Source organism: Crinia signifera, chromosome 6 (genome assembly GCF_055691185.1).
Source record: "Crinia signifera chromosome 6, ASM5569118v1, whole genome shotgun sequence".
Lineage (NCBI taxonomy): Eukaryota > Metazoa > Chordata > Amphibia > Anura > Myobatrachidae > Crinia > Crinia signifera.
The window spans coordinates 200540169-200602971 of NC_139222.1; the positions used below are offsets into that span (position 1 = coordinate 200540169).

The following is a 62803-nucleotide window of genomic DNA, read 5'->3' on the forward strand; positions in this document are numbered from 1 at the left end:
TCAAGCTACAGCAGTAAAAGGGGCTCCAGCAATGACGAGAAGGCATCCAACACATTGATAATTCTCCTGGTATTATCAGGTGCTCGTCTCCCTATGACAAAACCCACTTTGTCTTGGTGTACGAGGAGTGGGAGGAGAGGGTTGAGTCTATTCGCAATTAATTTTGGGTATCTTTTATGTCCATAATTAAGAGGGCTATCGGGCGATCACAGGAGATAGAGTTTTAATGACTTGTGCAGGTATAGGATCAAGAGGAGAGGTAGTAGAGTAGGAGGATAAGAAGATTGTGCATACTTCCTTTTCATTTGTGGGCTCAAATTAAGAGAAAGTGCCAGACGGTTGGTGGCATGAGAAGAGATGAGAGATTGGAAGTACGTTTGTTTGGCAGCGTCCAAAGAATTGCAGTAAGAGTGCTTTAATATCACTTTTTCATTTCTGTCTTCAATATTTTGCTGTTTTTAAAAATATTGAGTAAAAAAAGTTAAATTTTAGATATTTTTATGTTTTCCTGGGACACTTTATTAATGCACAAATAACATCTTGAAATGTATTGTCAGATGCTGACTAAGTGCCTCTTGTCGGAATAGTTTTTCTTTATTTTTTTCAAGGAATAGAAAGACATAGCAGGACCGGAGGGAATGGATAGACACAGGGAAGGATAATGATTAGAGATTTCTAAAGAATTTTTAAACAGGCCGAATAACTGAATTTGAACCCAAACAATTAAGAGTGGTTTTGCCAAAACACATTGATGAATTAGAACAGTGGTTCTCAAACTGGACCCCACATAGTTCACATTTTCCAGGTCACCCCACATGTGCACTCATTACTGACTGACACATTTTAAAAGATCCACAGGTGGGGCTAATTAGTTCACTTGATTCTGTGAGGAGACCTGCAATACATGCACCGTGTGGGGTCCTGAGGACCGAACTTTGAGAACCTGTGAATTAGAACTAGAGATGTGCAGGTTCCTTCCGGGTAAATCCAAGTAAATCCGAACCTGCACATCTCTAATTAGAACCAAGAGCAAAACCAAACCATAGGATCCCATTCACATCTCTAGTCTTATTGTAAGGGCTGAACAATAAAGGTTGGGGATGATACCTGCATAAGGGCACTTTGTTCTATTCTTTTATTACTGCAATGGAGACACCTACAAGCAAACCACTAGGTGTCAGAGTACAAGAAATGGTACTTCCTCATCTTTGCGGCCACAGCTTATGCTACGGAACTTATTTAGCGTAACCCGCACCACCCTGGGTACACGACACCCTCGTGTGTCCACGCCACCATCTATTACCTTTAGTAAAGTTGTGGTGAGTGAAGGGAGACACCAAGTCCAAAGCGTGGCGAGCGAAGCGAGCCCGCGAGGGGACAAGGTTGCTATTCTGAAAGCGTGTAATATAACTGGCGTAAGATGTCACCGCAAAGATGAGGAAGTATCCAAGAAATAATTGTTAATTGATTTAATTATATTTATTTTTTTGGAGAATCAATACCTGTATAGTGTTTATATAAATTACAATTAAATACAGTATGTAATAAAGCGGATTTGTAGGTTGTTGATGCCAAGTGTCATTGATTGGGACAGGGATCAATAGCGACTTGGCATTTGTCTACATGTTTGCTTTATCTCTAGCAGAGAACATTATCTATGAGAATAGATAAGGTATCTGGGAAAACTTTGTTCCCAGGCACTATAAACGCATGAACCTGAATGTCACTTGCTAAAATGCACAGTCAGTCCCAGCTACCATGAAGATGTTATTCTTCTGTGGGGTGGTCTCTGCTCTTCTGGCACTGAGCTCTTCCGTCCCCCTGCAACTGAAGAAGAATGCTCCTCACAAGCTCCTGCTCATCTCTTTTGATGGGTTCCGCTGGGATTATGATCAGGATGTTGATACTCCCAATATGGATATCATGAACAATGACGGAGTAAAAGCCAAGTACATGACACCAGCATTTATCACCATCACAAGTCCTTGCCATTTCACCTTGCTAACCGGTGAGTAATGACAGGGGAAGACTTCAGACTAAAAAGGAAATTTACTAAGATGGGAATAAGACTTCACATGTGATGTTGCTATGGGCAACCAATCAGAATCTACTTCTCATTTATTTAGCACCCTCTAGAACAGGGCTGGGCAACACCGGCCCTCCAGATGTTGATGAACTACACATCCCAAGATGCCTTGCATCAGTTTCAGCATGGCCACATAGCAAAACTAATGCAAAGCATCCTGGGATGTGTAGTTCATTAACATCTGGAGGGCCGGTGTTGCCCAGCCCTGCTCTAGAAAATAGTAGACAGGATCTTCTTGGTTGCCCATAGCAACATCACATGTGAAGTCTTATTTCTACCTTTGTATATTTCCCCCATTGTGTGAAATGCCCACAAAATGTAAGAATTCCCTGGATGTATGATGGGGTTCTACTGCAGATTTTTTACAGCTGTTTTATCGCTTCTTCACTAAATTTACACAGCTGCTTCTTGCCCTTCTAGAACCCTGCAGTCTGCTCCTAGCAGTCATTTTTCATCTCACCGCCCTGGCTGAAAATACTAAGTGATGCTGCGGTGGAGGTGTCTTAGTTTGAGGATCACTAACTGGTCAAACCCAGTCACACCTTTCCACCTTCCGCAGCCATGTCTGTTGTTAAACGTGTTGTCAGCTCTATATTACAGGAATAGAGGAGCTTTAGGAAAGCTACAGCCCTGCCGGGCAAGGACGGAGCAGCATAGGACAATTTTGTCTTTAAATGGTAATAAAGCATGAATACAAATTAACTAAGGGGTTACCATAGCAACTGGTTAGTATTTTCTTCTCAGAAATGCATTTAGATTCCCCTCACTGCTGATCCAATCATTAGGGAACCAAAACAATTATGATCCATAATGTACATACGCAAGACTAAGGGGTAAATTTACTAAGATGTGTATTCTACTTCACATGTGATGTTGCTATGGGCAAGTGGCCATGCACCCTTAAAATGCAATTAGGCCATTCCCCCTAAAAAATACCTGGGCCTGGCCAGGCTCTCTACAGCCCTGGCCATGCATGTCTGATAGACCACAGGCTGATAACAGTGTAAAACATATAGTAAACAAAAAAATAACACTAACATGTACCCAGATACCAGTGATTTGGTGAGGGTATCTCTGCATCCTTATGATGTATTCAAATATTGCATGCAAATTTGGGAGAATTTATCACAACCCGTCCACATCTGAGATACCATATTCATGCTATCGGTGCTACTTCCATATAAGCAAGAATGATAGCAACTCTGTCTACATCTGACTCAGACCACTGGAAGCACAACAAGGAGTGAATTAAAACTTAAGACTCTCTTTAGTTCCAATGGGGAAGAGGCTTAGCTCTACCTAGTCCGCACCATTATTGTATCACTGCTCAGATAACCTACTTAAAAGAATGGGTCATCCCACCGGATCAGGGAGATCTTCCTGTAGGTCTTCTTGAGAAAGCTGGTCTACATTTTACTCCACTTCATTTTTTACTTACCCGCTCTTTCCTTACTTGTAGAGTTTGGATAATGGCAGGTAAGATTTTGTATGATACTGTTTTAGATTCTAGCACCTCTCTCTGGCAAAATGTAGTCTTTTCGGAGATCTTTGTACTCAAGTTGATTGTCCTTTGGTGTAACCTCTATTGGTCAGGATGGAATTCTTCATGTGTTTTGATTTTTTGTCCTCCATGTATTGTCTTCCAGCAAAATTGTTGTATAGAGATAACTAAAGCTTTGTCCTGATCTTTGTACATGGTGAAAGGGTACTGCTCCTTAAGTCTGTTTTTCAGTGTATACATTGTCTCTGTTTGGGTGGCTTACTCCTGTCTTCTGTGCTCTAATAGAGGAGATTTGTGCAACCTTAGGTCTGGATGGATCAATGAGTACCTGTGTTAAGAATGAAGACGATAAATTTTCACAAAAATTTGTATTTATTTTTCAACATAATCTCCTTTCACGACAATACTCTTTCCCAATGTCCCTGCCATTTCTTTAAACCCTCTAAAAAAAGCTTCTGTCTCGACGATGACCTCCTCGTTTGAGCTGAATATTTTTTCCCACGAGCCACGTTTTTAGGTTAGGGAACAGAAAGGAGTCGCAGGAAGCCAGGTCAGGTGGGTATGGTGGCTGCGGCAACAATTCATAGTGCATTTCATGCAATTTGGTCACAACAATTCCAGATGAGGGAGCTGGTGCATTGTTGAGGTAGAAAAAAAAAACTAACCTATGAATCAATCTGAAATTTGGTATGGCGTTGTTTGAAAGATGGTAGCAACCACCTGTCTTCTAACACAGGTACTTATTGATCCACATAGATAGATAGATAGATAGATAGATAGATAGATAGATAGATAGATAGATAGATAGATAGATAGATAGATAGATAGATAGATCCGGAGTGGGATAGCACTCCTCACCATCACACAACTGGCTAGGTAGGGGGACAAGCTGTTTTGCCTTCAGCTAGCCCATAACATGATAAGTAATCATGATGTTTGGCACTATTGGAATCATTTACATGTTTGTGATTTACTCATGGCTTTGATTGCCATTCTTTTTCAATACAACAAAAATGTATTTAAAAAGGAGGTGTGATGATGATCTCTGTTCCTCAAAATATATATATATGGAGTGGAATTCCTGCTATATATATATATATATATATATATATATATATATATATATATATATATATATATATATATATATATATATATATATATATATATATATATATAGTCTGCTGGGAGCATCACTACCGGCAAAACGTAAGAGACAACTTTAAAGGGTGCCTTCCAGGGATCCCAGAACTCCAAGATCGCCACACATACTTAACATATGGAGGCACTCCAAATAAATGACACCAGTGTGTCATTTATTTGGAGTGCCTCCATATGTTAAGTATATATATATATATATATATATATATATATATATATATATATATATATATATTATACACTGTATATATACAGTATATATAACCTAGTAAGCTCACTGGAAGCAAATGCTTCGAAAGCTAGTAGATTTAGTTTCCAAAAGATGGCAGTGTTTCAGAGCCACACAGACACTAGACATATATATATATATATATATATATATATATATATATATATATATATATATATATATATATATATCCAAATACATAATAGTTTGTCATGTTGCTGTATAGAGCTATCACAATCATGACACTGGATATATAATACATACTGTACATCTGTGAAATCTATTTTGAGTAGGATTTGCCATATACAACAATATATAACAATACAGGTGTTGCGTCTTTTAAAAAAGTTTTGTTATTCTCTGGATGCTGTTTGTTACAGGAAAATACATTGAGAACCACGGAGTTATACACAACATGTACTTTAATACCACCACTGGAGAAAAACAAGCGTATTATCCCACACTGAGAGTAACTAAATGGTGGGACAATGGCAGCCTTCCTCTCTGGATTACAGCTCAGAGACAGGTAAGCTTGCGATTTGAGAGTGTGTATCATTGGTGGCTGTTTAGCCCAGAAAAGGATCATTTCTTCTTGCCTCACATTGTAGTGATACCAATTACTTTTTGTAGATATTATTTATCAAATATACCCTTGCCTGCTAGGACAATGGCTTCTATATGTCTACAGTAAAGTTACAGTGATCTAGCACTTTGTGTGGGTTCTGGCAAGTAGGTGAAAAGGATGCTGGGAAGGGATAAATACACCTAACTTTTTGCTGGAACTATTAGATGGTATGGTCTAGATGTGATTTTCCCATTTAATGTTACTGTGGACTAAATAATAATTATGGGTTGTACCCCTAAATGTTTTTTTTCCCAATAAATACTTGTCCAACCGTATTTAAATTTATTTATTGTGTCTGCCAGTACCATCTCTTCTGGTAGAAAGTTCCATTCTTTTACTGCCCTGACCGTAATGAAGCCTTTCCTTCTTCTCTTCTCTAGTCTGAGTGCCTGCCCACATGTCCTAGTCTCTGACCTGAAAGTAAATAGGGTTCCTGACAGTTTGTTGTATTGGCCCTTGACATTTTTGTACATGTTAAGGTGGCCATACACCTACAGATTTATTGTCAGATCAGGCTGGTTAAAACAAACACCTGGTTATATATGAGACAGTTGACCATTTGCTTGGAAATGCTGGAAAACTGAAAAACCGTCATTCAGAAATTACCAGATTTTTGTTCCAACCAGCCAGATCTGACAATAAATCTGTAGGTGTATGGCCACCTTAAAGCTTGTCTCCTCTTAAACATCTTCTTTCCAATGTAACATTCCTAATTAGGCTAATCTGCCTCATAGCTTAAAGATTCCATTCCTTTTATCAGCTTAGTTGCCCTTTTTTGGACTTTTTCCAGCTCAGTAATGTCCTTTTTTGTAGTGTGGAGCCCAGAAATGCACTCCAAATTCTAGTTGAGGATAATGTTAAATGCCAGGTAGACCACATCTACAGCATTGCCAATGTCTAGGTTCTGGCTGACATCCTCGTAAAAACTTATTAGGTCAGTTTGGCACAAATTATTATTTACAAACCCATGCTGGTTAGTGCTGATTATACTAATTATCTCTAAATATTCCTGGATCATAGATCTGAAATTCACTGGGTCATCTCTTTTTTTCTTTTTTGAATATCGGTACTACTTCCGCGAATCTCCAATCCTTTGGAACTATACCAGACAAAAGTAATTTATCAAAAATATAATGCAGAGGATATGCTCACTACTCCCTTAGTTTGGACCTGGTTATTTTTTTGTTTTGATTTTGCATAGCCTCTTGTGGATCTCCTCTTTTGCAAATACTATGTTTAGTTTTAGTGGTGCCTGTAGATTCCTCTGTCTGCTTCTCCCTAGTAAAGACAGAAAAGAAAAATGTATTTAGCCATTCAGTTTTATCCTTATCCTCAGTGATGCTATTTCCATTAACATTGGTTAAGGGTCTTTTTGTTCTCTTTTATTAATTTTTGCTATTAATGTATTTAAAACACTTTTTTTTTTTTTTTTTTGCTTTCAGTGGCTATTCGCTTTTCATTTTCCCTTTTATCTGCTTTGATTGCCTTTTAACAAACTTTATTTAAATATTTGTACTTAGTGAACGACTCCTCGCCTCATAAGCCTTATATAGTTTAACCATTTGAGTGCCAACATCTCTATGAGCGATTTTCAAAATATCCTCTAAAAATGTCCGCCTTCTCCCACCCCGCCTCCTCTTAAGTCTTCTCCATGGTGGTCCATGTATAAAATAAAAACATGAGTTGAAAAAGCTGACAGAGCTCAGTGAAACGCGTTGGTGGCATTCTGAGCAGACCAAGTGACATTGGACTGGCACAAGGTCTCATCCTCTACAAGGCTTAAAACATTGGATTGAAAACAAACACCATTTCACAGCAATCTCCATCCACCAAATTTGGGAAGCCCCACAAGGTCTCTCATCTTCCTCCAGCGGCCCTTTACCAACAGTGCACAACCGCATTCTAGTGAGGACTATCAGACCCAAGCTGGAAAAATCCCATACAATTAGTGGTGAGACTTTAATAGAGGACTTAAAATTAAGCCATGTATCTATTCCACCAATATAGGGCTGCTCAAATAAAGTACCTATCAATTGTTTTGAAATATTATTAATTTTTAATAAGATCGTTTTTTCTTCAGGCAATCCCATGCAATTCCATTTGTATATAATCCATTAGCACTGCTTTTTTTGTGTTTGTTTTCAGGTTGTTTGCTCCTTTTGTGATTCACATCAGTGTGGGTGGAGGTGTAGATGGCTTGCACTTGCACTGCTCATATACTTGTAAAACCTTAGTAGTGATGCAAGCCCGTTTCTGCTTTCTTCATTGAAACTCTGAGCTTGAACTACTTGTATAGCCAAGATCAGGGCTGCTGTCACAGATGAGACAGGGTGTGACAGACTGACTGCAGTACATTATTTGGGTTTCACTGTTCCTTATAGCAACAGGTTATGAGCTGCTAGTTATGTCATGGCTTTGCAGAAAAACCTTTTGCATAATTTATTCTAACATATATATTGGAGGTTGTGTAAAGCCTGAAGGTGGGAGTGTGTAAAGTCAGGTTAGTGCAAGGCAACCATAGGTCCATTCACATTTTACAGTCTCACCAACAAACACAAGTTAATATTGATGAATCTGATATTCAGACACTATTGATGCTTTAGTGTTGCCTATCACCAATGTATCTAAGTATAGTGATGTAGTAATCCTACTGTCATGCTGGCTCCGCCCATTATTGATTTGTTGCCACCCACATGAGACCACTTCCAGAAATTTTCCAGGGCCACTTTTAGTCCCCAATCAGCCCCTGGCTAATGCTATCGGATGATGTTACCTAATAGCGCCAAAGTTAAGCTTTTTGCAGCTTGCCAATGTAGGGCCTGATTCAGAGTTTATTGCTCACCTGCAAATCCGTACTAATGCACAGTCATTCGATAATTGAATAGATTGCATATTCACACAATACAGTTGTAATTGTTTAATTTGTGATGAAATACAGTATGTTTAGTGGAGCATGCAATAGATTTATGCAAGTAATTTAGTTTAGGCTCTAGGGGATTAAGAGTTCACCCCTTGAGTGGTGGGTTTTGCTGGGGCAGGACAAACCTACCAGGGCAGGTTTGTCCGGCCCCAGCAAAACCCACCACAGAACGTCAGAGGCCGCTCCCCCTTCCTCCCCCTCAGCTCCCCCTCCCCTTTCACCTTCGCTCCGGCGTTAGTACGCCGGAGCTCCGCTACCACCGCTGTACAATCCGCCGCTGTACAATCGCCGGAGCTGAGAGGTGATGGGGATTGAGGGGAGGGGACAGCAGAGCGGCCACTGGGGGGGGGTGCCCGGACAGGTGATGCGCCAGTGGTGCACACCTGGACACCACTGGCGCACACCTTCATTTTAGTGGTATGCCCGGAAATTTCCTGGGACAGCCCGCTGCGGCAGCGCAGCTGAGCCTAAGAAATTTCCGGGCATACCACTCAAGTGGTTAAGGGATGCTGTGGGTGGGGGATGGTTAGGCACTTATGGGGAAGGCTTCCAGGAGGGGGGGGGGGTAGGCTTAGGCTGCAGGCAAGGAAAGTTGGGGGGTATAGGGTACTTACGTGTCACCTGTCGTGATCTTTAGAATAAAGATGCAGTTGCAGGTCTTCTGATGTTGGCTTCTGAAACACTTGTAAACATGTGTAGGCCTGCGTTTGGGTGTCTAGAACCAGTCAGGGTGTGATTCAAGCATTATCTTAATCATAAATCCATTTCTTCTCGTAACTAAACCCCTGACAATTAAATCCAATGTGGCATAACTACAAATTTTGTGTTCCCCATGGGATTTTAGTGCCACTTACATATAATGCCTGCAATTGTGCCAATTGCACACAGAATGTCCCCAGTAATTCCAATTACACTCAATGCCCCAAGTAGGGATATTTACAAACAGAATGCACCTCATAGTGCCATTTACACACATAATGGCCCAGTATTGCCATATACACACAGGATGCCCCAGTAATTCAATTAATATAATACCACCAGTAGTCCATTGCATAATACACCCCATAGTTCCATTTCCATAAAGCCTCCAGTAGTGCCATGTATATAATGCCCTCAGTAGTTCCATATACCTAATGCCCCCAGTAATACTCACTGCCCTGGCCTCTGCTTCTGCCATTGTCTCCTTCCATCTCTGAGGGAAGGAGAGAGGAAATCATCCATCTCTCACCCCTTGCTAACTCCGACAGCCATTTCAAACATGGCACAGGCTTGTAAGCCAATAGGAGCTCGCGGCCCGGCAGCCAATCAATAACCTACTGGTATACTAGCTTGGAATGGCTGGAGGCGGCACCACATTTGAATTATAAAATGTGCCTACAGCTGGCTGTAGTGTGAGCAACCCCCGCACCACTAAGCCACCACGTAGGCAATGTGGCTTGTAGGTATGCCACTGTTGGCCAGCATGTAATACAGTCCTGAACGCTGGTGAAGTATACATGGTCTAATAATTATAGGGGGTCTTAGGGGAACACATTATAAGGGCACACCGACATACAAACACACACTATATATATATCCTCTCGGTATACCACCACCACTTTCAAGATACAGTATAAAAACAAATCATTGAAGTGATTTTAACATTTTAATAACAATTTTTTTTTAAAGAATAATCTTTTGCAGCATTTTTTTGGTCTCATAGTTCACAGATAGGTAATTTATCACAAAACAATCCGACGCGTTTCGTCAATAAGACCTCAACAGTGAAAGGGTTATTTTTGTATGATATATATATATATATATATATATATATATATATATATATATATACGGTTCTTATGTAGTATCTGGGCTGCCGATTTTGAAATCGGGTCCATCACATCGCATACGACTATATCGCATGCGATGCGATGCGATGGACCCGATTTTCCCATAGGATTCAATGTTAAAATGGACTGAGTACATTTTAACATGGAATTCAATGGGAAAAAGGGGTCCTTTTCATACCCCTACTATCCAAGTGGGCATGGAGTTGGACTTAAACCTGTGGCGAGCGTAGCAAACCACCGAGCCCGAAGCGTGGCGAGCGTAGCGAGCCCCGCGAGGGGACACAGAATACCGTCCCCTAGCGGGGCTTGCCATGCTTCGGGCTCGGTGGCTCGCTACGCTCGCCACAGGTTTATATCCAACTCCATGCCCACTTGGATAGTAGGGGTATGAAAAGGACCCCTTTTTCCCATTGAATTCCATGTTAAAATGGACTCAGTCCATTTTAACATTGAATCCTATGGAAAAATCGGGTCATCGCATCGCATCGCATGCGATATGGTCGCATGCGATGTGATGCGATATCGCATCGCATCGCACTGATTGTATGCCTTAAGTTAAGGCATACAATCAAAAAATCGGCAGCCCAGATACTACATAAGTACCATATATACAGTATATTGTTCAGTGACCAGGGTCACACTAACACACAAACCACAAACACACACACACATTACAAGGGAACACTGATGCACACATACAGGGACCGGGATCCGTTGCCGCTACTGATTTTCATATTTTGCACATTACCCAAATTACACTCATATTTATCACAATCTGCATCTCGGATGCAGGTTGGTTGTGATGAATTCTCTCAAATTCACATTGCAATAATTTAATACATTGTAAGGATGTATCAATTATTGCAGCAAAGACAGAGCTTGTGAGAAAGTTCTGTCCTCGTGAATACTCTTCACAGTTGCCGTGTCTACCCATCCTCCCCTTATTCTTACCTTCAGCGAGGACCAGTGATCTAGGAGGGTTGCCGGTTCTCTGTGCCCTGCTGTTTCCTGTCGGGGCTGTAAAGTAAGATGTCAGCTTTGCAGCATAACTTTATTGCACTCGGGGCCACAGCAGGATCACAGTGATCAGATAATCAGTTGCCTTCACCAGATCACCAGTGATCAGCCAGTATTTCCATAAGACACCCAATTGATCACATTGGCTGGATCCGAACTCATCCTTCAGTGCCAGCTAATGGCAGGTCTGCTTAATACTCAAGATAGCATTACTATCACAGGGATCCCTACTGATTTTTTTTTTTCAGTAAATTCAGGCAGATTGCATTTTCCATTACACAAATGCAAATTTAAGGGCTTAAAGGAGAATTTGTGAATTATCCAAATTGCACAAAATCAGGGTTGCCTACCTGACCATCTCCTTCGGGGAGAAAATGCTCTGTTCCTGGACTTCCCTGGTAATGTATGATTGCCATAACCTGTGGTGACACAACTTTCTTATCAATGAACTAGCTCCCCACAGGTGAGAGCAATCATATATTACCAGGGAATTCCAGGAACAGAGCATTTTCTCCCTGCAGGAGAGGGTCAGGTAGGCAACCCTGACATAAAGTCTGTGCAGCCCGTGCTTTATTTATTTACAGTTTCTTATATAGCGCAGCAGATTCCGTTGCGCTTTACAATAGTAGACAGTGATAAAACAAACTGGGTAACAGACAGACTTGGAGGTTAGAGGGCCCTGCTTTTAGAACTAGATTGCATCGTATCTAGTACAAAAAGCACGATGCTGTAGCACATTGTATGCTTTTTGTACTAGATGCTATGCAATCTAGTACTAAAAGCACGGAGTTCATTGCACCGTGTATGGGCAACTTTATACATTGTAATGTAATATTATTGATGTTTAGGTCATTTATTTGAATTGTTATGTGTAAATGTATATGCAATATGTGGTGAAGTAACCGTTTGTTTTCAGTTGGGGGTGAGATAATTCAAAGATGACAGGAAACCTGATTCCCTGCAACATAATAAAACGTTGGTGTCGACAGAGCTGTTACAGTGAAAATTACATATTATTAGCTATATTATTATATTATACCCTCCAACGTGACCCTCTCCATCAGGTACAAAATGCTCTGTTCCTGGACTTCCCTCTTAATTTATGATTGCCGTCACCTGTGTTGAACTAGTTCATTTACCTTTATAAGAAAGGTGTATTAACACAGGTGACGGCCATCATATAAGAGGGAAGTCCTGGAACAGAGCATTTTGTACTTAATGGAATGGATCATGTTGAAGAGTATGTTATATGCAATGTGACAGGGTCACTGGTATAGTAATAAAAGGCAGGTATATTTCCCTCAGGTTTTTGACATATGTGTTTCAAAACCCCAGGAGATTTGCTTGTTCTGCTGTGAGCTATTGGGCTTTTTATACGAACTGGTACAGGGTCCTGGAATTGGGTGGTATAAGAGAGGAGGTTTCACCATCTATCAGGCCCAGTTCAGGTCTTTGGGATGTTTACCTCACAAAAGGCTAATCAGTGCCTCCACCTGTGGGAGTTTTGTGAAAAGGCTGATAGACCAGTGGTTCCCAACCCTGGTCCTCAAGTACCCCCAACAGTGCACATTTTCCAGGTCACCCAGCAGGTGCACATATTATTCAGACACATTTTAAAGGTGGAGCTAATTATATCACTTGTGATTCTGTGTGGAGACCTGGAAAACATGCAGTTGGGGGTACTTGAAGACCAGGGTTGGGAACCACTGTGGTAGACTGAGAGAAAGGAGACACTGTGCAGTCTCTGGGGGTTATGCTGGTCACACATCAGACCAACTTTCCTCCAACCATCCAACTAGTTGGTTGGACTGAAAATCTGGTACTGTATGGGGGCAAATGCCAATAAGCAATTTGCTCACAAACTCAGGAGAATGGACAAAAACATTCAGTGAAATTTTTTAAATCAAATAGGTCCAAGTACAGTACATTGTCTGAGTGACAGTTGTCCATTTTCTGATTTGGGAAACAAATGACTTAATTACAAATTACATTTGCTCCTATCCAGTACCAGGTTTTTATTCCATCCAACCAACTAGTTGGATGGTTGGAGGAAGGTTGGTCTGATGTGAGGCCAGCATTATTCTGGTTGATTTGCAATGCTGCGAGTTAGCATAACTCAGCAACGTGAATTATTTGAAATTATGTGACATAAATGATTACATCACAAGCACTAGATTCCCGCCGCGCAGCTTTAAACATTGATTCTATCTGTTCTACACTTCTATTGAAAGTTATTTTTTATATGCTATACAGTGCACCTCAATAGGACATTCTTGGTCTTACCTTGCTTTTCTTTAATGTTTAGTGCCCAGTGGTACCACACCCCAGAGCATTAGTAAATATTTGTAATACTTAATAACTAAGGGGTATCTAATTTGTGATTGGTATCTATGCAACTGACAAACTCAAACCGACCTTACTTGCAAAATACTTACTTATCCAAAGCAAGATCCTGAAGGGCTAAAAGTAATTCCAATGTACCTACTTTTAAAAGAAGATTCCTGTTAATACTTACCTGGTTGTTACATAGTAAATTTTGGTGTCAGTGAACAGGATATGATTAAACAATGTCCGATCCTCAGATTCCTGTCAACATCGTGGCAAAGGTTTCTACCTATAACCATCACCTAGTAAACGATAACCTCCACAATGGAAGCAACGCCCATCAAGTTGCTATATTATTTGGCACTCCATGGCTACCAAACTGTTCCCGGAGATACCCATACACTGGGTACTTGTGCATTTAAAGATAGAATGCAATCAATGTTTTCATTATGGCCACTGAGTGGCACACATCAAGTGGAAATATTAATTGGGCAATTGAAAGGCCCTGCACATCAGGAGGAAAAGCATGGTCAGATGTAGAAAGACAAACGGTTGAGGACATTTACAAACAATTAACCAGCATATTCTATTCTAGAACAACTGCAGAGTTAAAGTCACCTTAACGCTCGGAAACAATGACTTTATGAGACGTTGGGGGAATTTCCTTTGGGGCTCTTTTTAAACCTAACATGTAGTGTACCTTGTCCCCTTGCATAGTTTGATGCGCTCACTATGCTTTGAGGATGGTGCCTTGCTGCACTCGGCACACTATTATTTTCTCCCTCTCTGCCCACTTAAAAAAAAAAATTATGAAAAATTCACAACAACCTTTTTCCATTTCGATCTTTTGCTTGTGTCGATCTGTCCCCATGTCAACTCAATGCATGTCGCCCATTTCCATATGTTGACCTTCTACCAATAGTAGTCGACTGATTGACTATCGATCCTAGACACTGTTCACCTAATGACCGCATTATCCTGGTGAAGGGGAATTATGTCCCCAAAATGTTCAAGTTTCAATTTATATGTCAATCCAGTAGATGGTATGGAATCTAATTCCCCTGGGTATCCCTTGATTCACCAAGTTACAGCAAGCAGTCAGTCATTCAGCTCAAGATATAGATACAGTATGACCACAGAGAGTAAATCCATCACAACTAGCTTTTTGTGGTTCCAGATTCAGTTATAGACCTTAATTTACATACAAACAAATTAAAATCTTCTGAGCATGTGTGAACATTTGCTTATCAATATTTTAATTTATATAAAGACATACATTATTACCTACAAGTAACTGTATATATTAATATTTATTCTCTAGAGGGCAGTATTACTTTACATAAAATAATACATTATAATAAGGTAATCTATCAATCTTGTCAATTATCTAGAGTTCATTATTTATAGTATACAAAGATAATCACGGGCCACTTCTCACTTGGAAATATAATTGGACAACATTCCTTACAAAACCTTTAACTCACTACCCACTAAATCATAGAAGATATAATTGCTTACATTATCTTTAGTGAAATGTCTAGTTACATTCTTTGACCTTATTCTTATGTTGTTTGTCATAATCTTGAGTATATTTCAACAAACCTAGAACACTAGTTGTCAAAACAAAAACTGCTCTGAACAATTCTGATTTAATAACGGGCACCAAGACAAATTCTACAAGCTATGTTTACGCATGATGCAAGTTAATATACTGTATATTATAAAGTCGCTGGTCATGTTACTTGCAACCTTTTATGTGTCTTGTTCACAAGCATCTTTTTGTGTTAAACACTTAAGGAAACATTGCAAATATTGGAGAAGATTCTGGTTCCCTCGCAATAATGCGAGTTCAGCTCCGTCCCAATGTTTTGGGGACTGTGCGTGGTCTGTTATGCACATGTGCAGCCCACATTTGCGAATGGCTTCAGTGACTTGCATAGTCGATAAGTCGTTTGGAAACATTGGGGCAAGCCGGAGGCGGGAATGGGACTCGCCCAGCGTTTTATGGGCGTCCCCATGAAAACAATGGGTGTGTCCATGTGTACGAAGGCAGGCCAATGCCTGCCGGGGGTCAGGCGTCTGACCTCACAGGATTTTAGCCACCCGCCCCATCTTCGGCCAGCCGCACATAAATGAAAGTCAGTTTTCACTGACTTCTATTTGCGAAATGCGCAAATGGGGATGCGTTTTCGTTACACATCCCCTCGGGGAATCGGCAGCGGGGAAGGGCTGGTATTCGGCAGGGCGGCATCTCAGGTGCTCGGTAAGCTGTGATGTTACCGAACAAACCAGGATTGGGCCCATTGTTTACAAATAAATGTTGTGATTTAATGTGTACAACAGTGGTTCCCAAACTTTTTTGAATCACAGCACCCCGGAGTATCTTTTTTTTTTTTCACGGCGCCCCTAGGATAAAAAAGTTTTGTATTGAGAAATTTAGAAAACAATATTAAATTATATAAATTGTGTTTATATGTCATGCTATTACACAAGTACCTAAAATACACATCACAATATAAGATGGCACTACTGTCTTTGTAAAATTAATTCTGCCGAGGAATAACAGACATCCACATGAGCAAAGCCACAGACAGATGCTAGTTTGAAATAATAGAATAATTAAAAATGTAAATTTGGTATGATCATGCATGAATAAAACTCTCCAGCCATTAAGTAGTTAATGATCATTAAAAGAATGTCTTTTATTGTCTTTAAATGGTTAATTTTCTTAAAGATCCTAATGTTGTAGTCTTACACCATTTAAAAAATGATTACATTTGTGTAACATATGTGGCGTTATTTATTTCCTAAGAAATATTTTCCCTCTCTAATATATGGTTTTCTCTGTCAGGGACTAAAAACCGGATCGCTCTTTTTTCCGGGGGGTAATGTCACCTACCAGGGTGAAGCAGTGTACAAGAGCAAATTGGAAAGCAGAAATTACAAGTATGATAATGAAACAGAGTGGGAAGAGAATGTTGAAACAGTGATGAAATGGTTCACTGAAGACGATCTGGACTTTGTGGCTCTGTATTTTGGAGAACCAGATGTCACAGGACACAAGTATGGGCCAGAAACTCAGGAGCGTAAAGACATAGTCAGACAAGTGGATCGCATGGTTGGCCATATACGGCGCAGAGTACAATACTATAACTTGGAGTCTAGACTCAATATTATTATCATAGCAGATCATGGCATGAGTGAAGTACAAAAAAACAATGAAGAGATTCTCTTGAGTGATATCGAAGGCTTCTCCATGTCCGACCTTCAGTTTCAATTACTGGATTATGGTCCAGTTGGACTTTTATTTCCTAAAGAAGGGAAAACGGAAAAGGTTTATCAAGCCTTAAAAGGTGCCCATCCTAAACTGCACGTCTACAAGAAAGAAGATTTCCCCCCTAGGTTGCATTATTCCAATAATGTGAGAATCACCCCTTTAGTTCTATATGGTGACCCGGGATATGTTATCCATTCGGTAAGTTGTGTTTTTTTTTAATTATTTTTATATCTCTGGTCGCTGATGAAAACGGGACACTGACAGTTGGTTGCCAACTATCGAATGATTTCTCTCCTGCACCCAAGGCTGCGATTGGATGATTATGCAAATTATCCATTAGCAGCTGTGCGGGGGAATTACAGGTGCGAGGTGGGGCAGCCAGCACTGCGGGCAGCGTTTGGTCCACACACAATGCTGCGCAATTGGCAGGGTTGCCTGTGGACCAGAATAAGGTCCATAGTTAGAGCACACGGTTTATAAAACGGTTAACTGGCCCTTACAAATAGGAATATTTATACTCAATAAAGCACATTTCACAATATGAATTATTTTTTTACTAAAGGGATATAAGCTATACGAACTTTGTAAGGATGGATTCGCCTTTGACATACAATAATACATTATGGGCCTTATTCTAGTTCACTCTTTCTGACAAAATCCTTCTTAGATGTGCAGAGAGAATTAGATTTGGGTGAGTTATTTTGTTTCTGTGCAGGGAAAATACTGACTGCATGATTTTACACTTCAATATAGATCTCACTTTGAAGTAAAACCCCACCCAAATCTAATTCTCTCTGCACAAGTTACATCTGCCCCACCTGCAGTGCACATGGTTTTGACCATCTAAGAAGGATTTTGTCAGAAAGAGTGAACTGTAACACGTCCTGTAACTTTCTCCAAGGCTAAAGCTGGCCATACATCAGAAAGATCGATCTTAAGATTGATTGTGCTGATGATTGTGTACAATTTCCCTTGAAATCCCCGGCAGTCCTTGGTGGTTTTTGGACACACAATCTACACACAATCCATCATACAATCCATCTGCTGCATGATTGTGTACACAAGATGTGCACACAATCTGCATACAATCCATCATACAATCAGTCATACAATCCATCTTATGATTGATTGTATGATTGTGTACACAAGATGTGCACACAATCTGCATACAATCCATCTTACAATCAATTGAGATTGTATGATTGGGTACAATATCTTTCTGATGTATGGCCACCTTTAGACACCAAAGCCACTACTTCCTGAAACTATGTCTGTTTATAGTTGTGAATAAGTTGTGTCTTGGTTTGTCTTTCTCTGTAACCGTTTCCAAGCACAATAAGATCTCAAATGCATAATCCAAGGACTTGTCATATACTGTAGATAGTAACATTTTAAAACTCCCTAACTGCCAATATACTCCTTATTTAAAGGGGGAAACATATTTACTCAAAATTTACGTAAGGTAAGTTGGTGGGCAGTACAAACAAAGCATAGCATTAAAAATATTAAAACCAGGGCCAGCTGCCCTTCAACATTACAGGATGAACCTTCTACTTGACATCCCTGTATGGAAAAACAACTCGCAAGGATAGCCAGCCACTAGCCCTAACCATTGCGGAGCACAAACTCAACTTAAAAATAAATGCCAATTAGCTCCCATTAAAAAAAAAAAAAACTTAGAATGGGATTTCATGCGACCGTGAAGGCAGGACCCAAGTGGACTGTGGTGCCCTTTATGCTGCTGATGCCATGCCATACGCCTCCCCTCTGCATGAGAAACATCCCAGGACACACAAAAACCCTTAATCCAATGTACAGCCATTCAGAACGTATTTGTCACAGCCTCCTGGACTGCGGTGGTCACTTACCGGGTCCGGGGGCGTGGGTGGTGCGAGCGCCTTCTCTGGGCTCAGCGGCGGCTGCGGCGGGTCTGGGGCGGTGTGCAGGGCTGTCCGGGTCAGGGCGCTGGGTTCCCCGCTGGCAGCAGAAGTTTCCCGGCTGCGCCGAAGGAAACAGGCGTCAGGGCTCTGTCGGGCAGGCGGGTGCGCGCTCACTAGGGGCGCGCGCGCCGCTCTCATGCACTTTTAAAGGTACAGGCAGGAAATTAGGGGTTTTGCCTGCAGGGATAAAAGGAAGTCCCTGACAGGTAAACCCCGCCAGAGTATAGGTTCACTTTGCCTACTCCAGCGTTCTGATACTGTGTTCTCTGTTACCGACCCGTGCTATTCCTGAATACTCTATTGCCAAATCCCTGTGTACTGACTACCGTGCTTCACTGTGTACTGACCCGGCCTGAACTGACTCTCCGATTGTCCGACCTCTGATACTGTGTCCCACCGATTGTTACTGACCCGGCTTGTCCCTGACTATTCTTTGCTGCATCCCTTTGGTACCGCTTTGCCCATCTGGTGTTGACCCGGCTAGACAACCACGTCCATATACACCCAGCACTTCCACTCACTAGGGAAACCTATCCAGGGGGCCGCGACCGACGTGTCGGGAGCCGCAGAAGCCCAAATCCCGCTTGGAGGGGTCACTGGCAGAAAACCCCCGGCACGGTTAGACTCCGCGCCCCTGTGGTAGGTCAAGCCAATTCCCGAGTGGAAGTGTACCCAAGTTGTGTGACAGTATCCAAACAAAGAAGAGCTCACACACAACAACCTACAAACTAACACAAACTACCTATCAAGAGGGAGGGTGGGCAAGTGAAAAAATTCCTGACTATGAAAGATAAAGAATGCCCCCTAGCAACAAAACCCTGCCACACCATTGGCTATAATTCACACCTAGCAACTTGCTAACCCATACTGCTACTAGAACAATTCAGAGTGCCCAGCCTAGAGGGTTACTACACTCCTGTCACAGTTTATTAACTCCATTTACTTTCCAGTGTAAATGCCGGAGATAGGCCCTGGATATTTAGAACTGCATTTTCTCTTTTTCTATACTGGTTCATTAGTGTTCACTAAACCTACAGTATATATAACTGCTATCTCCTTGGAATCTGAAATAGAGCAGTTTATAGCAGGACAAATATGTCAATGACCATTCATAATCTAATCTAGTTAATTTCCTACTCTCAAAGCTAGTTAGATCTATATATATTTCTAGTGTATGTGTGTCACCTAAACACTGCCATCTGTTGGCGGCAAGTGAAACTACATCTCTTTCTATCACATTAGCTAGCTTTTAAAGCATTTGCTTTGAGTGGGCTTACTAGTTAATATACATACTGTATTACTACAAGTTACAGAATAATATTTAGTTTCTAGAGGGTAGTATTACTCTACATAAAATAACATATTTTAATGAGATATATTGTCAATTATATCAGTTAACAATAGTTCATTATTTATAGTCTAAAAAGAGTATCATAATTGTAATGTGTTATATCCCTTAGAACTGAATTACCCAGAGTGAGGCACACTGATGCTTTACATGATGATATACAGATAGTGTGGTTCTGTAATAAACAAATATACAGTCACTCATGAGTTACCTACTTCCCATTTATTCTGATTTAGATAGTAAAGTTCTGATTTGTGGAGACCATCCAACAGAAATTGAAGCCTACAATAAATAGGACTTTTTTACATATTTACCGTATATACTCGAGTATAAGTTCACCCGAATATAAGCCGAGGCACCTAATTTTACCACAAAAACTAGGAAACTTATTGACTCAAGTATTAGCCTAGGGTGGGAAATGCAGCAGCTACTGGTAAATTTCCCTGTATAATAATACAAGGACACCACAGGCTGCTCCCCCTGCATAATAACAGGACACCACAGGCTGCTCCCCCTGCATAGGACACCACAGGCTGCTCCCCCTGCATAGGACACCACAGGCTGCTCCCCCTGCATAGGACACCACAGGCTTTTACTGACCTCTTGCATCCCCTGTACTGGGGGGAGTTGCTGCTGCCGCTGAACTTCTCCAGGGAGGTAGGGAAGGTGCTGTGCCCCTGTCTGGCTCCACAGGGGTGGGAGGTGGTGCGTGGCCGCCGCTGCCCTGCTCCACGGCAGAGGTAAACTGCTGAAGGGCGGTAGGGGGGTGCCGCTGACTGGCTCCATGGAGGGAGGGGGAGTGTGGTGTGCGGCCGGCACTGACTTCCTTCTGCGCTGCCCTGTTGCTCTGCAATGGCCAGGCCTCCTGCACCATACATGTCCTCAGTGCAAGAGGCTCGTAGCCATGTTCACGTAGTCACGGCCATCTTCCCTAAGCCGCGGCTACATCATTAAAGCCACTGACTCGAATATAAGCCGAGTGGGGCTTTTTCAGCAAATAAAAAGAGCTGAAAAACTCGGCTTATACTCAAGTATATACGATAATTCATATTCATGGGACAAACCTTCAGCCATAATCATTGGTGGCTCTTACCCTTTTGGAGGAGGGAGGCTGCCACAATGTGGCAGGGAGGGAACACCTCCCAATGAGACTGCCTTGAGTGACTGGCAGGCCGGACTTTCAATAGGAAGTCACTGCCAGTCACAGTGAAGCTAGAGCAGTCTCACAGACTGCATCTGGCTTCACTTTAGGCAGAGACAGTGGTGGATTTTACCTGGTGGGGGGCTGCAGCCCATAGGTAAAAACCGCCACAGGCTATAATCTATTATTTTCTTTAAGCGCCTAGATCCAAAATATTAGATAGTATATAACATGGGTCTTCAAACTGTGGCCCTCCAGATGTTATGAAACTACAAATCCCAGCATGCCTTGCCACAGTTTTGCTATAAGGGAGTGTTAAAACTGTGGCAAGGCATGCTGGGATTTGTAGTTTCACAACATCTGGAGGGCCACAGTTTGAAGACCCATGGTATATAAAGTGTATATTTGTATATTTTATTATGGAATGATGTGCATTTTATTTTTATCATATCTGTATTTAATTGTTATCAGATTTGTTTGATGTGTAAACAGTAAAGTAGGTTTCCTTATCAAAACTTTTCTTATTATTTCATAGATTTTTCAGTTCCAGTTTAATAAAGGTGAACATGGATTTGATCATGAGGCCATGGACATGAAAACTATATTCCGAGCTGTTGGCCCCTCTTTCAAAAAGGGGCTGGTAGTGGAGCCTTTTGAGAGTGTCCATGTGTATGCCCTAATGTGTGAACTGTTGGGAATAACACCAGAGCCTCATGATGGATCACTGGAGGTTACACAGAACATGTTGACAGGTTTGATTCTATGTTTGATATTGATACAAGACCATATTAATTCCAATAGATAACATGTTTTTACTATGTCTAAAAGGAAAGGGTCATAAGATCCCACTGCTCATGGCAAAATGCTATAACTTGTACATGTTGAGTATCCCTTATCTGAAATGCTCGGGACCACAAGCATTTCGGATATGGAATTTTTTTAATATACTTAACTGGTCCTCCCAATGCTCCCACGGCATCCTTTAGGATTTTCTTCAGCAGTCCCAGTGGTGCATTGCGTGAGTTTGCAGTCGCGGCGTTGACATCACCGGCGCACCAGCGCAATGCACTCCTGGGACCTCTAGAGATACTGAAGAGGATCCTGAAGGCCACCGTGGACATCGGGGGACTTGGTAAGTATGAAAACAACAGGGGGGGGGGGGGGGGGAATCCGAAATATTCTAAAAAAAAACAACTATTTTTGGGGGAATATTTCCGATAAGAGATCTCCGGATACGGGAGACTCTACCTGTACTGAAGTTGAATTGAAATTCCTCATGCTTTTATTACAATAACATGTCCGATTGGCCCTGAATTCTCCTCAAGGACCAGCATTGTTATTCCTAACCTGCCGAGTTCACTAGAAAGAGGGCAGGATCCGGGTGTAGCCTCCACAATACCCGAATATGTGCAAGTCTCATGGAGGTTCCAGGAGAGTAGACAAGTATGGGTAATCCAGCCTTGGTCAAGATAAGCCTATGTTTTCATATATCTAGCTCCACATAGACTTCATTTCATGAAAATGAACTTTCCTTATATGAGAATGAATCATTATAATCCATTTCCTCCTCTTTGTTTATTAAGTGTAGATATGATTAATATGTGTATGACTCTGCATTGCCCACATCCATTTTCAGAGCCATAAAAAAAAAAAGATTTTATTGGGCAATTTATTGAGTCTCTTGCCAGTAATGTGGCTCTGATGATGGTTTGTACCCACTAAAAGTGAACAGTATAAGAGATATCTTAGGCTATCACTACACTGCCAGATCCTAACCCAATTGCCTAAAGCACTTGTGCAGCTAATGTGTAATGCATGTTCAAGCATGATTTGGGTGCAAGGAATAGAAATACAGTTGGTTGTTGGGGCAGGTAGGAAAAAAAAGGGATCTGATGGTATGGGGAACAAAGTGAGACATGCATACAAAGGAAGAGAAGGAAAAGAACACGGACCCATTATGGGGAGCAGTAACACAATGTGGATTGGTGGCTATGCAAACTGATACATGTATTGGAGGATACAGAAATATGAGAAGTTGGTATACATACAAAATTGAACACACTGGGGCAGAGATACACAAGGTGGGGCCAGAGATGTACACATGCTGGAAGGGATACAGCCCAAGATACAGTAATCATTGAATTTGCGATGCTGGCCCAATAATTTGGCACTCCTGATCCCAGATGGACCCAAGTCATTGTGGTCAATACACTCTATACCAGGGGTCCTCAAACTATTTTGCTCTGAGAACCCATTAGACATAAAAATAATTACAGGACCCCAGCAAGTTACTGCAGAAGGTCATCACTGACTGAGATTAGAAAAGTAATCAGCCTGATGGTCAGCAACATGGAGTCGCGACCCCATGCTGAGAAGGTCAGGACCCACTTTGGGGTCAGGGTCCACAGTTTGAGAACCGCTGCTCTATATCAATGGTCTTTAATGGTAGCAAAGATGACTAATGTACTGTAGTTATAACATATCTTATTTTCCTTCATTTCAAAAGGATATGTTAAAACAGGGGTTCCCAATCTTTTTCTACTCACAGCACCCTAGAGTATCAGAATTTTTCCACGGCACCCCAAGGCCCCCAAAAATATATATATCAAATTAAGTAGGTTCAGTTATGTGGTAAAGGGTAGGATTTGGTTCTGATTGTACACATATTATGATTGGCAGCCACCAGCACTGGTTCTGTCCAGAAATAATTGATCATAAATAATTTGAAATGGTCCTGGACGACCAACCCGAGGCACCCCTGCAAGTGTCCCGAGGCACCCCAAGGAGCCTAGGCGCACAGTTTGGGAACCACTGTGTTAAAAGTTAACCTGCATATGAATCTACAGTATCTACATCCCAGACATGTTAAAATTATTTAAGAAAGGGTATTTTGACAGAAGGAGTATTTTAAAAAGATATGTGGCTGCAATCTTGGTGTAATAGTATTAGTCTTAGTATTAGAGATACTATACTTGCCAAAGTGCTGGGAAATGGTGCAGATGATTCAATGTTAATGTATTTATCTCTCATTCCTTTTTTCCCTAAAAATGTAACCGTGTAATGTGGGCTAGGTGAAATGAAGGGAGATTGGTAGACTAATGAGGGGGAGAGGGAGATTGCTGCTATTTCAGGGAGTCTCCTGCAGAATGCAGGAGGGTAGGCAACTATGCCTCAATGTCTTTTTGAATATGGTGCCTGCAGTGGACAAAGCAGTGCTAGAATCTTCTGAGATCAACCCCATATTTCTGAGGAATAACCAGAGATATGACACAACTAGCAGCAAGATAAGCAGGTAAACATGTTGTTAAAAAGCACGATGATAACATGGTAAATTTCTGTTCTGGGAGCAGGGTGCACCCTGCAGCCATCATAGATACGCCTCTATAATTTATTATATGACAGTGCCATGTTACCAAGACATGAATAGTATTTATTTGAATATCTTTATCTTTTAGAGATTACAAAGGACGGTCTTCCAGATGTAATGTTACATGCAACGATTGGTCTATCCGTTATCGTTGGAGTGCTCGTACTTATTTTTATCATTACTACAATAAGTGTGTCTGCCAAGAGGCACAAAGAAAGGAAGAGGTAAAAAATTCAGACCAAAACATTACATTAATGTTTATTTTATCACATACACAAGAAAAGGTAGTAATTTAATAATGTGTATAATAAATGCTAAAGTTTTGTGTCTCACATAAAATATAATTAAGTATAAAGAGCACTAACAGTGGCGTAACTATAAAATTTGCTCCCACAAGCCAAAAAAGTTTCCTGTGCCCCCCCCCCCTTACACAATGGCGGCTGGGAAAGAACAGAGAGGAGGTGACAAAGGGACAGAACACAAGGTTAAGTGACATAGGCACAGAACACAGGAGGGGTGGGGGTGACACATGGGCAGAATGCAGAAGGGCAGAAGAAAAAAGTGTGGGGAGACATAAGGACAGAACACAGAAGGGTCCGAACACACAGCAAGACCTCAGTAGGTATGCTAATCAGCCTACTTGCACTTACTGAGCAGGGACCAGCTGTGGGGACTCAGGGCTTGATGGAGGCCTTGACTTGGAGGAGCATGGTGTGTCCAGCCGCAGCAGCAATATGAGATACTGCAGGATATAAGCAGTGGGAGATGGATTTAATTGCGGAGGGCGGGGGGCAGCAGTGGCCCCAGTGCTGCATTAATGCACTGGGCAGGGGGCACATGGCACCGGCCCGCCGCTGAGCGCCGGGCAGGAGGGAGGGAACGCCGGGCAGCTGTGGCTCGGGTTACCTGGAAAGAGAGCCAAGCAGTGGGGAGGGAGCGCCAGCCAGCAGGGAGGGAGCACCAGGCAGTGGGGAGGGAGCGCCGTGCAGCAACGGCCGGGTTACCTGGAAGGAGCAACAGTTAGCGGCGCGGGAGCGCCAGGCAGCGGTGAGGGATCGCCTAGCAGCAGCGGCCGGGTTACCTGGATGGAACACCGGGTATCAGGGGGTTTTGTTACATGGAGGGAGCACCAAGCAGCGGGGAGGGAGCACAGTGCAGCAGCAGCCCGGTTACATGGAGAGAGCGCCGGGCATCAGGGGGTCACTCACATAGTCCTCCAAGCTTCCGCGGGGTCTGTCTCATGGTGGCTATGCCACTGAGCACCAAATCCATCACTTACCACTTTATAAATCCAATTGGAAGACAGGTGTGGATCAGTTGGTCACCTGCAAGTTGTTAGACAGTCATTAGGTCGACACCATTAGGTCGACATGTATTCAGGTCGACATGGGTTAGGTCGACAGGGTCATAAGGTCGAAAGGGTCATTAGGTCGACAGGGGTAAGGCTGACAGGGTCATTAGGTTGACCTGTTTTGATTTTTTCTTTTACCCTTATGCACTAGTGGATGGTAGGGCATGAAATACAGCCTGTCGGCAAATGTTGTGTCGACATGGAAACCGAAATGTACCACCATGCGCTCGCCATGCTTCGGACACGGTGCCTCGCTATGCTCGGCACACTGTTTTATTCTCCCACCACACCCTAGTGGATGGTAGGGCATGAAATACCACCTGTCAGCTAAAAAAAAAAAAAAAAAACAGTGAAAAACCCCAAGTCGAACCTAATGACCCATGTTGACCTATCCCATGTCCACCTAATCTCATAGAATAGAATCAACTTTATTGGCCATGTATGCTTGCGCACACTAGGATTTTTGTGGATTACAGTGCAGCATCAAGCAGGGATGAAATGGGGGGGGGGGGGGACGACATTATACACATTACATTGAAAGCATTAAGACATTACTTGCAGGGATCACATGCCCGCCGAGCTTCACAGCGCCTAGGCAGCCATCAGCGGCGCCACTTGTCGTTGCAGCAGCCAGGTAGGTAGCAATATAAGCAGGGACAGTATAGTTATCACACCGGGAACACATACCCGCTGAGCTGCACAGCGCCTAGGCAGCCATCAGCGGCGCCACTGGTCATTGCAGCAGCCAGGTAAGTAGCAATATAAGCAAGGACAGTACAGTTATCACACCGGGAACATATACATATTGCTGAGTGCACAGTTACTAGGCAGCCATTTGCAGTGCCATCTTGAAGGCCTCACCAGGCCATCCTCCTGTAGGGAGAGTCAGCGTGGGTAGCGTGGATAGAGCAGGCAGCGGCTGGGGGAGGGGGAAGAGAGAGAGTCAATGAGGCTGGGGGGGGGGGGGGGGAGAGTCAGTGAGGCCAGGTGCCTGCGAGAGCCAGTGAGGCCTGTGGCCGAAGTTAGGCCTCCTCTGGCCCAATTTCCGGAGCCATACCTTCTCCCGGGCAGCTGAGTTCACCCAGAGATGTGTGGGGCCGGACGGGCTTCCCAGTCCATCTTAGGGCTTTTGCCAGGGCCTGCTTGCCTGGAGTCTCCGCTGCAGTGCTGGGCTGGGATCATCCAGGATCCTCCACTGGGGCCGGGATTCCCTCTGCTTCGGTGGTGTGGCGGCCGGGGGTCCTGCTGGCATGAGGGACCGGCAGCAGGTCCTCATGCCGGTGGTATCACAGCACCGGTCTTCATCCTGGGTGCCGTGGCTGTGGGTGCTGTCCGTCTCCCCCTCCATACTCTCCAGCCGGGGGACGCCGTGACCAGCGACGGGGGGAACACAGCACTCCTCCACGCTTTCCGTCTCCCCCGTCCCCCCGCTGCTCCCCCTGCCACCCGCGCCTTCTCCCCAGCCCCACCGGAAGTAATCATGTTGACCTAATGCTGATCTACCTACTTGGTGGTGACCCAAAGACCGTATCCCCTGTAGACCAACTGGTAAAAAGAATAGATGGATTCTACTTAACATACTGGGTTATTCAAACTTAACTGCAGATGGGAATTTTGCAGAGCCCTGCAATCAGATAGTTACCGCCCAGAGTGAAATCCATCTCATGCAAGTTTCTGTATGGCTTGCAAAAATCTAACCGATCATCGGGTAGCTGTAAATACATACGCAACTCGCTCACCATCGAAAGATATTTCCATTCTGTGATAGAAAACAGGCTGATCAAGGCCAGCAGAGCTAACATCACACACCCTTCCTGAAAACGCCTGGACAATTCCAAAAAATGTCCGGGTGACACCCAATGGCGGTGTCAACTTGTAAACAACAACAACTTGCAAATGGCTTGTGAATAGAGTAATCGCTGATTTTTGATGCTGTTTGGCCTTGCGCATGCGTGCTAGGATCCATACACATGCGCATTTTTTCAGGCTGGGCAATGTATCAGAATGAAGCTGCTTAGCGAGCCATCTAATGTCACCCGCCGGGAGAGCAAACGTCTGTCCTCTGCCGCGGTCCTCACATCCTGTTGCATGTTTGCATAAACATCCATTCAGAGGATAACGTATGGAGGCAAAGTCATTTGCTGGGTACGCCAAGGAAACGCTAGGTGCCCCATGCGATCGCCAACTGCCCACTTCGAACTGGCCCCCCCTGATCAAATGCCTCCAGGACTATGCAAGTCGCCAAAGGCATCCGCACAGCAGCCCTGCACATGCGAATATGAGCATGCGCAGTTATGAATGTGATACGCATATGGGGAGAAGGTTAGAGACCACTAGATTACCAGAGATGGTTTGTCGACAGTTAATGGTAACATATACTGGTAGACATGATGAATGTCCATATGTTCACTGTCAATGTACTGAGCATGCCGACATGCCACAGGTGCAGTATGTTGTCAGTTCAGGTGACAGATCTGTTGCATTTGCTTTATTATTGCGTTTATTCTTTGTTTACTCTCTGTTTTGTTTCACTGTTCATTTTGCAGAGCTATGAAATCTCTTAGTACCAAGACCCTGGATGAGAATTTATGAAATCTAACAGAAGATTGCTAAGGATTTCAGCAGTGCCACTTGTCCTAAAGGAAACAAAACTGTTAAATGAAACAATCAGAGGGGCCATATGCAAAACTACAAACAATTTAAAGGTTGAAACAATTACCTTAATATCATTACAGGATGATATAAGCCCTCGTTTGGAAATCTACTGAATTGTGCCATTCTTGACCAAATCACACTTACTGTATATGCAGAAAAAGATAAACTAGGGAGGGCATAGTATAAGGAACTATAACATCAGTGACCTATCTATAATGGGTCCTAGGGGGGCCCCACACTGGGCACGCTGCACCCATTTTTCTAATACTTAGCCTATGGCATCCAGCATCAGTGGCAGGAGCACTGCCGAAATTGTGTGGAGTCTGAGCGCTCTAGTGCTCAGACTCCACAATGCTGCAATATAAAAATCTCTGGAAAACTGCCCGCTGCGCCATTTTTCCAGAGATTTGCACAAGCGCAGTAGGGTATAAGCACTCTACTGCTCAGACCCTACTTCTCCCGACGCTCAGTGAGGAGGGTGCCCAGCCGGAGGAGGTTGCACACGGGCCTCCTCCTCTCTTAAAATGCCCCTATATGACATAATTGGAATACTAGCACAGTTTCCTCTCCTGGAATGTATCAAATTTGGGTAAAGCCACGTACACACTAGTAGATATATCTTCAGCTATATCTACAGACTGATGGAGAACACGCTGCCCAATCCGTCAGGACTGACATCACAAATGTTGTGATGCATGTGCCCGCCCACTGAGCTATCAATCACCGGAGGCTCCCAGCGCAGCTGTATGTGCGGTCGGTGGATTGCCCATACACACACAGCACGATGCGTGAACGACACCATTTACAGATATATCACTAGTACACACTGGCCAATGGTGCATAGATATATCACCGTTCACTCAAATGGCCGATATATCGGCCATTGTGTACGCACATTAAGATTTCCTGGACTCCTGTAAGAACAGACAATTATTCCTAATAGGGAACACCAGTTTCAAAAGAAAATTTTGTGTTCTATGGGGCTGATTGTATTTGATTCATACTTAGAAATGTCTGTATTTAGTCATAAGAAGCTACATGAATCAAAAAAATCTTATTTGAAAACTTTACGATGCTAAACAAAGTGAACAGAAGTCCACTAGAATTCCACTCCGACTACGATGTAGCAGGAAACAAAAATAATTGAAAGTATTAGACAAAAAAACAAATATGCACTTATATCCGTATATAAATGTACTGTACTGTATATATCCTAAATAATAAAAATCTACTCCTCGCCTTTGTTATGTGTGCCTGTGGCCACTAGAGGCTGCCCTGTGGCTCAAATGACTCCTGTGACAACTGAAAGTAATAATGCAGGGAGATGTTCTGCTATTTATTTATTTACAGTTTATAGCATACCTCCCAACTGTCCCGCTAAATGCGGGAACGTCCCGGTTTTTGGGGACGTTCCCGCATCCCTCCCGCGGCTGGCAGTGTCCCGCTGCGGGGGGCAGTTGGGAGTCCCCCCAATCTGACAGAATAGATGCTGTGAAAACGGGGGCGCGGCCATAATTTGCATACGCCGCACCCTCATTTACATAACCCACACACCCTTTACGGACGCTCGCGCGGTCCCTATTCTTTCCATGTAAAAGTTGGGAGGTATGATATCGCGCAGCAGATTCCGTTGCACTTTATTAATCCAAGCGACTGAACTGACTGTTTTACACTTACTTCATATGGAGAGAGGGTGCTGAGAGAAACTGCAACTAAAGTCAATGGGGTAAATTTATAATAAGGCTGATTAGGGCTGATCCCGCATATGAACGGATACGACCAGAAACGTCCAAAAGTATGCACGGAGAATACAGCTAATTTACAAAGCTGCTATGTTCTCCGGATTCGTATTTTCCGATGATGGAGTGATTCGTATTTGTCTGTCGAGTTTCCCGGCAGCCAAATACGAACGAGGCTGAAGCATCGCACAGTTCAGTCATATCAAGATTTAGCAGGTCTCGGTTGCAGAAATATTGGGGGAAAAATCAAATGCCCCCCCACCCTGTATTTCTATACCCAGCACTAGGCTCTTGGCCCAGTCCTGGTTCCCAAAATACAGGGGGCAAAAGGAGTAGGGGACCCCCCGTTTTTCAGAAATCAGCACCGTGCCACAGCCATCTAATGCCACAGGCCGGGACATTTTTTTCTATAAGGCCCAACAACCAAAGCATTACTCCTGTGGCTTGTCAGCCCAGGCCATATCCCTCGGGGGAGTGGGGACCCCCCAATAAAGGCACCCCCCCCCCCTTACAGGGGACCTCTGGCTCGAGCTGAAGCCCGGAGCTGTCCCCAGAGTCCCTGAATGCTGAGCTTATTGTATAAAAAAAGTTGAAAACTGTTTACGTAGATATTGGGTTCTGTAGTAGAACTACAAGGTCCAGCAAACCTCCCATGCATGCTGGGATTTGGAGAACCACAAGTGTCCCACAACAGAACCAATACAGAAATAAATGAGAGCCACACAAATAAAGTATAATTCATATAAAATCATTACAAATTAAATTCAGACTTCCAGCTGCATATACGTTACAGTCTTGTTGGCTTACATTAATTCATTTAAAGGTGTGAAATACAATATACACATAAAGGGCATCAGGCAGGGGAATAGACGAGGGAAAGGATATTATAAATGTCCAATTTGACATGAAAAAGATATGAGATCATATTACATACCAACAAATTGGAGTAGATTCTGTATATAAGAGGATTCAACAAAATGCTTATACCAGGAAGCATCGAATATTGGTTAATGGGATACCTAATCAGAAAATTAGCGGTCGTCCAGGTAACTATGATGGTACATATTAGTCACATTATGGTATATCCTGTTAATTAAGCAAGCATTTGCATACCTGTGATGTATATCCTTATACTTTCTAATCTAACCTATTCGGATTGGGAAAAATAGCATATAGATTTGGGTATCATTGTGATAACCACAGATGTATGTTGGTGTGCTGTCTTACCGGTGTTGCCGCTTGGATGGTGCTACTTCTATGTCATAGAGGATTGGAAGCAGGACACTCAGAGTGGTTCAAAAGGGGTTAACACTTTTTTTTACACCATGCTAAACAACCAATTGCTTTCAATATCAGTAAATAATACACAATGACAGTAACTCATTTACCACGTGCTCTGACCATCTCTGACTACAGTCGCTACGCTCTCTCTCTGGTTCTAACCACTAACGTTACACGCTAATCCGTATAGCTCACTTCTGACTTTTATACTATAAGACTGTCTAAACTTCACATTCAATAGAACATAACCTGAGTAACACATTTGCATGAATCATAACAAAATGTAGAATGGTTATTGCATAAATCACAATAAACAAGTAATTACTATTGCATAGGTCACGATAAACAGATAAATAGGTAATTATTATTGCGCAATAATGAATGTTTTTATATTGCACTTTTAGTACCTTCAGTGATATCACTGTCAGTCATTAACCAATAGTCCCTACTTTTATATCCAACAGAATCTCGCAATATGGGGGTTCAACAATCCCTGTGAGGTTGCGGGTGATCGCAGTGTCCTTAAAGGCGAGTTCACCGCTTCCAAGTGGGGGTTCTCACGGGCATTTGTAATCCACAGGGTTGTAGGCTTAACTTCAGTCCCGGATAATCTCCCCTTTTTGGGTCCTTTTAGCTGTAGTAGAAGGCAGGGATTGAATGGATCAGGCCCTGCAGGTGCTGCTTCTTTAAGGGAGGTAACCAGGGATTTCCCTTTGTCCCATGTAGCTACTGATAAGGAGTATGGCAGAGGGTTCATGAATCCCAATACTTCCCTTGAGCCCTTTCCCTTAGGTCAGGCATGTCCAAACTATGGCCCTCCTGCTGTTGTGAAACTACAAGTCCCATCATTCCTTGCCCCAGTTTTTCTATTAGGGAATGTTAAACTATGGCAAGGCATGCTGGGATGTGTAGTTTGAAAAAATCTGGAGGGCCACAGTTTGGACATGCCTGCCTTATGGGCCCCATACATCAGCAATCAAAATTTATGGATTTCCAGATACAGGGATTTTTTGGCCAGATAAATGGATTCTACAATCTATCTGACTTTGCCCACACATTACAGATTTATTTCAGTGATCTGCAGATTTTTCCATCTAAAGATTGCATCTTCATATCTGGAAATTGCCCAATCGATTGTCATTTCAGCTGTTCATAATGTAAATAGATGAAGAAGACGAATTGGGAATGCCCACACATATAAAAAAGATCCGCAGATAATACCAGATTATTAAGCATGTTTAAAAACCTGATTAAGCAATCGATTGGCGATTTTGATTGGGATTGCCAAAAGGGGGAGCCCACACATCTAAAATTAATTGTGGCAATCATCTCCATATCTGAAAATTGTCACAATTAATTGCTGATGTATGGGGCCCTTTAGGGGATGCGGTGACCTTGCTAGTCTGCTTTTCTCTTTCTGGCCAATAGGTGCCTAGATGCACGGGGTCTCTCTATATGGCTGACAGGAGCCTGGCTCTACAGAGCTGAAGTGGAGCTTTAAACTGCCCACCCAGGAGGAGGGTACTGGGTGCCTCTGGGGATCTCAGGTACAGGAGGGGGGAATCTTGCTGGGGACTCACCGGCAGGCAGGGCTTGCTTGTTTAGCCGTACCGCAGCTGTTCTGGTCACTGTCACTCGCGGGCCGCCGAGCTGCTGCTCCCACCACTACCGCCGCTCTCCTCTAGTCACCACCGGCTCTCGCTCTCTCCTGCAGGTACTCATTCCTCCTCACCATGCTGGCTGCTCACCTCTCTTCTCCTGCCAGGTGTAGCCTCTGCGGTGCCCTTCTGGCTAGGGCCTCTTTTTATTTCTTTCTTTGATTTGCACTTTTGAGCACTTCACTTTTTTCGTTAGTTTGTCACGTTTTTTTGATTTGGGTAGTGCGGCTGTCCCTAACGGGCCTTCCGTTCCCCAAACGTGACTGGGACTCTTCACCTTTTGGGGAGAGTCCCGGTCCCCTCGAGGGCAACCCCGAGCCGCAAGGCGGAGGGAAGCCTATGCGGGTCTCTCCAAACCTTCGGGTGCGGAGGACCCATCGTCCAAAACCCTTCCGGGGGTGGAGGAAACGCGAGTCTCTCTGAGCTTCGGCGAAGAGGACCCACCGATCCCTTTTTTCCCTTCCTCGGCCTTATGGTTGAGGGGGGTTAGGGGAACCATGGGGCCCTTCTCCTTTGGGAGAGGGTCCACACGTTCGTACGGCTGCCCCCTTTGCACGTGTTTAGGCACAGCACTGGTGGTGGTGGGAGCACACCTCGGGCTCCCTGAGTTTCTTCAAACTCAAACTCTGCGGTGCTGCCGCACACTGGTCTCGGCAGCCCGCTCTGGTCACTACACAGCCCTGTTCCTTCTCTGTCCCGGCAGCCTGCTTTTCCTGCCGCTGTCCTGCCGCTCCACCCCGGCAGCCTCCTTTTGCTCCGGCTGAGCTCTTCAAAGCCGCACTCCTCTGTGTCCCTACACTGTGCACACCCTCCTTGCTACGCGCACTTCTCTCTTCCTCCTCCACCTCATGCCCCTTGACCCCCGCTTTCTGTGTCACCTACTTTAGGCACCACAGCTTTATTTAACATCCAAAGCTGCCCACAATGTAAGTCCATTTTATATGTATATCACATCCAGATATCAATTATAAATTTTTTGGTAGGGGGGACAAAAATTTCTAGCTACGCCACTGCTCCCACCAGGCCCTAGTGGATGGTAGGGCATGAAATACTGCCTGTCGGCACATGTCGGCTTAACCCCATGTTGACCTTCCTGCATGTTGACTTTCATGCATGTTGACCCATACCCTCCAACATGACCCAGTCCATTAGGTACAAAATGCTCTGTTCCTGGACTTCCCTGCCAGTGGCAGTTACAGAGGTGGGGCTCCAGCAAAGTCCAATATTCAAAGAGGGGGGTCACATCAACTGTCAGTGAGTCCAGGACAGTGATGTTAGGAGTGGCACTAGGTGTGGCTCCCCTTTTTGAATATTGGACTGTGCTGCAGCCCCACATCTGTAACTGTCACTGGCAGAGAAGTCCAGGAAAAGAGCATTTTGTACCTAATGGAATGGGTCATGTTGGAGGGTATGGTTGACCTAGTGGTATCGACCTAATGCTTGTCAACCCAATGCTTGTAGACCTAGTGACCGTATCTGCACAAGCAACCTTGCTTCTGCCACATGAGAGTAATGTAGAGGATCCAAACCAGGTTTTGGTTTGGATCCTCTACATTACTCTCATGTGGATAGATTTGTATTATAAATGCACACTGGTAGGCGGTTGCTATGGCAAATTTCTGCATCACTTACACATGTGCTCACCAGCACCTGTATAACCACACTTATGGGGACATTTATCAAAGCATGTAGATAAATAAAGATTATTCTTTATTTATATTATAAACAATTCTGTGTACATTTCTGTTGATGCAGCATCTAAACACCAGCAACTAATCCCGGACCATTGGTCTGGCTGGGCCAAATGCTTTATTCGAATAAAAGTGTTTACTACCCTCTGGAGTAGCGAACATTTTTGTTCAAGATCACGTTGCCCTAAAGTGCAGCAGCTGCATTGCTGATTTGGCAGGGTGCAGACATTTCTTGGCAATTTATACCCCTTTTACACCAAGAAATAACCCAGGTTGGACCCAGGTCGGACCCAGGTCAGCATTGGTGTAAAGGGGGCCAACCCAGGTCTAGTAACACTGGTCTCCTACCCAGGTCCTGACCAGGGTTGAACACTGGTTGGACCTGGGTCGTGGGCGGTGTAAATGGTCCCAACCCAGGTTGGGACATCCGGGTAGTGCGAAAGGATACCAGAAGTGCTGGACGCCTTGCCACAGTGCGCTGCAGTGGCAAAAGACACGCAGTGCACGCAGAAATCATAATTGATATAATTTATATTATTATTATTTTGGAGGGGGGGGCTGGGGGGAGCACATGGGAGATCCCGTCTGCTGCTACAGTGGAAGGGGCTGGGGAGAGCACATGGGTGATGCTGCACTTTTACACCGCTTTGTGTGCTTGAGCACTGAATAAAACTTTTTGAAAAAATATTTTACAAAATAAACAAACCAACAATTTTCAATGTTAACTAGTCATGTCTTTTCATTTTTATTTTAAATCATTAAGGGAAGGTTGGCTGGCAGTTTATCAGTCCTAAAATGGACATTTTTAATGTCATCCATAGGGAAAAGCAGTGCTGACTCAGGTTCAGTGTAAATGGCGCAGACCTGGGTCCGACCTGGGTCACAGTGCTGTGTAAATAGGGTATGAAGCTGGGTCCAACCCTGGAAACTCCTGTGTTCAAAGACCAGGGTCCGACCAGGGAATTTGGTGTAAAAGGGGTATTAATTCCTTCCAAAGTATTAATCAATCAGCTCCTGTCATTTTTTTAAATGGGCTAATCTGTTGGAAGGGTATCCGGACTGATCATAGACTGACGCATGATAGACAGTCATATGGTCGACCACTAATGGTCGACAGTCAAAAGGTAGACAGGGTCAAAAGGTAGATAATCAAAAGGTTAACAGGGTTTAAAGGTTGACACACAGGGTCTAAAGGTTGACATGGTCAAAAGGTCGACACAGAAAAGGTCGACATGAAAAAAGGCCGACATTCATTCTTTTTGCTAAATTTTCAGCTGACATGTGCCGACAGGTGGTATTTCATGCCCTACCATCCACTAGGGCATGGAGGGAGAATATAATAGTGTGCCGAGCGCAGCGAGGCACCCAGCCCAATGCATGGCGAGCGCAGCGAGCTGTGCTAGGGGACGCGGTACACTTAGACAGTGTCCATGTCGACCTATGTCGACATGTGGTGGATAGGGCCGGCAACAGAAATCTTGGGGCCCAGTACATGAACATCTCCGGGCCCCCTCCCAAAAAAAACGCTCTTCACATATATGCGTGTGTATGTGTCTATTTTGTTTTCTACAAACTACTTCTGATAAAAACAGTAGATACAGTAGATCTGTTTTCCTGCACATCTTCCTTAGTCTCACATTACTAGTGGGTATAGAGTGAGATAATAGTGTGAGGAAGGCAAAGCGAGCAATACGGCACGCCTATACTGTGTTCATGTCTACTTATGTCTACATAGACGGGTATGGATCGTTTTATTGACCATACTTAGGTCGACAGTCATTAGGTCGACACCGTTGGGTCGACAGGGTTGTAGGTCGACATGGGTCAAGGTTGACATGGGACAATGTCGACATGGGTTTAGGTCGGCATATGCGTTAGGTCGACATGGGTTTTTTCACTGTTTTTTTCTGAATGTCGACACAGTCAACATGGACACAGTTGGAAGTCAACCGCACCTTTAACTTATGTTGATGTTTTCATTCTAGCACCTTGGGTATATCTCTTATATATTTGGCTACATCTGTCACTCAAAGTGTGTCTGACTCTCTAACGCTGGGTGGAGCCTCTGACTCACATGACTGACTCACATGACAGAGAACCAGCCCAGTGAGCCCAAAGTGCCAGACACCCTCTGCCTCCCCATGTTACCCAGCAAAGACACAGCTACTCACCAGACACACCAGGTGAGCGCCCCCCGCCGCCCCCCTCCCACAATTCGCGGCACCCCCCCGCGACCCCCCCTCCCGCGATTTGCGGCACCCCCTCCGCGCCCCCCCTCCCACGATTCGCGGCACCCCCCCGCGACCCCCCCTCCCACAATTCCCGGCAAAAACCTCCCCCCCCGCCCCCCCTCCCGCGATTCGCGGCAACCCCCCCGCGACCCCCCCTCAAGCGATTCGCGGGGCCCCTCCCATGATTCACGCACTCCCCCACCCCCGTGAAGCCCCCCTACCACAATTCGCGGCACACACCCCCCCACGATTTGCGGCAACCCCAGCCCCCACGACCCCCCCTCCGGCGATTCGGGGCACCCCACCCCCCCCGCGACCCCCATCCTCCCGCGATTCGCGGCAGCCCGCCCCCGCTTCCCCCTCTTCCGCGATTCGCTGCAACCCCCACGCCCCCACTCCCGTGATTCGCGGCAAACCCCCCCAGGCCCCGCGAACCCCCCTCCCGCGATTCGCTGCAACCCCCACGCTGACACGGCTATGGTGGACGATGAAAAAGGGGTTGACATGAGTTTTTGAAGATTTATTTTTCATTTTAAGAATGTTTTCATATTCATTCTCATGTGTCGACATGGTCACCAATGAAGTGCCACACTTATGTCAACATTTAATGTGTTGACCTTTCCGTGTTGATTTTTTCTTGTGACGATTTGCGGCACCCCAGCGACCCCGTCCCACGATTCGCGGTACCCCCCGCGCGCGACCCCCCCTCCCGCGATTCGTGTCACCCACCCCCCACAAAATTCGCGGCACCCCCCGCGACCCCCCCCCCCGCGCAATTCGCAGACACCCCCAATGGGGGGCATTCACGGCAACCCCACGATTAAATGGCACATGCAAAACACTGACATGGCTATGGTCGACAATGAAAAAGGTTGACATGAGTTTTTGAAGATTTATTTTTCACTTTTTTAATGTTTTCATATTCATGTGTCGACATGGACACCAATGAAGTGCCACACTTATGTCAACATTTACATGTGTGGATCTTTCTGTGTTGATTTTTTCTTGTGGCGATTCGCGGCACCCCCCCCCCCCCACGACCCCCCTCCCGCGATTCGCAGCACACCCCCCGCAATTCGCGGCAACCCCCCGCGACTCCCGCGATTCGCGGCCCCACCCCGTGACACCCCCCTCCTGCGATTCGCGGCACCACGCGTCCCCCCTCCCACGATTCGCGCCAACCCCCCGGGCTCCCGCGGTTCGCGGTACCCCCCGCCCCCGCGACTCACCATCCATCCCACGATTCACTGCAACCCCCGTGCCCCCCTCCCACGATTCGCGGCACCCACACCCCCCCGCGACCCCCCCTCCCGCAATTCACGGCATCCACCCATGACCCCTCCTCCCATGATTCGCGGACACCCCTCACCGCCTCCCTCCCCCCGCGCGCGATTCGCGGCAACCCCAGGATTAAATGGCACATGCAAAACACTGACACGGCTATGGTCGACAATGAAAAAGGCTGACATGAGTTTTTGAAGATTTATTTTTCACTTTTTGAATGTTTTCATATTCATTCTCATGTGTCGACATGGACACTAATGAAGTGCCACACTTATGTCAACATTTACATGTGTTGACCTTTCTGTGTTGATTTTTTCTTGTGGCAATTTTTTTCCAGTGACAACTATGTGCACGTCAACCTAGACATCATCAACCAATTCTTTGTATAATATATAACACCTGTTCTGTTTTACTGTAGGTGTTTTAAGTCAGATCATTTACTGCTACTATTACTGTTTATGTAAATGCATTCTGAATGACAGAAACAACCTACCATCCTTCTACAAGAATATATAACCAACTAGGTGATTCATCGCGCCCCATGCCCCCCCTCCCGCAATTCGCGGACCCCCGCGCACCCCCCCTCCCGCGATTCACGCCCCCCTCCCACGATTCACGTCACCCCCGCGCACCCCCCTCCTGCAATTCTCAACCCCCCCTGCGCGATTCACGCCCCCTCCCACGCTTTGCGGACCCCCGCCCTCTCCCGTGATTCGCGGACACCTGTGCCCCCTCCCTCCCTTGATTCACGGCACCCCCGCGCCCCTCCTGCAATTCACGGCACCCCTAAGCCCCTCTTTAGTCCCCCGTATACTCACACACCCCTATCACTACCCAGCTTCCTGCTCTCCTGAACCGTAACTTCCACCACTGGGGAGTCGCTGACGCTGTTTTGCCCACATGCCCCTATCATGCCTCATAGCCCAGCCTCCTGCTCTCATGCACCCTAATTCCCACCCAGTAGGAGGAGACACTGACTCAGGGCCACCATCCTGTACTCCTGTACTGCCACGCTGGACCCTCACCCACTGGCAGAAGCTACACAGTGTGCAGTATTCAATGCCGGTGCGAGCGGCCGGCGAGGGGGTTAAACTGCGAGGATCACAGAAAACCAGTGATCCTCGCAGTTTAACCCCCGCGCCGGCCGCTCGCACTATGCAACGTTCCGGGGGAATCCTCGCAGTCACAGAACGGCGAGGATTCCCCTAAACTGCGAGAGCCGCGGCTAGTGCAGCAAACTCGCTGTAATTAGCCTCGGCTCTCGCAGCTTTTGGAGGCACATTCGCAAATTCCCCCTCGCTCAAAAAACGGAGCGAGAGGGAATTTGCGAATGAGGGGGGTCAGTTGAATACTGACAGGGTGAGCGGTGACTGCGAGCAAAAAGTCCTGCTCGCAGTCACCGCTCACCCACGGCATTGAATATATGCCAGTATCTCCCACCCTCCTCTTTAGTCCCCCTTATGCCCACACACCCCTATCATTAACCAGCCTCCTGTTTTCCTGTGTCGTGACCTCCGCCAGTGGGGAGCCGCTGACTCAAAAACACCCTACTATACTATTGCACACACACACACACACACCTATACAACATGCACACACAGCACCCCCCACACCCACAAATGTCACTGTACCATCCACACTATCAATGTACATCTTACTCTGTAACCGCTTTTTAATTAAACAAAACAATACACACCCCTTCCAAATCATATGCTCTCTATTTAACACATTTCATCTTTCTCATATACAAATATTTACAAACTAAGGGGGCGCAGCCCCTTACGACGGTGTGAAGAGCGCCGATAGGGCGCGATGAATCACCTAGTCTTTTGTATTTGACTTTGATAACTCTAGATTTTGCAAATTTCTCCATTGTGAGACGAATAAAGGAATTCTATCTAGATTCTAGAGTGACTATGATGTAGTTATGAAGGTTATTATCTATTTATAAAATGCCCAAACTCCACACAGTGCTGTACACAGAGGGGAACTTGATAATAAATACAGCACAGGTGACCGTAATAATATGTGGAGTGGAAGCTAGTATGCACTGTGTGAACTGTACAGCATCACACAGGGTGGGATGTCCTTGTGGATAATAAAAGAGCCTTCCCATGATGCACAGCTGAGCGAGCAGCAAACACATCCCAGAGTTTAGCTGCACAAAGGCCACGCCCGAATTCTGGAATGTGGGCGGGGTTATGTAAATACAGCGCGCCGTGTCCCGCCCCCGGCCGTCCCGGATGCGTCTCTGTTTTGTGCCGTCTGATTGGACCCTAGGACAGAAGCGCCGCTTCCTCATTGGATACTAGGAGAGACACGGCGCGCGTTCCTGCTCGCTCCCGCGGTGGCTTTGTGTTTGTGTGTACCGAAGTCGCGGGACAATCGTGCGTGTAGCGGGAGACACAGGCCAGCGGGAGACGCGCCCGCCCGCGGGAGTCATGGAGGAGCTGAGCGCCGTCGGGGAGCAAGTCTTCGCGGCGGAGTGTATCCTAAGCAAGAGGCTTCGAAAGGTAATGTCGTAGCATCGCTCCAGCTCCCCGCCCCCCTCCGTCCCGTACCCAGCAGTGACCCCTCCATCTATCTCTCTCTCCTCCACAGGGCACCGCAGAGTACCTGGTGAAGTGGAGAGGCTGGTCCTCCAAGTGAGTACACGGGTCACCTGGCCGCCGCGCATCTATTGTCTGAGTCACATGTTGCTGCTCAGCTGTCTCCCCCTCTGCCCCCCGCATTACTAAAATACAACCCCAACCCACACACACCTACCTGTACGTGATCCCCGGTGCCACCCTGTCACCAGCTCCGTACCTGTGTCCTGCCTGTCAGTGTGTGCCTTGTCCAGGGATCAGATACCTCCTCTATAGTGGTTTTCTGCTACCCCCTCCATGTGCCCCTTGTGCACTCAGCTGTGTCCTCTCAGTGCTGCCTCTCCTGTGTTGTATGTATCACACATTAAATGCTGACCATGGTCACATAGCTTTATTGTTTTTGCAACTTTGTTTCTTATTTGGATTTTAGTTGCATTAAGGATCCCCTATATTTTCTAAGCAATGCATATTTTGGGGGGCCTTGATTGAGAGCGTGTCCGCTGTGTTTGGTGTAGCAGATTGTGCATTTACTCACCCCAAGAGCATGCCGCTATGTAGATGACAGCCACACTAATAGGCCTTTTAATTATTACTTATCACTATTGAGAATGGGCACAATGATGTATAGTTTATCCCAGGGGTATTAACACTGATCTCTCCACCAGACATTCCAGCAGCAAAACTGTTGCAGGGTATGCCAACATGCATCGTTTCACATTAACTGGAGGACTGCATGTTGAATATTCCTGGTGTTCCTTTTTCCTGATGTATAACAAACAATAGTGGAGGTTTTAACCCCTTCCCGACATTTGACGTACATTTACGTCATGGCCGGGATGTACTTCCCGACGCATGGCATAAATGTACCTTTCTGGTAGTTCTTCAGTTAAGAACAAGCTTTATAGCCGCCTTAATTAGGCAGTGATAGGAATTAGGAACCGTAATACACACGTTTTGTAGGGTACTCGCACCCACTTCTTGGTGAATTCCAAATTTTTTAATTTAACTTTAATGTCCCTTTTATAGCCTGTATATGTGCGTGGATTTTGAAGTAAGTTCTTGGAAATCGCATAGATCGCAAGAGGTGTGGATGGATAGGTCTACGATGTCGAGTGTGACAATACAGATATAGCCACGCCAATCCCCATGTGAGACATATGTCACAATTGGTGTGATCCCATCCCCATGCATGTGCTTCTAATTAACTGGTGCTGCTCATAAAAGCATTGAGCTGCGATTTGGCAGTGTTGTGATTCTGCGCTGCAGGTGCGAATTTGGTGCGCCAAACAGGAACGAGCGGTGGCACTCAGATAGATGAGCGTGGCTACATCTGTAGGTCAACATGAGAAAGTTAGACATGAGTTTTAATTGTCAATGTCGACATGGACCCCCAATTAGTGTAGCGTGTCCTCTTGCATAGTTCAGTTTGCTCATCATGCTTCAGGCATTGGGCTTCATTCCAATACTTCTGCTCTTGTCAGTGGACGCACTCCCTAAATTAAGAAAAAAAAAAACACCACTGAAGGGGTTAAACAAGCTGACAGAGGTAGAAAGGCCCTGCTTGCAATCTATAGATACCTATAAAACTTCATGTTGGAATCGCTTACGATGCAATGTTCTGTAGTGTACTGTATGTGTTTATTGTAGTAATATAGTGTTGTGGAGTGCGCAGGTCCTTCATAGTACAATGTTATTCTGCAGCATAATAATGCACAGAAGCAGCTACTTCTCTATTGAAGGACCTGTTTAGTACTCCAGCCTCAGGGGCTGCCTGACAACTGTTATTAAGGCCTCTTTCTCCTGCATTTTTCCATGACAAATCCTGGCTGTGGTTTTTCTGTTGGTTTTTATTGGCTGAGAAGTTACATGTCATCTGGTTCTCACACAGATTTTATTCAAACGTTATAGCTGCACTGTGTAATTTCTTTGAAAAGTCTTGTATTCACTTTATGCTGTTATGCTATCGAGTTGTGGAAGGGGTTTGATTACTTAAACACATTTTGGTACTGCTCTTCCCTTATTAGTCTTTATTTCTTTTTATAGAAGTGCATTTTATTCTGCAGCACAGAGCATAGGGTACATCAGAAACCTAAAAAAATGAAAACACCATGTCTATCTTCCTCATGTCGACCTAGTGAACGTATCCCATCCTACTATAGTTTGTATGTTCTCATGTTTGCGTAGGCTTCCTTTCAAATTTTTTTTTTTTTTTTTTGTCAAACAACTTATGGTAGGGATTCTAAGCTGTTTGCTCCAGTGGTACAGGGACTGATATGGATGATCACCTAGAACTGCAACCAAGATAACTGCTGCATGGTCTGCAATAATTTAAAAGTGCTTTGTATCCTACTTGGCTAAAGGCATGATCGAAATGAAATATATCCCCCCCCCCCCCCCCCCTTTTTTTTTTTACAGACATAATAGCTGGGAGCCAGAGGAAAATATTCTGGATCCAAGACTCCTCCTGGCATTTCAGAAGAGGTAGGAGGCTGTTTTTGTTAGATGGAAATCTTTACAGTGAAAGTGTCTGTAAAATCTATTAACACTTATGGTATTCAAAGAATCATTTCCGTCTTGTTAGATAAGTGGCATCAAAGGAATTAGAATTTAATAGATAACGTGCTTAATTGTATAAATAATCTGTACTTTCTCTTAAGTGCATTCCTTGCTTCTTTTTTTTTTTTTTTTTTAAATCGAGTATCCAATATCTTTTAAATATATTTAACAGAAAAAAAAAAAAACATAGATGCCTCGCAGCCCCCCCCCCCCCCCCTCTTTTGCCACTATATTTCTGTATAATAAAAAAAAAAAAAACCTCGGTCAATTCTTCCTTTTATTAAAGAAAAAAAAATTCGCACTCATTGCCAAATCAACAAAATGTCCTCTCTGCTCCCACCCCTACTGCAGGGTGCAGCTGAACTTGGGTCAAGGGCAACCAATGAACAGTCCCCCTGTGGGAGCTGAAATGCGTTAATGCAGAGATCGGCATATTGGTTATTGGGGGGGGGGGGGTCATTCCAAGAGTAGTGATGCCAAAGGAGATGGGGAGGTGCAGCTAGACAATATGATCTCATGGGATGCAACAGTGTCAGCCGAAGCACAGGTGGATATGGTCCTATCCCGTGCCAGGTAAGTGGTTAAACAATTAGGTTTATTCAGTTAGACAAAATAAATTCATATGTATACAAACCATAGTAGATTGTATTCTCTTCATAATAAGCAAACAGCGTAAACATGCTTGGCGTATTTCACTTTTACACATCTACAACAAAAATGCATGTTTAACATGGTGAAACTATAGTGTGAGTGAATGTTTTAATTTGTTTTAATTTGTTGGGCCACAAAGTGGCTGCCCCCTCTGTGTATGTAACTGGTGCATACAGCTGCAAAATTAATTTTTTTTTTCCCCAAAATGTCAACCATCTAACAGGGAACAAGAGAAAGAACTGAGAAACCGAAAAAGAGGGAAAAGGCCACGAGGAAGGCCACGTAAGAACGTGGTGAGTCTTTTATCAACATGGTACTAGATACAGGATTATGAAAAATTCCACACTTTGGTTTTGTAGACAGTGTAGCAAAATGGAAATGTACTCAAGTTTCCCTGCAGAATATAAACTCTGGACTTGGTTCTGTAAAGGTTTTTTTTTTTTTGTTACTTATTTCCTAGAACGGCCACACCGATGTTGATCGGGTCGGTCACATCGCATGCGATGCGACCGACGCGATGATCCTGATTTTTACATTGATTGAAATGTGAATAGGGTCCCTGGGGCCCTATTTTACATTAGATTCAATGTAAAAGTCTCCCCATACCCCAATTTTAACCCCCTCAACGGCACCCCACGATTGACGCCAACCCGAAGCGTGGTGAGCGGCGGCGGTACGCGTCCTCCGACCTTTTCATTCCCCTACTATCAACATCGGCGTTGAGAATATAAAGTGTGGCGAGCGCAGTGAGCCACCGAGCCCGAAGCGTGGCGAGCGCACGCGTATAACTTCACAGGTATACGTGTCCCCTCGCGCGGCTCGCTGCGCTCGCCACATTTTATATTCTCAACTCCATGCCGACGTGGATAGTAGGGGTATGAAAAGGTCGGAGGATGCGTACCGCCGCCCCTCGTGGGCTCACTGCGCTCGCCACGCTTCAGGTTGGCGTCAATCGTGGGGTGACGTTCACAATGGGGGGGGGCATATACAATGAGAAATGGGCCATATTGGCCCATTTCCCATTGTTAGCTATGTAAAATATAATGGCACAAGACCGACGCGATGAACGCGATTACAATGTTAAAAATATTTTAACATTGAGCCCTATGGGAAAATCGGGTGCGTCGCGTGCCATGTTAATGCACCCGACCGAGGCGATGGACCCGATTTTGCCTTTGCCGGCAAAATGGACCTGATTTCAAAGGAAATCGGGTCCATCGGGGGTAATCGTGTACCTTAAGTTAAGGTACACGATTACCCCCGATGGTGGCCGTGCTAGGAAACAAGTACCCTTTTTTTTTTTTGTTACTTGTCCTTAATCATTTTGTGACTTTTTATTAAGTCTAGTATTGTTATAGCTGTAATAGTGGTGTCCATTCTGTAAAGTAAATATGCTTTCTAATAATGCGCATTAGAGTAACACAAAGCTAATCTTCATTCATTTTAAAGATTTTTTTTTTTTTTTTTCTGTTTTTACACTTCCCTCATTGTAAACCTAAGTGAAATGGACCCTTTATATTCTGTGTTAATTAACAGATCAGCTTGCCAATTATCACAATCTGTCTGGTGTAGTATAAAATTGCGGTACATGGTCTTGTCTGATGTTGCCAGAAGGTATTTCTTGTATAAGGGGCTATCAATGGTCCGTGATGTGTGGCCAGTACTAAAGAAAGGATAAAGGAGCACTCAACCTTTTCAGTTGGCATCTTCACATATGAAGGCTGTAGATTTTCTGTCTCCACCGTGTGAACAATAAAGGCATATACATTGAGCTTCCATAGGTGTAATTATTTAAGGTTTAATTATTCCCACAACTTTGGGACTGTGCCCTGAGGGATCTGATTTGAAGTGAAATCTTATTGCAGTAATGTGACCCCCTCCCCCTCTCATTCCACGAATGCAGTCTGTATCTCTTTGCCATTAGTCCCCCTGGTTGTAACCTTAGAGAAGCACATGGCACTCTGTTGCAGAGGAGTGCAAGCAAGCTGCTGAAAGGTAATCAAATATAAACATTCTTGCTGTATTTAAATGCCAATAAAAAAAGCTATAGTGACACATAATATTTAGACACTACCATGCTAAGGTGCTCCAGACAGAAAGCTGCTGTGCTTAACCATTGGTTCCCATCTTTGTAGAAAGGCTAATGAGGTCATTTCTAAATCATATAAAGGCCATGGTTGTACTTGGAGAGATTATGGATGGCTAGCATTGACGGTCATTACAAACTTGCTTGTTGCAGCAAATTCAAGGATCGGTTCCCGTGTTGCTATGAAAACCTCATACCAACTGTCATGCATAATGATGGAGGAATTATTATTTCCAAAAAGAGCATGAATGCCTCATAATTATTGAATCCCCTATTCTTTATTAAAATGTGTGCGTTCTGTTTAATATGAGCTATATATTTGTAGACATTTCACTCCTACATGTCCCCATAAATTATATTAGTCTATTTTATTACTTCCAACTACAGGGCACAAAAAATAGGATTTTATGTATGAAAATATTTTTAATCCTGCTGAAAATCAATTTAGCTAAATTGTCCCCTATTGCAGAGGTTTCCAAATGCATTCCTCAAGGCACCACAACAGTCCAAGTTTTAAGTATATCCATGGCTCAGCACAGATTGTTAAATCAAATTGACTGATGTACTAATTAACCCATTGCAGTCCATTTTTTTTTTTTTTACAACTTAAACAGTCTTGTTTAAATGTTGAAATTGTACTTTTTTTTTTATTAATAAATGGTCCACGTTGAAGGATCATGTTATTTTAAAGTGGCTCACCATTGGATCTGCTATTAGGGCTGTTGAACCTGACAAGATGTTGGATCTGAAAGGGTTAAGTCAACTGTGGCTAAGCAGGGCTATACTTAACATTTGGACCTTTTGGGTGCCATGAGGTCTTTTTGAAAACTCTGCCCTATTGTATTTTTATGAAGTGTTGATGTTGCAATATAATGCAGAAAGATGCAACATATATATTTTCTATAAACACCTAAAAATCTTTGTTTGTTTTTAAATTGTTTGGGCGGGTTATGTCTCTGGTCTTTGAGTCATGTTTTTGAGGATGATCACTTTATACATGGAGCGAGTAGATGATTGTGAAGTGGCTTTGAAGGAAGAGTGGTACTGTGCAGTTGGCAAATGTGGTCATAGTCTTCAGCTTCCCATGATTTGTGTCCTTTGCCAGAGACTTCTCAAGGGGGGTGCTGGCCGCACCTGGCTGTTCCCTTTACAAGGATGACAGGAGACTAGTGCTACAGTGTGACATTATTCTGCAGTGCTCAGTCACTGAGAGCAGCCTGCGTGCCTTCATAGTAAGGTAATCGGGGCCTCTTCCACAAGTAAAAATTCATGTCAACCCTAGACACTAACTTTAAAGGACCAAATCCCTTTTAGAGTGTGCAGGGGGTAGTGTTGGTACTGTTCTTCCCCCCACATCTCATTGGGTCAGCAATGGCTGATTTCTGTTGAATTTCTGTCCATTTGTATACTGCAATAGCTTACATTTATACAAAATCTAATGGGACTAAAAGTTTATAAACTTAGATTTGAATTATTTGACTTACCGGTACTTGTGTTTGTATTTTCAGGAATCAGAAGTGCCTCCAAAAGCAAAGTCAAGCAGCTCCTCATCCTCCTCTTCTTCCTCCTCCTCATCCTCTTCATCCTCATCCTCTTCCTCTGATGACAGCGATGCGGAGACACAGCGTTGCTCCAGACCTCGGGACTCACACCCAGTTCCACAGAAGAAAGCACAGGCTGTGGTGGTAAGGCCAGAGCTAAAGGAACAATTGCGCAAGAAGAGAGGGAGGAAGCCGTTGCCTCCTGAACAGAAGGTCCTTAGAAGGACAAAGGGAGCAAAGCCTGGGCCTAAAAGTGCAGCAGAAAAACTGCAGTTAGGCCTCTGCACACAAGGATTCTCTGCCCTCAAATCACAATCCAAAGACTTACCAGTTTCCAGCAATAACCGACAAGGCAATCTTTCTGTAGAGTTACTTTCCAACATAGCCAAAAACACTCCATGTCATCCTAACGGAAGCTCCCCTCGTAACCTGAGCTGGCAAAGCTCTATTGTGCATTATATGAACCGCATAGCACAGGAAAATGCTCAACCAGGTCGGCGACCAGTTGGTTCTGCTTTCACTTCAAAACGAAGTTGTCAGACTCCAGATGCCAAGAACATCTCCAAAGCACAGGTGGAGAATACTCCAGCTACCCTGAAAACTGGCAAACTGCATGAGGCAGAGGAACAGACTGGTTCTCAGATTAACCAGTCTGCTCCAAGTGGCGGAATGCTCAACAGAGGGAACACCACCCAGAGTGTATCTGTACAGAACAAGACTCAAGGTGCTCCAGTTATGGCAACATTTGGGGGCAAATCCCCTGTACAGTCCTCCCAGAAAAATAACAATATCCCCTCCCATGTAGTGGCCACCAACTGTAAGTCAGATAAAATGGCTGGAAAGACTGGAAGCATCGGTCCAGTTAGGCCTGGACTTCCAGGGCCCACAAGGGATGCCGCTACCGTAGAGAGAGGACAGCAGGCAGAGACTCACAGGGAGATGGCTGAACTAAGCACTGGCGAAGACAGCAGTCTGGACTCTGATCACGATTCTTCACTTTCCAGCCAGGATATGTCTGTCCAGGCTGGTCAAGACTGGAAACCAGCCCGCAGTCTACTTGAGCATGTTTTTGTGACTGATGTCACTGCCAATCTAATCACAGTCACGGTCAAGGAATCTCCAACCAGTGTTGGCTTCTTTAACATGCGGCCATTCTGAGAGTAGAAAGGATGTGAATGTGTGGCCATTTAAGCTTGCTTAATCTATAAAGCTTCCTGTAGGTGGACTGCTGGGCTATCATTACCACACGCTTACTATTATTTTAAAGTATTTGATCGGAACCTTCTCATTTCAATTCAAAGGGGTAACAACTCTTCAAATCTTGGACAACCTCTGCTCGATGTAAACTGAAACGGTGACTTTCCCAATTACCTGAAGCCTGGTGAAGGGCAGTGGTGTATCATGCTCAATTTTACTGAAGCTGCATTAGGTGTCCAAAGCTGTTCCATGCAGCCCTGTGGATGGGCCATGGCTGGGTTAAGTCCTGCAAGTGAATTTGTTGCTCGTTTTTCCCGAGTAGTGGTTGAGGTGAAGCATGTTCTATTTGTTGGAATTGTCCAAAAGTGGACAACGCCTACTAATTCGTAAAGAAATATAGAAAATAACATGTTAAACTAAGAGTCTGGAATATTTGTTTAATGTTTTATATACGGTTATCGTGCTACAGTTATCTATCTCTTATAGGTGCACACAATCATGTAAGATTCAGGAACCCGGTAGTCAAATTTATGCAGCATTTGTCTTTTACGATACAAGAACACCCTTAATATCTACAGAAATGACCAAAGGATCATTTTTAGGTGCTCCAGCTACTTGTCTCCTGGAGTTTGTCTAGCCTTGCCTTACTCCTATAGCACTTTTGTGGCATAGAGACAAACCAGAGAAATACACTAGCAATAGTGTTTCATATAGGTTACTTTAATTTAAAGTTCTGTATGGTAAACCATTATCTTGGACATTAAAACATGCAGTCATATTTCAAATCATCCAAAATGATGACTATACACAAATGTATGGTATTACCTAATGTGGTAGTACAGTTTGCAGTGTCTTACATTTTGGACTTTGCATCTGTAATTTACCTGTGTAAACAACATTTGCAAATTAAATAAATGAAGACCATGGTTTAAGTAGAATAAAGGTCATTGTAAATTCATTAACCTTTTGTATTAAGGTTTAAGCTGAGCACTTCAGAGACTAAATAATCTTTCAGTAATTCATAGGTTTCTTACTGTATTTTGGGTGAATTTCTCCAGTAATTACGGCTCTTTAGGCAGAGTCCTTGTAAGAGGGTGAATTGATCTTGATGGGTTTGGCAGACAACAATTTTGACACACAAATGTTGACATGGGCACAATGTCAACAAGGTGGTGCTAGCCCTAATGGTATAGCTGCCATTGCATACTGGATTGCGTATAAACCGCTAAAGTATCCCATGTGTCATATTATCTGGCAACATTCATTAGAGGGCTGCATGTTAGGTGTACTGTAAATGGTATCCTATATGATGACTTTGTTTACTATGAGTCACAAAAAAAGTTTAAGGTGAACCTCTTACACTATGCTGTATGGTTGTTTTTCAGGCTGTGCTGTGAGTAACCTTCCCTCCTCATAGCATTTAGTAGCTTAAGAAATCAAGTAGGGAACAGTTTACATTCCTAACTAGAGAGGAATGTATTTTGATTCAGGTTGTGTCTTTGGATAAAATATCGCTGGCATTGGGTTCAGCTACTAGCCCAGTTTTTCTGAAACGTGTAGCTTGCGTGGAGTTTTGGTAGTGCTAGATGTATCCGTGCTGAAGGATTCCATATAAAATACTTCTATAGTATGTCACCATTTTCCAAATATTAAATGTGCCTTTCAAACTTTCTGTAACAGCTCGTACTTTAGAGCTTTGATAGATGTAAGGATATATTGAGGCTTAAACTCTTTGCGCGTATTTGTGGGCAGGGTAACTGGCGAAGTACATTTACTGCATCTGCAAGCGAATTTCTGCACGGTGTGGGGCTAATTTAAGTGTTGTTGGAAACTTTTGAAGTGTATGATTTTTGTTTTCAATTCCTTTTCTATTGAAGTGCTGCTGTTTCCAGTTAAGTAATATGTTCCAGAACATCGATACACTATTAAATGAAAAAACAAGTTGCAGCACTTGTGATCTGTGAGGAAGCCACAGCTAATGCAGCAACGTAAGCTGTGTACACAGTAGGCTATATGTCTAATCTGGTGGTTCGGACCAACATATTTTTCATTTGTTTAGTAGCCTCTATGCCCAACTAGCGCATTCTTTTTGACATTGCTGATGTCTTCTGGTCAGACTGCTGCAGAGCTGACAGAAGCGTTCTCTAGCGATGCCAATGTGCAAAATGATGTCCCACTTTGCTAAGTCGTCCCCCTGCAGTAGCTAGTGTGTATGCATTTGACAATGCGGAGGGGACCATCTGATCGGCCGGTCACATACATAGTCTTGTGTCTACTCAGCTTTACAGTAAAATTGCATTTTTACATGATTTCTTAAGTTTCAATAGTGAATTCAATTGAAAATGATTGTAACATTAATACACCGCATCTTAATGTCATATAACGTCATTTGATTTTGGGGCATTTTCTTGCCAAGCGCCTTTATACTGTTTTCTCAGCCATAGTAAGAGATTGACTCCATTATTTCAATTGAACACTGGCCCAGAGTAGCCAAGTTTGTGGTAAAACAAGTTGCCTTAGATCGGAAGTTACTACTTTGTAAAGAAATGTTGTGCGACGCATGTAGTTGTTAAAATGTTACTTTTATACTCTGCTTACTAAGTGCTTATGAGTTGCTGACGCATAATTTGCCTAGGACTATGGCCACATCATAGAAAAAGCATAAATAAGCAACATGTCTATTAACGCCTGTGTAATTATATCAAGTGAGCCTGCAGTGTGCACATTTTGCTTAGTTAAGAAGTAAGCATCTATGTACAAGGCAAAATGGACTGTACATCATAATTTGGAACCCAGTATTCACATCCCAGATCAGATTTCAGTGCTTTTCTTACTGGGGCTCCCTTTCGTGAGTGAGGGGTTTATCACTGTGCTGTGATCAATAAGTGACCTTTTAATAGTTTAAGGGTACTTTCACAAAGAGTTCCTCCATTCAGTGGAGAAAACATGAACCAAAAATGTGCCCAACCTTTTTTTTAACTCCTAGCCTATACTGCTACATGCTGTCACAGTAAAGCCAATCTCTATTGCCTGCTAATTCTGCAGCTTGTAGCTGTGGTGTACGGTGGCCCATCACGCTAGCTCATAACCTGATCATTCTGACGGTACTGATCATGTAGTGAGCAATTGGGAAAACTGAATTTAAATCAAACTGGAAAAATTTTTATTAAATTTTGACAAATGAAAAAATGTAATTGGTGCAAATGTTGCCCTTAGATTTGAAACACTAACCACATATTGGCGGTATTACTTCTATCATCCCTCCATGCACCATAATGTGCCCATACATTATGGAGATATACATGCGATTTGGTCACTTTTTATGTGCTTGTGGTGATCCGTCGCATAAAAAGCGACCCCAAATGAATGTATTTGACAGCAGTCCCGTGTACATCGCATTGGAGCCTGCGAGTTGCATCACCAGCAGGAGAGCGATGTCTGATCTCAGCAAAACCAGGAGGGCTTATATATCGTATGCGATCCTGCTGCCCAGGAAGGTCCCGGGGGGGGGGGGGGTGTTTGCGTGCGACCTCCGAGGGGAGAAGTCGCACAAGTTTATGGCCAGCGTTATGCAGCCCTGATGTAGAGTTTGGCCCTAAGGCATGCAGTCAGGGTGTGTAGTTCCACAATCGCTGGATTGTTGTCTGTTAAATATATCTGGCCTACAGATATGACAGGTATCGCATTCTCCCAAATACCCAGATGATCAATGAACAATTCTAGTGTTCTTCTCACTTTGCTCAATGTTGCCTTTATTATAGACCCATATACAAATGTAATGCTTATGAAGAAATTACCTTGACTTATCAGAATAGAGAATTGTATCAGTTAAATAGAAAAAAGTATATATTTGTTTTATACTATACTAATTTTCTTCGGTTGCCGACCTCTTTAAAATAGTTCTATCTATGGTGGTCATTTTTGCTTTCAGCTTGATTCTGTGTTTTTATGTTAATGTTTCCCTTTTGTGTGTTTAAGCTTTTAGCTCTTTAATTTATTATTTGCTGAAAACACTAGAACAGTTTATGAAAACAGTTTTGTACACAGATTCCATTTTTGTATTGTTGCATATCAATAAAATATTTTTGTAATCTTTTCAGTCAGTGTTCATTGAGCATCTTACTTGGAGTATCTTTAATGCTAATAAAAGTATGTCTCTGCTAGAAATGTGGGTATTGGAGCCTGATTTTGAATCTAAGTTAACTGCAAAAGGTAGAATTATACTCACTAATAATTCCTTTTCTTCCTAGAGATCCCATGGCAGCCAAGACCTTGGGATTTCATCCCTCTCCCTTCAGATAGACAGGTTGTTTTTTTTCTAGGACCTCCCCCTTCCTGTATAAATGGACTCTCCACCCCTCCATCCTTGTCTTTTTGAGTGTCTCCTTTCTTAGGTCCTGAAAAAAACACAAGGGGCGGGCAAACTAATGGCTGCCATGGGATCGCTAGGAAGAAAAGGAATTATCGGTGAGTATAATTCTACCTTTCTTCTACGATCCCCATGGCAGCCAAGACCTTGGGACAAGATACCAAAGCAGAAAGAGGGAGGGACACAATATTGCCAGAAAACAAATTATATTTAATCAACCAGAGCACTGGTAAGGACTTGTTCGCCAAAACATGATTTTAAGTGCATAGTGTCTGGAAAAAGTGTGCATAGATTTCCATGTAGCTGCATTACAGATATCCTTAATCGATGCTTGAGCCTTCCTTGCCCACGAAGTCGCCATGGCCCTGTTGGAGTGTGCCTTTATTATGGTTGGGACTGCCTGACCTTCCTGTTGATAGACAAAAGATATAAGTTCACGGATCCATCTTGCCATTGTTTGTTTAGATGGCGACATTCCTCTCCTTGGCCCATCTGGGATTATGAATAGATTTTTGGACTTCCTTATATCTATAAATCTCTTGAGGTAAACAGTGATACCTCTCACTAAATCCAGAGTATGCCACTCCTTCTATTTCTCCTTTTGGTTCTGGATAGAATGAGGGAAGTGTGATCTCTTGATTTAAGATGAAATGTACTGACAACTTTAGGTAGAAAATCAGGATTTCAGAGTTCTTAATACCACCCTATCCGGGAGTATCTTTAGGTATGGTTCTTCTATGTACAGTGCCTGGAGTTCACTGATTCTCCTTGCCGAAGTAACAGCCACTAGAAACAGAATTTTCGGTACTTATGTAGTATCTGGGCTGCCGATTTTTTGATTGTATGCCTTAAGTTAAGGCATACAATCAGATGCGATGCGATATCGCATACGACCATATCGCATGCGATGCGATGACCTGATTTATCCATAGGATTCAATGTTAAAATGGACTGAGTTCATTTTAACATGGAATTCAATGGGAAAAAGGGGTCCTTTTCATACCCCTACTATCCAAGTGGGCATGGAGTTGGATATAAACCTGTAGCGAGCCACCGAGCCCGAAGCGTGGCGAGGGGACGGTATTCTGTGTCCCCTCGCGGGGCTAGCTACGCTCGCCACGCTTCGGGCTCGGTGGCTCGCTACGCTCGCCACAGGTTTATATCCAACTCCATGCCCACTTGGATAGTAGGGGTATGAAAAGGACCCCTTTTCCCATTGAATTCCATGTTAAAATGAACTCAGTCCATTTTAACATTGAATCCTATGGAAAAATCGGGTCCATCGCATGCGATATGGTCGGATGCGATGCGATGGACCCGATTTCAAAATCGGCAGCCCAGTTACTACATAAGTACCGAATTTTCCAATTCATGTATTTTAGAGGAGCTTCATTTAAAGGTTCGAACGGATGTTTTGTCAATGCTTTTAGCAATAGATTTAGATCCCAGGGAGCTACTAGTGACCTGACTGCTGGCCTCATCCATTTAACTGCATTGCAGAATCTTTTGATAAGGTCTTCTTCCGACAGTTTTCTACTTAGAAGGACACTTAAAGCCGAGATTTGCACTTTTAAGGTGGAAGTGGCCAAACCCGACTCATATCCTAGATATAGGAACTGTAACACTTGAGCTGTCGATGAAAGACTAATGTCCGTAGCTGAGCCTTTCCATTGAATGAAAGCCTGCCATACTCTATAGTACACTATTTATTTATTTATTAATTAACAGTTTCTTATATAGCGCACACAAATTACGCAGCGCTTTACAGAGCATAGTTATAATCAAAAACACATAACAAATTACAGTACAAGACAGTTTAGGACAAGAACATGGTTAATATGGATAGTTGCATCAGGGGACAGTACACTGAAGCAATCATCAGGGTGGCAGAGGTTTATATATTCTAAGAAAGGCACATGAGGAGAGAGGGCCCTGCTCGTCTTTGTCTAAAAAAGAGCTGGGTCATCCAAGAGTAGACAGCAGAGAGACAGTTGGAGATATGAGTGAGGATAGAGGGAGAGAGATCAGGAGAGAAGAGGTAGATTTCAGTGTTATCAGCATAGATGTGATAGTGGAAGTCGAGTGAGCACATAAGCTCACCCAGAGAGGATGTATAGATAAAGAGGACACCTACTATCAATGGAAGAGCAGGAGAGGTGAGGTCATTAGAGGTACAGCTGGTCATTTTCAAAACAGACAGTGCAAGTACAAGCTTTAACAGTGATAGTAAAAGTTGTTTGCAGATGTAAAATGCTGATGTTATGGTTGAATTGCCAGATTAAGCAGCCAGGAGTAGTATGTTGTGTGAATGAATTTAACTCAAAGCAGACTTTGGTTTTCTCCGTTGTTGTTTTGTCCTTCAGTTTCACTTCGGTGTAATGCTGGTATAACGCTGTACTAGAGATGAGACTTCTTTTCTTGCTTGAAGTAGTAGTCCTACTACTTAATACTACTTGATCTGACAGACCTTGACTCTTCAATATCCCCCTTTTCAATTTCCATGCCTTTAATGATAGTATTTCTGGCTTTGGGTGTACCACTGGACCTTGGGGCAGAAGACCAGGTATGATGGGTAGAGTCAAGGGTTCTTGGATGGCTAACTTTAGGACTGTCGGGAACCACGATCTCATTGGCCAGAAAGGTAGGATTATAATTACTATGACCTAATCCTCCTATAATTTTCTTCAGTACTCTGTGTATTAACGGAAATGGTGGGAATATGTACCCTAACTGACATGTCCATCGTACTGAGAAGGCGTCTACTGCAGAGGTCTGGTAGAGATAGTATCTTGAGAAGTATTTTTCTACCTTCCTGTTGGAGTTTGTGGCCATCAGATCTACGTCTTGTTTTCCGAATCTCCTTACAACTTGTTGGAATACTCCCGCATCTAGCTCCCATTTGCCTGGTGAAATTTCTCTTCTGCTCAAGAAATCTGCTAGAACATTGTTCTTTCCTGGCACAAATACCGCTGTCAATAAAGGAATGTTTTCTACTGCCCATACCATAATCTTTGTGATTACTGTCACTAAGTCTCTGCTCGTCGTACCACCTTAATGGTTGAGATGTGCCACTACTGTGGTGTTGTCCGAGAATATTCTCAAAGGTTTTCCTCTTATTTCTTGTTTGAAGTAACTGATCGTCCTCCAGACGGCTTCTGCTTCCCGCCAATTGGACGACTTTTGTCTCTTTCCTTGACCACACTCCTTGTGTTGTCAAGTTGGACATATGAGTTCCCCAGCCTAGAGAACTTGCATCTGTAGTGACTATCAGAAAATGTGGAAGTGCCAGTGATGTTGCTCTTCCTTGTATCTCTGTACTCATCCACCATCTTAGAGAGTTTTTTTACTTGAAATGAAAGCTTGATCTTTGTATCCGGATCTGCTTCTCTTTTTACATAGGGAAGAATTGCCCACTGCAAGGCTCTGAGTTTCCAATGAGCCCAGGGTATTGTCCCAATGGCTGACATCATCATTCCTAGGAGTTTCAAACATGCCTTCAATTGAACTTCTTTTGATTGAATTATGCTTTTGGAATTTGACTATCTTTTGACATCTTTCCTTCGACAATCTTACTTCCAATTTTTCTGTGTCTATCAGCAACCCCAGGAACTGGATCATCTTTAATGGCTCTAGCTGACTCTTTTGGTGGTTTATTATCCATCCATGTTCTTCCAGAATTCTTATTACTGTTGATAGATCCTGTAACACCTTTTTTCTTGATGGAGCTGCTATCAATAAATTGTCCAGATAAGGCATATGCGAATGTTTTGCATTCTTATGTATGCTATCAGAGTAACTAGAACCTTCGTGAAGACTCGTGGTGAAGTGGTCAGACCGAAGGGCATACAGGTGAACTGGAGATGTTCTCCCATCACACAATCTTAGGAATCTTCTGTCTTGATCTCTGACTGGTATGTGATAGTACGCATCTTTGAGATCTAGGGAAACTAGGAAGTCTCCTTTCTCTATCCCTGATAGAATGGACTTTTGAGTCTCCATCCTCAACTTTCTTATCTCCACGTAAGAATTTAATCTTTTTAGATCCAGGATCGTACGTATCCTCCTGTGTTTTTCTTTACCAGAAAAATATTCGAATAAAAACCTTTTTTATCTTCTGATGGGTTGATACTGGTTCTATGGCTTTGATCTCTTTCAACTGAGATATGATCTTCAACTCTCTTTTCTCTGATAGATTCTTTGGGTTTTTTGATATCCAGAAATTATTCCTTTCTTGGAATTTGACTGAATTCTATCGCATATCCTTCCTGAATTATCCTCAACACCCATCTGTCTCGAATGGTATTTCTCCAAATCTGTGACGTGCTCCTACACAATGGCCGCTGTAATTGTCATTGCCTAGGTTCTCTTCTGAAATTCTGCCGAAAGGACTGTTTTGCTGACTGGAAAGAACCTCTGGTTATATGGTCTTTGGTTATAAGGTCTTCCTGGTCTGTAACTTCTGGATGTTCTATATTGTTGTCTGGATGAATCCTGAAACTGATACCTGTTCTTTTTCTCTTGTGGAAGCCTAAGTGATTTTCCACCCGTGATTCTATGTATCAAAGCGTCCAGTTTTGAACCAAATAATTGAGAACCCTCAAAGGGAAGTGATACTAATCGTTTTTTGGAATGGGCGTCTGCCGCCCAAGATCTCAGCCATAATGCCCTTCTTGCTGATACTCCAGCTGCCATGGATCTCGCCTAGAAGGATACTGTGTCAAGAGAGGCCTCACAAATAAATTCAATAGCTTTTTGCATTGTTTCTAAGTTTTTTAACAGATAATGTTTGGAGATTCTGTCTTCAATGTCACTGTGTAATGAAGTCCCCCAGAGTCTTAACGCTCTTGCTACTGATGCTACAGATACTCTTGTTTTTAGAGAAACCGCTGAAGAGAAGTGTAATTTTCTAAGAGACCCTTCCATCCTTCTGTCCATAAGATCTTTGAATGAAGCCCCATCTTCCAAAGGGATTGTGGTTCTTGAAGTCAGTTCTGCTACGGCAGCATCAACTTTAGTCAGTTCACACCATTTTAGAAAGAGTTCATCTTTTAAAGGATACATATGTTCTACTCTGGATAACTTTCCTTGTCTCTTGTCAAGATTAGACCATTCCTTTGATATTAACCCCTTCATGACAGAGCCAGTTTGTGCCTTCATGACAGAGCCCTTTTTTTCAAATCTGACATGTCTCACTTAAGTGGGGATAACTTTTTTTTGCTTTTACTTATCCCAGTGATTTTGAGATTGTTTTCTCGTGACACATTGTACTTCAAGTTAGTGGTAAATTTTGGTCGATACAGTCTGTGTTTTTTTGTGAAAAATACCAAAATATCGTGAAAAAATGGAAAATTTAGCAATATGCAAAATGTCACATTTTCTGCTTGTGAGACAAATAATCATACCACTCAAAATAGTTAATAACTAACAAAGACCATATGTCTACTTTATGTTGCAATCATTATTTCAACCTCCTTTTCATTTTTTTGGACACTAGGAGGCTTCAAATATAACTAGCAAATTCTCAAATTTTCAAGAAAATTTCAAACACTGATTTTTTTAGGGACCAGTTCAGTTCTGATGTGACTTTGAGGGACTTGTATGTGAGACACCCCCATAAATGATGCCATTTCAAAAACTGCACCCCTCACAGTATTCAAAACAGCATTTTGGAAGTTTGTTAACCCTTTAGGTGTTTCACAGGAATTAAAACAAAGTGTAGGTGAAATTTCAAAATTTCTTTTTTTTTGCAGAGTTTCAATTTTAATACATTTTTCTAACGAATACAGTAGATTTTACTAGAGAAATGTGACTAAAAATTGATTCCCCCAATTCTTTTGTTTTCAAAAATATCCTATATGTGGCCCTAGTGTGCACGTTGACCAAACCACAGGCTTCATAATAGATAGAAGGAGCACCTACTTGATTTTGGAGCCTCCTTTTTATGAGATTTTTTTTTAGGCACCATGTAGGTTTCTAGGCACCATAAGTGCTAAAAGTTAGGAACCTCCCCCACAAGTCACCCCATTTTGCAAAGTACACCCCTCAGGGAATTCATCTAGGGGTATAGTGTACATTTCAAACCCCCAGGGGTTTCACCAATTTTGATACAACTGGGCAGTGAAAATGAAAAATTACATTTTTTACACAAAAATGCAGTTCTGGCTCAAAATTTTTCATTTTCACAAGGAATGAAGGAGACAAAGCACCCCAAAATCTGTGCCTCAATTTCTTCCGAGTACGGCAATGCCTCACATGTGACCAAAAAATACCAGTTGGGTGCATGGCAGGACTCAGAAGGGAAGGAGTGATTTTTGGATTTTGCAGCACAGATTTTGGTGGAATGAATGGTGGGTGCTATGTTGCACCAATACAGTGGAACCCCCCCACAAGTCACCCCATTTTGCAAAGTACACCCCTCAGGGAATTCATCTAGGGGTATAGTGTACATTTCAAACCCCCAGGGGTTTCACCAATTTTGATACAACTGGGCAGTGAAAATGAAAAATTACATTTTTTACACAAAAATGCAGTTCTGGCTCAAAATGTTTCATTTTCACAAGGAATGAAGGAGACAAAGCACCCCAAAATCTGTGCCCCAATTTCTCCCGAGTACGGCAATGCCTCACATGTGACCAAAAAATACCAGTTGGGTGCATGGCAGGACTCAGAAGGGAAGGAGTGATTTTTGGATTTGGCAGCACAGATTTTGGTGGAATGAATGGTGGGTGCCATGTTGCATTAGCAAGACTCCCAAAGCACCAATACAGTGGAACCCCCCCCACAAGTCACCCCATTTTGCAAAGTACACCCCTCAGGGAATTCATCTAGGGGTATAGTGTACATTTCAAACCCCCAGGGGTTTCACCAATTTTGATACAACTGGGCAGTGAAAATGAAAAATTACATTTTTTTTACACAAAAATGCAGTTCTGGCTCAAAATTTTTCATTTTCACAAGGAATGAAGGAGACAAAGCACCCCAAAATCTGTGCCCCAATTTCTCCCGAGTACGGCAATGCCTCACATGTGACCAAAAAATACCAGTTGGGCGCATGGCAGGACTCAGAAGGGAAGGAGTGATTTTTGGATTTGGCAGCACAGATTTTGGTGGAATGAATGGTGGGTGCCATGTTGCATTAGCAAGACTCCCAAAGCACCAATACAGTGGAACCCCCCCCACAAGTCACCCCATTTTGCAAAGTACACCCCTCAGGGAATTCATCTAGGGGTATAGTGTACATTTCAAACCCCCAGGGGTTTCACCAATTTTGATACAACTGGGCAGTGAAAATGAAAAATTACATTTTTTTTACACAAAAATGCAGTTCTGGCTCAAAATGTTTCATTTTCACAAGGAATGAAGGAGACAAAGCACCCCAAAATCTGTGCCCCAATTTCTCCCGAGTACGGCAATGCCTCACATGTGACCAAAAAATACCAGTTGGGCGCATGGCAGGACTCAGAAGGGAAGGAGTGATTTTTGGATTTTGGAGCACAGATTTTGGTGGAATGAATGGTGGGTGCCATGTTGCATTACCAATACAGTGGAACCCCCCCACAAGTGACCCCATTTTGCAAACTACACTCCTCAGGGAATTCATCTAGGGGTATAGTGTACATTTCAAACCCCCAGGGGTTTCACCAATTTTGGTACAACTGGGCTGTGAAAATGAAAAATTACATTTTTTTTACACAAAAATGTAGTTCTGGCTCAAAAATTTTCATTTTCACAAGGAATGAAGGAGACAAAGCACCCCAAAATCTGTGCCCCCATTTCTCCAGAGTACGGCAATGCCTCACATGTGACCAAAAAATACCAGTTGGGTGCATGGCAGGACTCAGAAGGGAAGGAGTGATTTTTGGAGCACAGATTTTGGTGGAATGAATGGTGGGTGCTATGTTGCATTACCAATACAGTGGAACCCCCCCACAAGTGACCCCATTTTGCAAACTACACTCCTCAGGGAATTCATCTAGGGGTATAGTGTACATTTCAAACCCCCAGGGGTTTCACCAATTTTGGTACAACTGGGCTGTGAAAATGAAAAATTACATTTTTTTTTACACAAAAATGTACTTCTGGCTCAAAATTTTTCATTTTCACAAGGAATGAAGGAGACAAAGCACCCCAAAATCTGTGCCCCCATTTCTCCAGAGTACGGCAATGCCTCACATGTGACCAAAAAATACCAGTTGGGTGCATGGCAGGACTCAGAAGGGAAGGAGTGATTTTTGGATTTTGCAGCTCAGATTCTGGTGGAATGAATGGTGGGTGCTATGTGGCATTAGCAAGACCCCCGAAGCACGGTGAAATGATGAACCTAATAATCCATAGATGTGTGGTATATTTTGAAACACTCCTTTATACATAGGCCGGGTTTGTCGGGGCAAGTTTCACAGTGGAAAATAGTTTCCTTTCTTATTCCCTTTTTATAGCAAACTTTGCACCTTTTTTGTGTCCTGCCCTTTCTTGCAGTGGAGGGGATTTCGTTGGGAAAATGCTGCCCTGGTACAATACGGGGGCCAGTACTAGAAGTACTGGGGCCCTCTGCCTGCTGGTTCCCAAATATTAGGCCCTTTATGACTTCCTCTTGAAAGTGCATAAATGTCCCCCTCTGGCCGGTAGAACGGAATAGCACGTAAGCGTTATACAGTGCCATCTGGATGATATACACGGCCAGCTTCTTGTACCAGATATTTGTTTTCCGCAGGGCACTGTACGGCTTCAGTACCTGATCTGAAAGATCCACTCCGCCCATGTACTTATTGTAATCTAGGATACAATTTGGTTTTGAGGTGTGGGTACTGGTACCTCGTACAGGGATGGAGGTGGTACTGTCTCCATGAATTGTTGTCAGTATAAGGACATCCCTCTTGTCCTTATATTTGACCAACAACATATTTTCGGTGCATATTCCCCTGCTTTCACCCCTTCTCATTACTTGGGCAATGTGCGTTTTTGGGAGGCCTCTTTGGTTCTTACGCACAGTACCGCAAGCTGCTGTACATCTTGAACCAAGGGCCTTAAACAGGGGGATGCTGGTGTAAAAGTTATCCACATAGAGATGATAACCCTTTTCCAGGAAGGGGTGCATTAAATCCCAGACAATTTTTCCACTAACACCTACGAGGGAGGGGGGGCATTCTGGCGGTTCAATTC

General features: G+C 43.6%; 2 protein-coding genes across 2 annotated transcripts; both read left to right on the forward strand.

Moving 5' to 3' along the window:
• Positions 1-1713: 1713 nt before the first annotated feature.
• ENPP7 (ectonucleotide pyrophosphatase/phosphodiesterase 7) lies at positions 1714-30015 on the forward strand. Its single transcript, XM_083148628.1, has 6 exons — positions 1714-2008; positions 5358-5503; positions 16545-17168; positions 21935-22151; positions 24855-24990; positions 28664-30015. Exons 1-6 carry the CDS (start codon positions 1759-1761, stop codon positions 28707-28709), a joined length of 1419 nt encoding a protein of 472 aa, XP_083004754.1. The 5' UTR covers positions 1714-1758; the 3' UTR covers positions 28710-30015.
• Positions 30016-40945: 10930 nt separating this feature from the next.
• CBX2 (chromobox 2) lies at positions 40946-53374 on the forward strand. The gene is made up of 5 exons (XM_083148629.1): positions 40946-41169; positions 41258-41301; positions 43660-43725; positions 44675-44744; positions 48046-53374. Exons 1-5 carry the CDS (start codon positions 41098-41100, stop codon positions 49234-49236), a joined length of 1443 nt encoding a protein of 480 aa, XP_083004755.1. The 5' UTR covers positions 40946-41097; the 3' UTR covers positions 49237-53374.
• The last annotated feature ends 9429 nt before the right edge of the window (positions 53375-62803 follow it).

Excerpts from the sequence above, each read along its gene's own strand:
- ENPP7 (XM_083148628.1), top strand. The coding sequence starts at position 1,759 with ATGAAGATGTTATTCTTCTGTGGGGTGGTCTCTGCTCTTCTGGCACTG. Across the intron at positions 5,504-16,544 it reads GGATTACAGCTCAGAGACAG|GGACTAAAAACCGGATCGCT; the intron begins GTAAGCTTGCGA and ends TTTCTCTGTCAG. Across the intron at positions 24,991-28,663 it reads AGGCACAAAGAAAGGAAGAG|AGCTATGAAATCTCTTAGTA; the intron begins GTAAAAAATTCA and ends TTCATTTTGCAG.
- CBX2 (XM_083148629.1), top strand. The coding sequence starts at position 41,098 with ATGGAGGAGCTGAGCGCCGTCGGGGAGCAAGTCTTCGCGGCGGAGTGT. Across the intron at positions 41,302-43,659 it reads TGGAGAGGCTGGTCCTCCAA|ACATAATAGCTGGGAGCCAG; the intron begins GTGAGTACACGG and ends TTTTTTTTACAG. Across the intron at positions 44,745-48,045 it reads GAAGGCCACGTAAGAACGTG|GAATCAGAAGTGCCTCCAAA; the intron begins GTGAGTCTTTTA and ends TTGTATTTTCAG.